At 32.4% G+C, this 72,089-nt stretch overlaps 5 protein-coding genes and 1 long non-coding RNA gene across 6 annotated transcripts; 3 read left to right on the top strand and 3 right to left on the bottom strand.

Moving 5' to 3' along the window:
• Nucleotides 1-7,679: 7,679 nt before the first annotated feature.
• LOC140452670 (uncharacterized) lies at nucleotides 7,680-8,363 on the bottom strand. Its single transcript, XM_072546989.1, has one exon. The coding sequence runs from the start codon at nucleotides 8,361-8,363 to the stop codon at nucleotides 7,680-7,682; it is 684 nt and encodes a 227-aa protein (XP_072403090.1).
• A 16,416-nt stretch (nucleotides 8,364-24,779) lies between these two features.
• Nucleotides 24,780-25,511, top strand: LOC140452669 (uncharacterized). Its single transcript, XM_072546988.1, has one exon. It carries the CDS (start codon nucleotides 24,780-24,782, stop codon nucleotides 25,509-25,511), a length of 732 nt encoding a protein of 243 aa, XP_072403089.1.
• On the top strand, nucleotides 25,512-26,733 carry LOC140452667 (uncharacterized). The gene is made up of 2 exons (XM_072546987.1): nucleotides 25,512-25,584; nucleotides 25,790-26,733. Exons 1-2 carry the CDS (start codon nucleotides 25,512-25,514, stop codon nucleotides 26,731-26,733), a joined length of 1,017 nt encoding a protein of 338 aa, XP_072403088.1.
• A 33-nt stretch (nucleotides 26,734-26,766) lies between these two features.
• LOC140452666 (uncharacterized) lies at nucleotides 26,767-27,546 on the top strand. Its single transcript, XM_072546985.1, has one exon. It carries the CDS (start codon nucleotides 26,767-26,769, stop codon nucleotides 27,544-27,546), a length of 780 nt encoding a protein of 259 aa, XP_072403086.1.
• Nucleotides 27,547-28,398: 852 nt separating this feature from the next.
• Nucleotides 28,399-29,438, bottom strand: LOC140452906 (uncharacterized). The gene is made up of 4 exons (XR_011952241.1): nucleotides 29,241-29,438; nucleotides 28,831-29,033; nucleotides 28,524-28,658; nucleotides 28,399-28,466 (listed from the first exon to the last, which is right to left on the bottom strand). It is a non-coding gene; the product is annotated as an uncharacterized lncRNA (long non-coding RNA).
• A 29,805-nt stretch (nucleotides 29,439-59,243) lies between these two features.
• Nucleotides 59,244-63,311, bottom strand: LOC140452665 (uncharacterized). The gene is made up of 2 exons (XM_072546984.1): nucleotides 62,249-63,311; nucleotides 59,244-59,269 (listed from the first exon to the last, which is right to left on the bottom strand). Exons 1-2 carry the CDS (start codon nucleotides 63,309-63,311, stop codon nucleotides 59,244-59,246), a joined length of 1,089 nt encoding a protein of 362 aa, XP_072403085.1.
• Between the last annotated feature and the right edge of the window lie 8,778 nt (nucleotides 63,312-72,089).

The raw sequence follows: 72,089 nt of genomic DNA, 5'->3' as shown, positions 1-72,089 counted from the left end.
CACTAGAGCCGAGAGCAGTACCAAAGCCGAGAGCCATACTAGAGCCGCAGAGCAGCCAAAGGACAGGACCGATTGCAGAACCCACCACAAGCGAGGGATCCTCAACGTCTAAGAACACAAAAAACCGTAAGTTTTTGAATAATTACAAAATCTTCCAACTTTTACAATCTTACAATTTAACAAGTTTTTTTTTTTATTACAATTTAACAATTTAGAACAAAAATCTCCACTCTATCAATCGTATAATAATCTACTTTAGAATATATACCATTTAAATAATACAGAGAATTGATAAAACAAAAATAAACGTCATTCACAACTATAATTTACTAAACAGTAATTTTGTATGACAATTTGATAAAAAGAAACGTTCATACATATAGCTTGCTTTTAATTTCAATTAAATACTTTATTTCGAAAAATTAAAATAATTACGTAGCAAATAATTTCATTTATTTTGATATATATCATTGTGAGAGTGTGCCGTTTACATCTTGACCTACCTCAGTACAAAGAATAGCACAGCAGGCAAGGTCAAACTCATATTTCGCTAAATTGCACATTCCGATAGAAAAGAAAGTGTTATAGTACAGGTATACTTATTTAATAAATAACGTACATTTCGTATTGTCTAATATATTTACCGCTGAATGTAAAAATTTATAAAAATAATCATGGAAAGTATATACGTTAAGCAAGCGGAAATAGGAACAGAAATAACGAAACTCGTTTCAAATACAAAAAATGATTCCCAATCTCGGAAAAATCAACAATACATCCGGGATAGACAGGAAAAATTAGAAGAATATTGGGCAAAATTTTTAAATAATCACAAAAAGCTGCTAGAAGGGGGTATAACGAAAGAAAAATATTTTGAAACAAAATACTATGATCAGGTGTTTAAGATATACATTGAGTGGAAAACCCCGTTGGAAGAATATGGAAGGGTGCTGAAAAGAGGAAAAGCACCGAAAGTAAAGGAGATACAGATAAGAAAACAAAGAATCGAGGAATTATTACGGCCAGAAAATTAACAAGACTTGCAGGAGAATGAAGAATTGCAGTCAGAGTTAAGAGAATACATGGAAAAGGTGAATACACTAATGATTGAAGCAGCAGTAAATGAGGAACTAGACGCTACAGATAATGGAGAAGTAGAGACAATAAATCATCTAAAGAGGAAAGTCAGGGTAGTTTTAAAGAAAATAAGGCCAGGAATGCAACGGCCAGAAAGCACACAGAGGAGGGACGGTGTGACATTGAGGCAGGTAAAAATCCCTGTGTATGAAGGCAGATATGAAACGTGGAGAACTTTCCACGATCTGTTTACTAAAGTAATACATGAAAACGACCAGTTATCAAACGCAGAAAAAATGCAGTACCTAAAGACTCAAGTAAGAGGGGAAGCCAACAGAATGATACAACACTTAAACATATCCGAGGCCAACTACGAAGTGGCCTGGAACATACTAAAAGATAGGTATGAGAACCCAAGGATGGCATCGAAAATTGTAAAAGAAAACATGTATGTAGACGATATACTAGGAGGAGCTGAGACAGTGCAGGAAGCAGAAACAGCCCAAAAGGAATTAATACAACTGTTCAGAAAAGGAGGTTTCATTCTTAGAAAATGGTTGAGCAACGAAGAAAAAATAATGGAGAACGTACCGGAGGATATGAAGAACGTAGACTCCAAGGCATTCAAACAAGAAGAAGTACGGAAAACGTTAGGAATACACTGGTCACCTAAAGAGGATATAATCACATTCAAACGGGGGATAGGGATAACGACGGCAAAGAAAATAACGAAAAGACACGTACTGTCAGAAGTAGCAAAACTATACGACCCACTGGGATGGATAGCACCTGTAGTAATTCAGGCGAAAATGTTCATACAGGAATTATGGGAGCAAAAGACCAGTTGGGATAAAGAATTAACTAGCAACCAACAAAGCAGGTGGAATACATACCAGGCGCAATTAGTAAATCTGGAGAAAATAACATTGCCCAGGTGGAACAACTTAAGCAAGATAAACAGAGTAGAACTACATGGATTTGCAGATGCGTCTATGAAAGGATATGGAGCGGTAATCTTCTCAAGGGTATTAGGCCCAGAAATTAAAACGAATCTAATGATAGCAAAATTGAAAGTCGCACCATTGAAAGGGAAAACGACGTTACCGAGGCTCGAGCTGTGTGCCGCGGTACTACTAGCAAATTTAATGAAGAAAACCCTACAAGCATTGAACAGGGAAAACATTGAGGTATATGCATGGTCGGACTCAACGATAACCCTGGCTTGGATAAGGGGATCATCAAAAAGGTGGAAAATGTTCGTCGCCAACAGAGTAGAGGAAATAAGACGCGTTATAGGACCGAAAAATTGGCATAAGGTAGATACAAAGGAAAATCCAGCGGACATCCTCTCACGTGGAAGTACCGCATCAGAATTATTAGAAGCAGAGCTATGGTGGAAGGGACCAACTTGGCTGACTAGTAACAAAACTTTAACGCAGGAAGCAGAAGAAATACCAGAGACAAATGAGGAGGAAGTCAAAACAAAAATAACGGTGCACACGACAACGATAAAGGAGGACATATGCGAGAGATTCTTAAATTTAGAAAGAATGAGAAGAGTACTTTCATATTGTAGGAGATTTGCAGACAAATGCAGAAAAAAGAGGGACAATGGACAAAGTCAGCTTACAGTCCAAGAATTAGAGGAAACGCTATTAAAGGTGATAAATCACACACAGCAAGCCTACTTCAAACAAGAAATAAATAAGCTGAAGAAGAAACAGCAATTAGACAAGAAAAATAAATTAGCGTCATTGGTACCATTCGTGGATAGACAAGGAATTCTAAGAGTCACCGGAAGACTGAGACACACGAATCTAAAGTACGGAGAAAAACATCCGATAATTTTGCCAAAGGATAGTGCATTAACAAAGTTACTTATAACAGATAGTCACGCAAGAAATCTACATAGCGGATTACAACAAACACTACAGTACATAAAAAGGAAATACTGGATAATCAACGGCAGAAGAACCGTGAAAGATCATCTAGCAAAATGTTTAAGGTGCAGGAGGTATAAAAGCCAAGCAGCACAACAATTAATGGGAGATCTACCGAAAGACAGAGTGAACCCGAGTCATCCCTTTACTAACACAGGGATAGATTATGCCGGGCCAATAAAAATAAGTACCACGAGAGGCAGAGGACAGAGGAGCTATAAGGGCTACATCTCAGTATTTGTGTGTCTGTCAACGAAGGCAGTACACCTTGAGGTAGTAAGCGATATGTCTACGGATGCATTCATCGCAGCGTTCAAGAGATTTACGGCACGCAGAGGACAGTGCAACAAAGTATACAGCGATAACGGAACCACATTCGTAGGAACAGCAAATTTGTTGAAAAAAGAAAATCAAAAAATAGATGACGAGATAAAACAAGGATTACTGGCACTAGGTACCCAGTGGCATGTCATATCTGCATATGCACCACATTTCGGAGGATTATGGGAGAGCGCAGTGCGAATAATGAAATATCACTTGAAAAGAATCATCGGGGAAACAGTTCTAACATATGAAGAATTAAGTACGGTGCTGGCACAAATAGAAGCATGTATGAACTCGAGACCATTATGTGGGTCATCAGAAGACCCTGAAGGGAAAATAGCCCTGACACCAGCTCACTTCCTTATCGGGAGAGAAATTATATCACCAAATCGGGAAGAAGAGGTTACGACTTATTTGAAGATGCCGACGAGGTGGAGATTATTGGAGAAAATAAAAAAAAAATCCACAAGGAAAATAATTCCTGTAGCTGGCTGTATACCACGTATAACAAAAGAGGTTAGTCTTTGTATGTGGGTACCCACATACAAAGACTAAAATAAAAAGAGACTTCTGGAAAATTTGGAAACAGGAATACCTGCACCAACTACAACAGAGAAATAGATGGCATAAGGCGCACGCTAACATAAAAGAAGAAGAAATAGTTATAATTAAAGAAAAGGATACACCTCCAGGCAGATGGCCATTAGCGAGGGTAATAGAAACACACCCTGGAGCGGAGGGATTAACCAGAGTAGTAACAGTGAGAAAGGCAAACGGGAAACTGACTAAAAGACCTATACATAAACTAATACGACTGGAAGAAGAGAAACAGGAAAAGCCGAAGAAGGCAGCAGCACTAAGATGGAAGAAAATACTAGTAGCTATAATGTTTTTAACGATGTTAAAACCCATAAAGGCAGAACCGTATAAAATATATAATCCGGTACCAAGATTTTTCACAGAAGACCTTGGAGAGGTCGTCATAGACCGGGGAACATTTCGAATAAAGGTGTTACTCGAAAAAGGAAGAATTCGAACAGAGCACCAACTATTAGGAAATATGATACAAGGCGTACGAGAACTGTGTCATGAGATAAAAATCGTGAATTGTAAGGATATAATAGAGAAGTTAGAGGAAGGACAAAGAAAGGCGGAGTCAGTAAGCGAGGGGTTGACAGTAGAAATAAAAGGAAGGGAAAGAAGAGGAATATTAGGAACAATATTAACCTCAGTATTTGGAGTCAATGACGAAGCCTACAGTAACATTGAAGCATTAGATAATAACCAAAAGGAGCTAATAAAGGGATCACAGCACCAGGCGAAGATAATGTTAGAAACAATAACATCAATCAATCACACAGAGAACAGGATAAACGAGCAAATGAACAAGTTTAACAAAGCACTAACCACAGGTCTACAAGAAATATCTAAAGGACTTAACGAAGTAGAAGACAAAGCACAAAAACTAGAAACCGAATATAGCACGTTACGAATACAAACGATAGCATTACAAGTTATGGACTTCATAAACGAATATACTCAATTTTACGAGGAAATGTTAAACCTTCACTATAACCACGGACACTTCATTGATATAGTGAAACCGGGTGAAATAACCAAATTAATAGGGAAAGCAGGGCAGATACTGCCTCAAGGGGTCGAAATACGACGACAACCCATTATAGAAACAGAAGTCAGTCATGACGACAGATATATAACAGTCATCGGCTACTTCATAGTGACAGGGAAAAATAAGTACAGCATGCTCAAAGTCACGGCCATACCACTTAACGTTGAGGGGTCGGTGTTGCGCACATTTGTCGCCCCAAGGAATCTACTGGTCGTAGATTATAACACACTGCACTTCGAATTGACCGCGGAAGATAGAGAAAGGTGCTTACTATTGACAAAGGCGCAGATAGCGTGCTCACCAACGGCTATAAGAAACATGGATACCCAACCAAACTGCATACTTGAAGAAATTTATGAGCGATCTAAGAATAGCACATGTCCAGTGGTAGCCAGGACAATACAGACAGCTCAATGGAGTAAGATGGGTACTCCCAACCTATGGCTAGTTATCACGCCAGTCACGATACACATATCCATTATTTGCGATGGAAATCGGAGCGAAAGAGTACTGGAACGAGTCACATTCCTGAAGCTTTCACCCAAATGTATCGCCCAAACGAAAAATATTACATTACTCCCCACTAGCAGTGGGGTGGACAGAGCAGTGACGAGTTACCTGAAGTCGCCAATCACTCCCGTGGCCCAACTGGTGGCGAGGACACCCCGCAAGTTTAACACGCCTCTAAACACCTACCTTGACATACCAGGAGGAGAGCTACGTTATGTGTTACTTGAGGAGGAGAGTCTGGAACAAGAAATGACGCATACGCAGTGGCGATCGATTCACGAATCTAATTGGCATTATTTTGTGGCCACCGGGATCATTACTATAATGGTAATAATTGGGATACTCACGTTATGGAAGTACCGTCCTGTTGCACCACTATGTCGTTCAGGGAATCCACAAACTCAGACTAACGAACAGGAAGTGCCTGTATTAGTTAGTAATCGGCACAACAATGTACCGTCGACTTCCCAAGTTGACATCCCACTTTCCACATTTTCATCCAATTGCCCTAATTTTAATCTAGAGATAGAGTCGGACATTGATAGCTAGGGTACGGTTGGAAGATTATTGATTATTCTTAAACTATTTATAATTTATCATGTTTGAATTTTACTATGTTATGTAATACTTATATGTAAACTTTGAGTATTGACACTTGGGCCAGATTTCCCGATTCCGCAGTATGTCCAATATCAAATCTCCGCCAAAATATTGACCCAATTAAAGTTTGTATAAAACTAATATCTCTTGCCTAGAAAAGCATTCAATCAATATTCACTCAACGAACTTGATAGTCTTCAACGATCAACTTCATCTGTCTCTACTCAAAGTAATCCCGGGTCAACACCCATAGTGTACGTCTCAACAATAAACTCTGCTACTATTATTTGGTGTTTCCATTACAACTGAACGAACATCTTCACTGAGCTAACGAAGGGGATTTGTTCAGGATTCAATTGAATGGCTCAAATATAGTCCTATAATAAAACAGTTTTTAATTGAAGGCGATTTTTTAGCAACATCGCATTTAAAGCGACGAAAGGATATTTCCCTTATCAACTTTGCAGGGGCATACCAAAGTAAAATTTTAATTATTTATTTAAATACATAAGTAATTACCTAAAAATTAAATCTAAGACCGATATAATTATTAAATTATTATGTGTGTCTTGACGGATAAAGTAAAAGCCATATAAGAAGAAAGGTTAGTAATTAAGCAATGATTAATGGGCATCAAACAATTTTTAAAATTTAATTTCAATCACTTAAAAAGTAAATTATGTAATTTCATATATTTTATTATTGTTCTGAAGCTATTTTCTTGTGATATTTTTAAGTAATTACTATTTAAATGGTAATAAGCCATAATTAAAGGTTGAAGTAAGTTTATTGACGTCTCAATTTTCACTCAGGGAATCGTTCTCAAAATACAAACAGTAGTAAATTAAACAAATTTTGTTTCTTTTTTAATTTCTTTCTTAATAAAGAAACAAAATTGGTTTAATTTACTAATGTTTGTATTTTGAGAACGATTTCCGAAGTGGAAATTAAAACGTCAATAAACGTACTTTAACCTTTAATTGTGGCTTATTCCCATTTAAATAGTAATTACATATATTTTATGTTCCGTAAGAAAATTTGCTTTTGTTCCGTTAAAAGCAAATAAAATGAATATAATATTTATATATAATTTATTACACACAATAAAATTTATTTTATTAATGACGGTTTTAATATAGAAATCATTCAGTTTACTGTGCTATACTATAACTCTCCATATAATATAATCTCTCTCCTATGGCGCTACAGCCCACGTCAGGCCCTGTTCTCTCCCAGCATCCTCCTTTAAGCACCCCTTTCCTTGGCTACTGTCTTCCAGTTATCCACCCTCAGTATCTCTTTAGCATCGGTTCTTACTTCGTGTATCCACTGCTTCCTTGGATTTTATACTGGCCGACGTCCCATCATAGTTTCACTAAGCGTTTTAAGATCCTACTAGGTGATCTATTATTATCTAAAAGCCCAAAATAAGATGGAAAGAGTAACTACTAGGGAATATATCAAAGATACTTGATGTTTATGAAACTATGTTTCATCAACATAGACACTTCCTCTGTCAAATTAACCTAAAATAAATATAAAAAATAGAAGAGACATGGAAACCGTAGTAATAAGTTTTGACAGAAAGAAAAAGAAAATCAAATTAATAATGTCAATATGTTAAGTAATTTTGATAATTTTACAATACAATCCTCACAAGGATTGTGTCTAATTACATTTATAAGCTCAGCCTTAACCATGTCCTCGGAAAATGGAATTCCTTTTTGTCTTAACCGACTCTGCATATTTGCTTTTCTGGTGGCCATAGTTGGCAGATGTTCTACTAATCGGCTATGATAAGAAGCGTTATCCATCACTATTATCGAATTAGGCTCGACTCGTGAAAAAAGGGATTGAAACCATTTTTCAAAACGTTGGGCTTCCATGTCTTCATGGTAATCCCCCGTTTTCTTAGATAAAAAAATTAGTGCACTATCTTCTAAAAATCCACTCTCACTACCTATATGGGCGACAGTCAGTCGTTGCCCTTTACCCGTTGGTCCTCGTAACCCTCTTGATAAACTATCCACAAATGCTTGACGATAACTCGTTATAGTAGTATCTTGCCAGATCTTAGATACTGTGTGACCAGTATTTACCCACGTTTCGTCCAGATAGTAATTCTTTTTGTGGGCAGAACGAACCTCTCTAATAGAGCGAAGATCTCTTCGTCGCCATGAGACTATATCTTCTCTTTCTATTAAGACAGATTTACGGGATCTTTTGGCATATACAAATTTTAAATCTTCTTTTATTATTATCCTTAACGTCTGTTTGCTCATTTTTGGAATCAGACCATTTTCTATTACCTTTGTCCTAATGGATTTGAGGGTTGGCGCTTTATTCTCAAAAAATAAACAATGAATAGTAGAGCGTACAAAATTTTTCTAATACTAGTCCAAATTAATTGGTTTTCTACCACGACAATGTACTTTTGGAGCTTGCACAATCCCAGTCACCTTTTTTTCACTACAATGCGTTCTATTGTCTATACGGATACTCCCGTTAAAAATGAACACTGAGCTACAGCTTCTACTGTATGAAGTGTGCTTTTTCAATTTTCATACACTCTACAGACAATCTGCTTTTTTTCTACCGACATAAACTTCCGTTTTCTTTGTACATTACTTGGACCCGCTACGTCATCCATCTTAATGCTCTAAAAAGAATAAACATCAATCATAATAATCTGCTATGTATTTTTTGTTTACTTATCACAAAAACTATTTTAAAATTAATAAATAGTAAATAAATAATAATAAAGTTTATTTTAAAAATACAGGGATGAGTGCCTTAAGGACCGGCAAAATAACGCAAAAGATAGAAAACATAATACGTTGTGAAATAAAAAGAAATGAAAGTAGTAGAGGTGAGAAATTATCGATATAAACCTATAATTTACTTTACATTACATTAGATCTATCGAAAGTTTCCCACCTTTAGACGTTAGCTTATGAGCTGGTTGACTTCAGTCATAGTAATACGTATCACGTAATGTAAGTAAAAACAGTTTAAGTCTGAGTATGTTTTTATCCAAAATTAAAGTAATGATCAATAATAAACTGTGATTTGAGACGTCGAATACACTCTTCTCAATACAGAATTATCATAGCTTGTTATTCTGTATTCGTCAACACAGAACTAATTATCAAATTACTACTAATTAAACTGTTTACTTACATTTGCTTTATTGCCTTCAATCAGTTTTTACTTTATGCGAAATTTAAAAAATGTTAATGTTCGACGTCATACTTGTAATATTATGACTGAAGTCAACTAGCTCATAAGCTAGTTTTGCGTTATTTTGCCGGTTCTTAAGGCACTCATCACTGTATATAAAAGAAAGTCACATGCACAAGAAACAGAACACACCCCACCTATGGACATATAAGAATGTGAAACGAATCAAATATGTCATCTCATTACTATTTTTTCCAAGGACGTAAATATATAGCCAAGCGAAATGTTGATAAGTTTACCGATGTTTTAAAATATTTAACTAAACTGGTCCAACTATACGCTCGAAAAACGAACTGGTATGCACAATTTATATTGTTACGTGGGCAAATGTTATGAAATTATTTTGTATATTTTAGTTAGGTATTTACATTGTCGAAGCATACACAATAAAAACGACCACGGTAAGATTTTTCTCCTGATATTTAGAATTGTTGCCGTTAGCTCTCAGTTAAATTTGTAAATGAGTCACCTTTAATTGAAATCTGTCCGACTATAAAAGAAACGGATGGTAAAAAGAGAAAAATCAAAGAAGCGGCTCTAATTATGCTAAATGAGACCAATTGTGTCGCAAATTCCTCGGCAGAATGTAGTAGGATCTGGTTACACATATTAAAAGAGGAAGTTATTAAAAGGAAAATACCAGTATTAGTAAGTCGGTAAAATATAGAGGATACATCATTTATGTTTTTTAAATACCAAACACATAAAATCAGAATTTGGTGTTTATTGAAAGTAAACTAAATGCACGACCAAATACTTACCATGTTGGGATTGTATTATGAGGTTTTTTTCCTGGTTTTTCCCTCATAATTTACTATGGAATCACAAACAGGAGATTTTCACTGTCATCACGGCATGTGTTTGTCTTTTTAAAGACGAATTATATGCTATGATTTTTTCTGACGGATATTCTCAAGTTAAAGTTGATTTCATGTAATCGAATGAACTATCTTACAAGTAAAGTCGTCCCAGGAACGCAACTCAACAATATTGGCAATATCATTTTAAAGTCGTCTACTTTAAAATGTATAATGTATGTCTGAATTGTCAATATAAATGAGTCAGATAAAATTAAATTATTAGAAGAATTTTTCACCAAGTAACAAAAAAACAAAATTTGCTTAATTAACTAATGTTTGTATTTTGAGAACGATTTCCGAAGTGGAAATTGAAACGTCAATAAACGTACTTTAACCTTTAATTGAGGCATATTCCCATTTAAATAGTAATTAGCTGTAAATAGGTAAAAAATCTGTTATTTGTTTTTTGATTGTTACAAGAAAACCATACCTGATAGAAAAAAAACAACAATAAAACAACTTTTGTTGAAGTATATTACTGAGAAATCACTAGTATAACAGACCAGCATATCTGTGTATGATTGACTTAAAGAAAGCATTTGAAAGATACAGGGAAAAACGAGGTATGTCAAATGACGGGCGAAAATGAGATAATTAGACCATATAGTGGCACAACCTGGATACTATTTTATGTAAAAAATTCACATTGATGAAAGAAGTTAGTCAGGATGTAACACATATTTTTATATTTGTTATACAGAGTAAAAAAGGAGGCATGTCCGAGCGCTACAGGGAAAAAAGGAAGGATGTCAATGTCAATGTGACCGACGCCGACGAAGCGGTTAATACATTTAGTTTGTACTTGGTTCAGAGGTGTTTAGAGGTTATGTATGTTTATGTACTGAACCTGAAAGGAGAGTTATCGAGTTGTAAATATGTCTAGTGATAGTGACGAATTTATGAAATGTGATGTTATGGACAAATGGGAAAATAATTGAAAGAAACGTAAAAAATAAGAACGAATTCATGAAGTAAATAAAAAATTAAATAGACAAAGCCATATAGGACCGGATTGTAAGCACGTTAGGTTTAAGTGTTTTCTACAAATACTGGAACAAACAAGAATTCAAATTATTAGAAAGTTTTACCTCATGAAGTCGACAGATGCCCAAAATATATACTTATGCAGATTAATTACTGTACAAACTGTACAGCAAGGAATACCACGAGTATCAGAGGACTCTGATGATGGACGTCTTCATGATGCCGCCTTTAGTTATAGAATCCGTTATAATGTAAATGCCGATACACAAGAAGTCTAGTATGTCAGAAGGCCTTTTTGGCATTTCATGGAATTGGGAAAAAAAGTTAGAAGTTCTACAAAACTCAATAAAATTGACAGGTCACGCTCTAAAAGATACTAGAGGAAGACATGAAAACCATCGTCATCAAGTTTCTATGGAAACAAAAAACTGTATAATGCAGCATATAGGGTCTTTCAGGGGCAGAAAAGGTCAATACAGTTTGAAAGACTCGTCGAAATTATACTTATCTGAGGATTTAAATATTAACAAAATGTACACAATGTACGTAGAAAAATTTCCAGACATGCGTACTTCATACGAAATATATAGAAGTACTTTTTCAACTCAAATTTAATATTTTCTTTGGTTTTCCAAGGTCCGATACGTGTATGTTGCTATGATCCTCAGTAAAAAAATTACGAGATCAGTAAGAGGCTTCGGAAAGAATTATAATGCTGCAGCTATTGACAACCCATGAAACAATGAACTTAATTCAGATTTATGAGCCAACTGCTGACAAAAATGATGAAGAAATAGAAAACTTTTATAGCGAACTTCAAAAAACATTACATCTCACAGCATCTAGAGATATAACAGTGATCATGGGTGATTTCAATGCAAAAATTTTCGAAGGAAAGTGCTAACCTAATGTAGGACCATATGGGCTTGGTAAACGAAACGACAGAGGAGATCGCTTAATAGAATTTTGCCAGGAGCATAATGTTATAGCCGCAAATACATTTTTTTAATTACCTAAGCGACGTCTTTATACATGGAAATCGCCAGCTGACAAAGACAACAAAATCGTCAGAAATCAAATTGACTACATCCTAATAAAACACAGATATCGAAACACAATTCAGGCAGTAAAGGCATATCTAGAAGCAGACGTATCCTCTGATCACAGTCTTCTTATTGCTAGGTTTCAACTTCAACTAAAAAAGATGCAAAAAAGCCGCAACAACAATAAACTTAACATACAGAAACTAAAGTCAGAAGAAACAAAAGAAAATCTGAAACACGAAATGAACACAAATCTAGATAGAAACCCAAGAAATAATTGCAACGTAGAGCAGCAGTGGCAATTCTTCACAACCTCTATATTGGAGCCAAGTAAGAAAGTACTTACAACAACCAAATGTAAGAAAAAAGAGTGGATGACCGAGGAAATTTTAGAGTTGATGAATGAAAGGAAAAAAAAACAAAACTATCAATACGATCCACTATAAACATCTTTAAAATCAAATAAGAAGAAAAATTAGGGAGGCTAAAGAAACCTACTTCTCTGAAAATGTAAAGAAATAGAAGAACTGCAAAACAGATATGACAACTTTAATCTACATAAAAAAGTCAAAGAACTAGCCGGAGTCGGAAGTAGAAGAACCTCGAATATATTGCTCGACAAAAATGGAAATATTATATTGGAGACAGAACAAAAACTATGACGATGGAAAGAGTACATCGAGGAATTATTTTATGACCAGACAGAAGCTAGTACATCTGTAGATAGCCAAACGGGAGATGTAGGCCCAGAGATAACCAAATCCGAGGTTAGTCAGGCATTAAACTCAATGAAAACCAATAAATATGCTGGTCCAGATGAATTAGCAAGCTAGCTATTAAAGTTGGTCAACGAGAAAAACCTGGACATAATAGTAGAACTGTTCAACGCTATCTATACTACGGGAATCATCCCTAGAGAAATGTTGACATCAGCATTTGTGTGTTTGCCAAAGAAAGCGAATGCCAAAGAGTGCAGTGACTATCGAACCATAAGCTTAATGTCACTTACCTTGAAAACTCTGTTGAAAATTATCCACGCCAGAATTCACTCTAAACTGGAGCTGGATATTAGTGACACACAATATAAGTTCCGCAATGGTATGGATACCAGAGACGCACTATTCTCCTTCAACGTGCTAACGCAGAGATGTTTGGATGTTAACCGTACTGTTTACGGATGTTTTATAGACTACAATAAAGCGTTTGATAAAGTAAAACATGACCGACTCATGGAAATTCTAAAAAATAAAAACCTAGATGAAAGAGATTTAAGGCTAATAACAAACTTTTATTACAATCAGCGAGCAATAGTACGAATTGAAAAAGAGACATCTGAAGAAATGGAAATAAAGAGAGGAGTTAGGCAAGGCTGCATACTATCACCTCTATTATTTAACGTTTATTCTGAAGAGGTAACTCGAGAAATTCTGGAAGATGAAACAGTCGGCATAAGAGTAAATGGAGTCTTAGTTAACAATATCAAATATGCAGATGATACAGTAATAATAGCCGATAATTTACAAGACCTAAAAAGACTTATAAGTAAAATAGTAATGTGTAGCAGGGAGTACGGACTCTCGTTCAATATCAAAAAGACGAAGTTTATGAAAATTTGTAAAAACAACCATAATACTAACGAAATCTTAATAGTAGAGATCCAGCAGATTAAAAGAGTAAAAAAGTACACTTACCTAGGAACACTTATAATAGAAAATAATGACTACACTGCAGAAATAAAAGTCAGACTCGAAAAAGCACGTTGTAATTTTATGAAAATGAAAAAGGTCCTATGTGGCAAAGACTTAACATTAGCTCTTAAAGTACGCCTAACAAGATGTTACGTATACAGTGTACTATACTATGGAGTGAAATCATGGACGTTAAATCTAGACACAATGAGACGACTTAACGCCTTTGAAATGTGGACCTATAGAAGAATTTTGAGGGTTTCCTGGGTAGATAGATTTACGAACAATGAAGTACTGAGCAGAATAGGTAAAGAGAAGGAAGTTGAACTTACAATTAAAAAAAGAAAAAGCTACAGTATCTCGGATATGTGATGCGGGGCGAGAAGTATGGCATCGTGCGACTCCTGCAAGGAAAGATAGATGGCAGAAGAAGCATCGGAAGAAGACAAATTTCATGGCTTAAGAACCTGAGATAATCGTTTTGATGCAGCTCAAAACAACTATTTAGAGCTACTGCCTCAAAAATTAACTGCTACTGCCTCAAATTTCATGGCTTAAGAATCTGAGATAATGGTTTTGATGCAGCTCAAAACAATTATTTAGAGCTACTGCCTCAAAAATTAAAATAGCTATGATGATTACCAATCTCTGTAGCGGAGATGGCACCTGAAGGAGAAGAAGATTAGAAGGTAAAGTACTTACACTACCTGCCAAGTTTCACAAGGATATGTCAAAGAGTTTTAAAGTACTGAGTATAAATAGTCTTTAAATTTTTAAATAAAACACCTTGTAACTCAGTAAGGAGACACATTTTAATTAATTGGTTTGGGTTAAACCGTAGTATTTTGAGCCCAGGAATCTATATTAAAATTATTAATGAAATAGCCTATAATATATACATGACAAAAAAAAGAAAAAAAGCTTTTTTAATTAACAAAACAAAAACTTTTTAAGAGAGATTATGCAAGATAACAATAACTTGATTAATAAAACTGAAAGATTAAGATAAATATAAATGAACTCCGTATAATTAGTACAGTGAATAAATGTTGCACTTGTATAAGTTTCTGGAACTCCAGCCTGTAAACCGTTATATTCTCTTTCCATTACAGCCACACCGTCAGAAATTTGGGCCATTAGTTTGTCCGCAAACTAATGGTGTAAATTTGTTAAAATTCTGAAGCATATACAGTTTCCCGAGGAGGCAAGGCAACTCTTACAAGATGTACTAAAATTTGCCTGTTCTGTTTTACCAATATTTACGTGCCTATATTTACCTATATTTTTGTATGTCAATTGTTTATTGGTGGAGGTGATACTTCAAAAGCACTCAAAAATGAATTCTGTCACTAATAACTAGTGTATATAAAGTGTTTGTGCACGATTTACTTTGGAATTGACCTGTCCCTGCCACTTATATTTTTCTCTATAACTAAAGATTAAATTAGTAAACACTGACCTTATCAAAAGCTCAAGTACTAATCGTCAAATATAGCTTAAGACTTGTTTCTTTATATATTAGGCTTCATCACGGATGCGCAGTGTATAGCAAAAAATCATTTTTCAAATTTTGTCAATTTATCAAATCAAAAATTATTGTTTTTTCTTTTGCTGTATTGAAACAGCTCTTATTGTGATTGATTTTAGTTTTTACATTATTAACATAAATGATTAACCAAGACTAAAAGAGATTAAAAGGATTAAAAGGAAAGGCAAAGTCTTGTCTGAACAAGCAAGGCAGTTGATGGCAAATGCAATTGTTTTTAAGCAGCAAGAACAGAAACCGCGGATCCAGAAATTTTTGTCGGGAGGGATGGGTCTTGAGAGTGATTTTGATATAGGATTTAGATTTTTGCACCTTTCAGTGGCTGATCCACAGAAATTTTTGTCGGGGGGGGGGGGGGGGTTATGGGTATTGAGGGTGATTTTGGTATAGGATTTAGATTTTTGCACCTTTACGATTGATATGATTCGTGTCTTATGTGTAAGGGAACCATTTTCTCAATAATTATTTTAAGCGATATATTAAACCAATGAGAAGTCATTAAAACCCAAATAACCTACGGGTGCAAAGAAGGGTAAAACATTAAGGGGTCTTAAACTTAAATAAAAAAAAATAATTTAAATCCACATACTCTATGAGCGTAAAATCAAGTGTACAAGACTATTAAACCAAAGGAAAGTTATTAAAATATAAATAATGAAAAATCAAGGACTGTCAATTTAAACTGAGTATTTTAAATACAATTATTTAAACCCACCTATCCTATCCTAAAGTTAAGTAATTTAAATGCAATAACTCAATGTACGTGTAAACATTAATGAATGTATCTCTATCTTATCGTTGGATATCTAACATCAATTTGTAAAAACATTCATTTATTCCTTATTGCTATACGGAGTGGAAACATATGCTCTCGGAATTACAAGTATGAGGCGTATAGAAGCCTTTGAAATGTGTGTTTTTCGAAGGATGCTGAAGATTTCGTGGACAGAGCACGTGACCAACAACGAGGTGCTGTGAGAAGAGTAAGGACTGGGAGAGAACTCCTAAATATTGTAAATAACAGAAAAACGAGTTATCTAGAACATATTTAGATAGAAGAAAAATATAACTTTCTACGACTCATAATGGAAGGGAAACTAGAAGGAAGAAAATGCTCCTGGCTGAAGAATGTAAGAGACTGGATAGGCATGGACACACATTCAATACTAAGAACAGCTCAACATAGAGAGCAATTTGCTGTAGTTATAGCCACCCTTCCGTAATGAAGAAGGAACCTTAAGAAGAAGTGTAAACAGTATTTTATTTAAATTAGTTTATTCAACAAAAAACGTAATATAATTTAAGAATAGTTATTTCTACAATTAGGCATATTAGGCTACAACGGAGTGAAATATGGTAACGGGTACAGTGATTGGCCACTTAAGGAATTGCCAATTGAATTAAAATTGTAAATTGGTATCTTTTAAAGTGAAATATTTTGTAAGGGTTTTTTAATAGTAATGAAACATCAGATTCTATAAAAACTCAGGTTATTTTAATCAGAAATAATAATGTATATTAAAAATTAACACAAATTTGAAAACTTACAGAACTACACAGTTATTGGCCATACAAACATAGTTATTGGCATATAGAATTACAGTTATTGGCCATTCATAAAATTCCCAATTTTCTTTTTTTGTTTGTGCAGGTAAGGCATACAAAACTATTTAAGTTTTCAATTTCTTGTTGTCTCTTTGCACAAGGATCAATATGGTAGCCTCTAACACAAAATAGACATTTTATTCCAACTTTTGATTTAGATATATTATAAGAACAATACTAAAACAATCCTGTATACAAAAGGTTATTTACAGGTGGGTTGGTGTCGTCTGATTATTTCACCGTTATATCTGAGAGAATTTGTATTTTTTCATATTCTGGATATCCCTTAGTTTCAAAAAATAACTTCCTTTTAGCCGACTGACCAGCACGTTTTTCTTTGCTGGTTTCCAAATTTGTACATTTGCTTTGGAATGTATTTTTCAAATTTGATGAATTTATATTGTTGTAGACATTAAAAAATATGTTATCAATTGTGTTCAACGTTTTCCTCTACAGAATCAGGAAATTGGTTCCGTGACAGTTCTTGTTTTTCTTTGAGGACAATAACATCTGGTATATGTACTCTAACTCCACTTTTCAAAGTAGTGCTTTTAATTGTATGATCAATAAAAGTGTCTGCTTTCAAAATATTTGAATCTGCAATATCAACTGTATTTACTGTAACATTTTCTTTATTCTTCAGTCTGACGTCAACAGTTTGACATTTTTTTCTCCCGGAATTGACTCTTGTGGCAATTTTTTTTATTACTTTCATCTTGGTTTCCTTGTTTTTTTTTTACCTTTATTGTTGGCTTTTGCGTCAATTTGCTCTTGTTTTCGTTATAATTTTATTTTTTCTTGTTCTGCTTTTTCTTCAATTTTACGCCTCTCTGCATTTTGACGATCTGAAGAAGTGAGCACGAAAGGCAACCTTTCTGTTTGCTTTTTGCCCTTTCTTTGTGGGGTTTCTGGCCAAAAAAAGAATTTATCGATTGAGGTGTCAATTTCTTTAGATAGTTAGTTGTCTTGATTAAGTCCTTGATTAAGGTTGTCCAGTGAAATCGTCAGTATGTGTTCAATCGGATTGTATACTTGACTTGAAGCCTGGGGCAAAGGAGCACTCGATGTATTTCTGCGACTGCCTCGTTCAACGTTGTCGGCTGATCTTGTAGGTTGTATGGCGTGGAATAGCACAAATATCCGGCTCGAAGGACCAATGTTTGTTTGTTCTTTTTCATCATCACATTATGATGTGATGATTTATCTATTCGTAATGTAAAAAATTCTTATATTAAAATTATACAAAATGAATTTCAAGATCTGACTTTTTTATTCTCGCTTGACACACACAGAGATGATACAGATTAATTATTAGTTGCTATTGGCAACCTTGACATTTCCCCTTTTTAATAATTATGCAGCCACTATCTTGAACACAACTAATGGAAAAGGTTCCCTCAAGAAAAAAAAATCAAGCATGCCTTCCAACTGCATTTTCATCATTTAGAAATTGTAGAATCATCTTAGATTGTACAGAAGTGTACTCAGTTACTCCCACTAGCATGGAAAACAAAAATTAACATATAGTTCTTATAAGCATCATAACACCTGGAAGGTTCTTGTAGGAGTAGCACCAAATGGTGTCATCACATATGTCAGCATTGCCTATCCTGGATCCACTTCTGATAAACAAATTGTTAAAAACTGTGGCATTCTAGACCCAATGACCTATGGTGATGTTATTCTAGCGGATAAAGGTTTCTTAATTAAAGATTTATTGCCTGAGGGGGTACACTTAAATATTCCTCCTTTTCTAAGTACCCCTCAGTTTACAGAGGAACAGGTGTATGAAACAGAAACCATAGCAAAAGCTAGGATACATGTTGAGAGGTCGATCAGAAGAATAAAGTGTTACAATATATTGCAGCAAATTCCAAATTTTTACATGTCTCAAATAACCGTGATATTTCAGTTATGTGCTGCTTTAACGAATTTTCAATACCCTCTTATTAAAGAAGTTGAGGAATATTACTCATAAAGTACTTTATTGGTGTTAGTAAGAGGGTGTAACATTTATTCTTGTGAAAATAAAAAGTGAATGTAGATGGTGAAAGATAAATTTGGATCTGTGACATCAATTAAATTTTGTACTTGGGCCTTTTGAAGTGTAAACTTTTAAAGAAATATTTATGTGTTGATGTATTAACTCCAAGTAACATTATGTTTATAGAGTATAAAAAATACAATAATAATGTTTATACAATTCTAACAAATAAAAATTATTAAACTGTGTCTTTTAAAAATTGCTTTATATTTAACAACAAATGTTTTTTTAACTTGGTTTTGAATCTTCAATGTTTCTTATAGCTTTAACTCTTGAAGGTATAAATATATCTTTACAAATCAACTGTTAAACAAATTTATGACATGCTAGCTTTGTTGTAATACAAAAATTATTTGATGATCAATTCCTAATATGTTTTATTAAATTTTACCATTTGATCTCTTTTAACATGAAATATATTGTCACTTATTCCAAATTGTCTTCAAATTTACAGCAGAAATAATCCTACTTTCGTTGAATATTCATCATTCACCTATCTCTTCTGAATTTCAGTGTGAATCATGTACTGTATGTTTTTATAGAGATTTCCATGTGATGAACATCCTAGAAGTTATAAGTTTTCTTTCTCAATTTAATTGCGATAATTTGTTTAAAATCTCTTGATGATAAAATCTAAGTTTCTTGATGATATTTTCAATATTTTTTACCATCTTATATGCTTAACAATCGGTCTTTATGTCCCTGTTAAAAAGTATCCAACAAAGAAATTTCCGGTTTGGTTTTCTCCAGATCTCAAAGTTATTCAGAAAGTTCACAAAGAATATCTTAGAACTCAATACCCCACTCTCTTTAATGAGTTTTCTGTATCTCTAAATGTAAATGCTTAAAATAACAATGTTGTTGTTGGTAATAAAAATAATAGCAAACCTAATATACCATAATGTTTATATTCAGGCTATTGAGGGGGTTCAACATGAATTCCTAAGATTTATTTCATTTAAGGGTCACCATACAGCTGACGAAATCAATTACTCTAACATTGAAACTTCTCTTAACATCACAACTCTTCAGGTCAGATGCATGCACAGGGGTCTAACTATGCTGTCCTTATTTATTACACTCACATAGTTTCACTCCACAATTGTTATCCTCCATGTCCCTTTTAGGCAAACCAAGCTTATCAAACCAAGCTTATCAAACCTTTCCAAATTACCCACCATTGATCAAACTATTGTATTGTTGCATTTTCTATTTATTATTACGATAAATTTTAATAGCAAAAGTTGGTTATTTTTTCTATATTACTAAATGTAAATTTTGATCAACAGAATCAACTGGCTGTTCCATTGTATTTCAATTTTTTTTATTTAACAATAAATGTATAGTTGTGTGGACATTACTGCTGTAACATTATTTCTTTTGTTGCTTATATTAATTTTTATTGATAAATTGTGAGAAAATCAATTTATTTTTATATATAAATTTTATAACATTAATAAACTTTTCAAAGAGTAAATAGTGTTTCATTAAGTATATACAATACAAGGGTTTGCACCGTGAAAAAAAACTCAGGATGAATTTAAAAAAATATATTTAATATAACAAAAATTTAAATAATTTATTATTGTTGCAAACAATGTAATTATCTGCTCTACACAAGAAGCAACTGCAGTAGCATAGCAGTAGGTAGATTTTAAAATTATATCCGTGGTTTGAAGACAATTTGGAATAAGTGACAATATATTTCATGTTAAAAGAGATCAAATGGTAAAATTTAATAAAACATATTAGGAATTGATCATCAAATAATTTTTGTATTACAACAAAGCTAGCATGTCATAAATTTATTTAACAGTTGATTTGTAAAGATATATTTATACCTTCAAGAGTTAAAGCTATAAGAAACATTGAAGATTCAAAACCAAGTTAAAAAAACATTTGTTGTTAAATATAAAGCAATTTTTAAAAGACACAGTTTAATAATTTTTATTTGTTAGAATTGTATAAACATTATTATTGTATTTTTTATACTCTATAAACATAATGTTACTTGGAGTTAATACATCAACACATAAATATTTCTTTAAAAGTTTACACTTCAAAAGGCCCAAGTACAAAATTTAATTGATGTCACAGATCCAAATTTATCTTTCACCATCTACATTCACTTTTTATTTTCACAAGAATAAATGTTACACCCTTTTACTAACACCAATAAAGTACTTTATGAGTAATATTCCTCAACTTCTTTAATAAGAGGGTATTGAAAATTCATTAAAGCAGCACATAACTGAAATATCACGGTTATTTGAGACATGTAAAAATTTGGAATTTGCTGCAATATATTGTAACACTTTATTCTTCGGATCGACCTCTCAACATGTATCCTAGCTTTTGCTATGGTTTCTGTTTCATACACCTGTTCCTCTGTAAACTGAGGGGTACTTAGAAAAGGAGGAATATTTAAGTGTACCCCCTCAGGCAATAAATCTTTAATTAAGAAACCTTTATCCGCTAGAATAACATCACCATAGGTCATTGGGTCTAGAATGCCACAGTTTTTAACAATTTGTTTATCAGAAGTGGATCCAGGATAGGCAATGCTGACATATGTGATGACACCATTTGGTGCTACTCCTACAAGAACCTTCCAGGTGTTATGATGCTTATAATAACTATATGTTAATTTTTGTTTTCCATGCTAGTGGGAGTAACTGAGTACACTTCTGTACAATCTAAGATGATTCTACAATTTCTAAATGATGAAAATGCAGTTGGAAGGCATGCTTGATTTTTTTTTCTTGAGGGAACCTTTTCCATTAGTTGTGTTCAAGATAGTGGCTGCATAATTATTAAAAAGGGGAAATGTCAAGGTTGCCAATAGCAACTAATAATTAATCTGTATCATCTCTGTGTGTCAAGCGAGAATAAAAAAGTCAGATCTTGAAATTCATTTTGTATAATTTTAATATAAGAATTTTTTACATTACGAATAGATAAATCATCACATCATATCTAAGAAAAAGAACAAACAAACATTGGTCCTTCGAGCCGGATATTTGTGCTATTCCACGCCATACAACCTACAAGATCAGCCGACAACGTTGAACGAGACAGTCGCAGAAATACATCGAGTGCTTTTGCCCCAGGCTTCAAGTCAAGTATACAATCCGATTGAACACATACTGACGATTTCACTGGACGGGACATCGAATTATCAAAAATCAGGGAAGTGAGCTTTTATTCCTTACTTATCTGCCTTTCATTTCAATTTTCTAACTTAGACTTCTTCAATCTTGAAATTTATTGTTCATTGTTAGTTTACTTTGACACATAATAGTTAAAACATTTAAATTTGAATTAAAATGGGGGATTTGCCTACGTTAAAAAAGATAAGAGCATCTCTTAAAGTGCGATTAACCTCATTTATTAAATTCATTGATAGGGACTCAACCCACGGTGAGATGAATGAGCCAACTCGCGCTGAAATTGAATTGCGCATCGAAAACGCGAATAGTATTCATACTCAATATCAAGAAACCCAATTAAAAATAGAAAGTTTACTGGACGCAATAACTGAGGAAGAAATAAATTACAGAGAAACGTTCGAAACATCATTTTATTCAGTTATAATTAAGGCAAAACAACTGTTGACAACAACCTCAGCTAGTGCCTCCAGTACATCTAGTCCTACTAGTGAACATTTTGCATTCAATCATACATATACAACCTCCAATATAAAACTTCCTTCTATTGAATTGCCAAAATTCAGTGGCAACATAGAAGAATGGTTAGATTTTCATGACTTATTTGATTCGTTAGTTATAAAAAATAATAGTATATCTGAAATACAAAAATTACATTATTTAAGAGCATGCATAACAGGTTCTGCTGAGAGAGTCATTGCTTCTATACCTCTCTCTGCTTCTAATTTTACTGTTACATGGAATCTTTTGATTGAGAGATATTCTAACAAGGAATTGTTGTTGCATAACCATATTAAAGCCATCTTCAATTTAAAGGCAATCAATAAAGAAGGTTCATTTTCAATCAGAAATTTAATTGATAAATTTTGTAGCAATCTTAGAGCTTTGGAGGCATTAAAACAACCAGTCGAACATTGGGATGCCCTTCTCAAATATATTCTTTTTGAAAAATTAGATTCTGAATCTGTGAAAGAATGGGTGAAGGCCAACAATGGTAAAGTCAGTCAAGTTTCGGACCTCATATATTTCCTAAAAACGAAGGCAGATACTCTAGAAAGATATAATCTAAATAAACCCAATATTCAAGGGACTTCTGTCAATAATCATGTCAAATTCAGACACAACAGTACTAAGGCTCTTGTAAGTACAAAATCTTCTTTTCTTTCTTGTCCTTTATGCAACCAGCAACACAAACTGGTTCACTGTAGTCAATTTCATTCATTAGACATTGCTGCCCGTATCAATAAAGTACGTAGATTTAAATTATGCTTGAATTGTCTGAATTCTGGACATCAACAAGCTACGTGAAAATATGGCGAATGTAAGAAATGTAACCAGAAACATCATACTCTTCTCCATGAATTTATTGAAAATCCACTAAATCCATTGTCTCAGTTTAATGATCAAGTAGTTGCTTCTCAGAGTAGCCCTCAGACACTTTCTAATACTTCTCAAAATCAACAAATCCTTCTATCAACGGTTGTTGTCCAAGTTCGTGACCATTTAGGAGTTGCTCATAATTGTAGAGCTCTTTTAGATAGTGGAGCTCAATCTAATTTTATCACATCAAGTTTAGTTGATTTTCTGGGTATTTCAAGGGAGCAGGTTAACATTTCTGTAGTGGGTATCGCTCATGTTTCTTCTAAAATAAATCACAAATGTAATATTGTTATTAACTCTTTACAATCTATATATTCTTTCCCCCTAGAGTGTTTAATCATTCCACAAATATGTGGACAACTTCCAGTTTGTCAAATTGATGCATCTTCGTTGCCCATACCTGCAAATATTCGTTTATCAGACCCAAATTTTCATACTCCTTCGGAAGTAAATATTCTGATCAGTGCTAGTAGTTTTTGGGACCTGCTATGTGTGGGTCAGGTCAAGTTAGGTCCTGAAAAACCCATACTTCAGAAAACTAGATTAGGGTGGATCATTTCTGGTCCTTTAATAAATACCAGGGTGAATAGTCAGCAATCTATCATATGTGGATTATCACACAATATCGAAACTGACGACCTTTCTAGGTTTTGGGAGATTGAGGAGTGCTCAGGTACTAAACTTCAGTCTCCAGAAGAGTTATTGTGCGAGGAGCACTTCAAATCAACCTTTAGGAGAAATTTGGATGGTCCGTTCATTGTGTCCATTCCTTTTAAGTCACAGGTTGACTCTTTGGGAGAATCCAGATCAATAGCTCAAAGAAGGTTCTATAGCTTAGAAAAACGGCTTCTTAATGATCCTATCATGAAGGAGCAGTATGTTGCATTTATGAAGGAATACTTGTTTATAGGCCACATGTCAAGAGTAACTGATTGTACTTTGCCAGTACATAGTTATTACTTTCCTCATCGCGGGGTGATGAAGCAGGACAGTCTTAGTGTTCGATGGTTCCTGTCCGTCATCATCTGGTCATTCGCTCAACGATCTTCAGATGGTAGGTCCCGTCATGCAGAATGATTTGATATATATCCTGTTGAGATTTAGAAGGTATCCATTTGTTGCATCTGCGGACATTGCCAAAATGTACCGCCAAATTCTTATTGATGATACTCAACGGTGTCCCCAAAGAATCTTATGGAGAAATCATCCGAAAGATCCTCTTCATTCATATGAATTAAATACAGTTACTTATGGCTCTACGTCAAGTAGTTATCTAGCCACTAGATGTCTCTATCAGCTATCATTAGAGCATTCTGATACATTCCCTCAAGCTTCTAAAATCATAGCTGAAGACTTCTATGTTGACGACTTGTTAACTGGTTCTGATTCGTTAGAGGACTTAATCCTTAATTGTAAACAAGTCTCTGAAATTCTTTCAAAAGGTTGCTTCCCACTTAGAAAGTGGACGTCAAACAATTCTTCATTTCTTAAGTCCATCCAGGAATCTATTTCATTAGACACTCCCTTCCTTTTTGGTGCCAATGAAAACACAAAGACACTTGGGTTACAATGGTGCCCTAGTTTAGATTCATTGTCCTATTCTATTGATTCAAATGTTACTCCCAAAATTATCACTAAAAGATCAATACTTTCTGGTATTGCTCAAATATTCGACCCTTTAGGTCTCTTAAGTCCATCAATCATTAAAGTCAAAATCCTTATGCAACTCTTTTGGTTAGAGAAGTTAGACTGGGATGAAGGAGTGCCATTGCATATTCAGTCTGAGTGGTTATCTTTCAGAGATCAGTTGCATGAGTTGAATAAATTTCAAATTCAAAGAAATGTAGTTCTCCCTAATTCTGTTCTTATTTAAATGCACGGATTCTGTGACGCAAGCGAAGTTGCTTATGGCGCAGCCATATATATTCGCAGTGTTGATAAAAAGGGTAACATTTTTATAAATTTACTTTGTGCTAAAAGCAAAGTAGCACCTGTAAAGAAGCTGAGCATACCTCGCCTGGAACTTAGCGGAGCTTTGATCTTATCACGTCTTTCTAAAATGGTTATTACTTCTTTGAATATTCAGTTCAATAAGATTTTTCTGTACTTCGTCACATGTACTAAAAACTTTCGTTGGTAATCGTGTTTCAGAAATTCAGTCCAACACAGATCCCGAAAATTGGAGACATGTACCTACGGATTGTAACCCTGCTGATTTACTCTCTCGAGGAATTGAACCTCAGGTTCTAAGCTCTTGTTCATTTTGGTGGCACGGCCCATCATTCTTGCTAGATTCTCCTGAAACTTGGCCAGTTCAAGTATCTTTTGATAAAGAAAAACTTCCACAGTTTAAAACTATTAGCAACCAATTTATGATAGTTTCGTCTACTCCATTATTTGATTTTGAAAAATATTCGAGTTTTTCAACCTTGGTAAGGTCAGTGGCTTACTCTTTGCGTTTCTACTACAATTCTCAACGAAAGAACAAGGCCACTCGTGTTTTGGGGCATTTAACCACGCAGAAGATTAACAATTCTACCCTTACTCTAGTTAAGTTGGTACAAGCTGAAGGTTTCCCATCTGAGATTCAGTGCTTAAGAAGAGGTAATGCAGTTTCTTCTAAAAGCAGAATCTTATCACTTAATCCCTTTTTAGATCCAGAAGGATTACTCAGGGTCGGTGGTAGATTAAGTAATTCAAACTTTTCTTATCAAAAGAAACATCCTATTCTAATTCAATCTAATCATAAGTTTACTATTCTATTTTTCCGTCAAGAGCATTTCAAGCTGTGCCATGCAGGACCTCAACATCTCCTAGCTCACGTGCGTGAGAAATATTGGCCTGTACATGGAAAATCATTGGATAGGAGAACGGTTCGCGAATGCTTGCGTTGCTTTCGCTTCAATCCCGATCAAGTTAATCCCATCATGGGAGATCTTCCCCAATCAAGAGTCACCCCCTCATTTCCATTTGCTGTTACAGGAGTTGATTATGCTGGTCCATTTGCCCTCAGAACTAGTCGTCATAGGGGTGCTTCTTCATATAAAGGTTATATTAGTTTATTTGTTTGCCTATCGACAAAGGCCATTCATTAAGAGGTGGTAACGGATCTTTCCACCGAAGCCTTTATGGCGGCAATAAAACGATTTATAGCTAGAAGGGGCAAACCATGTCAGATGATGAGTGATAACGGAACCACATTTGTGGGTGCCAACAATTCTTTGTTGGAATTGGGTAAATTTTTGAAAACCAATGGTAATAAATTCCCTGATATGTGTGCTAAATCTGATATAAATTGGAAGTTCATACCGGCTCATTCTCCTCATTTTGGCGGTCTCTGGGAGGCTGGAGTCAAATCGGTGAAGGCTAACCTCAAACGAGTTATGACAGATACGAAATTAGATTATGAAAGATTTGTTACATTACTAACTCAGATTGAAGGAGTATTAAATTCTCGTCCTTTGAGTGCATTGTCTTCTAACCCTTCTGATCTTTTGCCTTTGACACCAGCTCACTTCCTCATTGGAAGAGCCATGGATTCCGTTCCAGAAATAAATCTATCAAACTCATCCATTACCAGTTTGTCTAGATTCCAGCAGTTGCAGCAACTTGGCCATCATTTTTGGAAACGTTGGTCTCTGGAATACATCTCCGAATTGCAAGAACGGAAGAAATGGAAAGTCAACCAATCTAAAATTCAGACTGACACACTCGTCCTCATCAAAGAAAGAAATTTACCTCCTTTAAACTGGTGTCTTGGGCGCGTAGAAGTTTTGCATCCCGGCGCTGATGGAGTTACACGAGTGGTTACCATAAGAACTTCAAAAGGACTTATAAAGCGAGCTGTTACAAAGATTTGTCCACTTCCGGTTCCTAGTGATCAAAGTGAAGGTGCAATCACATCTTAAGTTCTAGAACTGTTAATGCGTCTTAGTTAAAGAACATTTGTTTGATTTTTAAACTTAAAAGTTTATAATAATTATTGAAGATGTATTTGTTTATTTTTTATTGCATGTAATGCATTTCCTCATTTACTTGCTTACCTGTTAAATTGAAAGCGATCCTTTCAAGGTGGGGGGCATGTTCAAGATAGTGGCTGCATAATTATTAAAAAGGGGAAATGTCAAGGTTGCCAATAGCAACTAATAATTAATCTGTATCATCTCTGTGTGTGTCAAGCGGGAATAAAAAAGTCAGATCTTGAAATTCATTTTGTATAATTTTAATATAAGAATTTTTCACATTACGAATAGATAAATCATCACATCATATCTAAGAAAAAGAACAAACAAACAAGTTGTTTAAATAAAATTTCATGCAAGGCATATATCCATGTCATCACAATATTAGTGACAGTCGCTGTACTGCAATTAAACCTAATTGCCAAATCTTCATGTGGTAAATTTAACCTTAATTTCATCAGTGTCATTAGCATTTGGTCAATTTTGGGTAAAATTTTTACTTGTCAGTTTGCGTAATAATTTAACTCAAAACCTTCCATAGTTTCAAATAATGTTAAGTACAGATCACTGGTTGGTATTCCTGTGTACATTAAAATATGAGCATCATTATTTTTAATTTGTTCAAAACTAAACCGACATGAAAGATTTTTTAATTTTTCACTTAATTGATTTACTTCTTCTTTAAGAAAGTAATTTTCTGCCCCTACAGATGCATTACTTCTTTCTGGTAGAGATACAGCCACTTTTTCTGTGTGGATTGATGTGGATGGACCTGGTTCAGGACTATTTGTTGATGGTCAATATCAACTGAAGATGAAGTTGCCCCTTCATCTAATGAGGAATTTATTTGCTGAGCCTGTCTTTTGCTAAAAAAAATATTCCTATTATATTAAGATATTCATTTAAATCAGATTTAAGCTTACCGTTTTTCTGGAGTAGAGAACACAAATTTTCTCTTTATGTTATGCTCAAAAATTGTAGGTCCATTTTTCCTATCTTGATCCACAAAATGACAACTACAAACTAACGAGTACTTAGATGGTTCTCTATCTTGCCTCCTGAAAACAGACCAAAATAAAGTTATTAATTTTAGCCTAACATACAAATAGCACAATTACATTTTAAATTATCTTTAAAAATCATGACAGAGACTTAGTATAAATCTGCAAAGACAATCACAGAATATCTAAAATATAAGCAATATTAAAACAAACGAATAAGTACTTTTACCTAATGAGATTGATCCACTTCTGCTTCTCTGAAATTTTCGAAGGGAATACAAAAAATTTGCATCTTTTTTGCTCACTGTAATGTTTACAGTTTGGAACGAAGCACATAACCATTTTACTAATAATGGAATGGATGTAATAATAAAATAACAGTCCTATCCTTATAAAAACGAATATCTAAAGTACTTTTGGGATAAAATCCACCTAAAAAAAATAAAAAATAAATTTAATTTTTTTTTTAACTTTGTAAACAAATTCAAAGATTTATTGATTAATTTTGAAATAATCGGATAAAAACAACAACAAAATACCTTGAAATAAAGAAAAAATAATTAAAGTTTTAATCCCACAGAATATAACCTCAAAATATGAACTTTGACAGTAAATATCTTAATACTTTGATACTCTTACCTCACAAATTCACGAACAACCTATAAAACCAATCGCACAGAATAGATATTTGGGAGCGAAAATCCTTATTTATTTTTTTAAATATCAAAAAAATCAACGTTTCCAAAGTCTTACGGGAGAAACACATGCAAACGAGATTTGTTTGGAAAGGTTTTCAAAATCCCCACCCATTGTGACGTCAGGACTTAGGTAGTCCATTGTCATGTGTGGATGTCATGTCACCGCTGTCACTTGAGGTTCCGTTTGCCAAGTGCAACGTTGCCAAGGATATCCGTACATGAAAACCATACATAACAGACTAGTAAAAAGGCCGATAGGAAAGTTAAAAAAGTTAAAACATACTCTGAAGAATGTGATGGCAAAACTGCAATATGTCTAGTGTGCTTCAATTAATCACATTAAAAAACAATTTTACTTATACAGGAACTATTATTGAGCAAAAACGTATTGTGACTCAAGTGGCCTTATAGTATTGGAAGTCGTAAGTTGATAGTTTCTAGTAGAACGTTTTTATTGTTAATTACCTCCGTAAAAGTGAGTTATAGTATTTATAAAAAAATGGATGTAAATAATATATATATATATATATATATATATATATATATATATATATATATAAAGAAGCTTATTACACATTACACATACACATTACACACATTACTTACACATTTTATATCTTTGACTGCTACATATCTTTTTAAGGTAACCAACTTATAATAACTTTTCCATGGATGTTTGGTTTTTCATATTGTTTTTTTTTTAGATGAACTGATGATGCTTCTTGGTTAAGAAGCGAAACGTCTTCAATAAATAGATTGAAGTAGCCACCTTCTTTGTCTTTTATTTCTCCACTTTGACCGAAAAACCCACCACTCTTCGAGTGTTCCTTAGCTTATATTAGATTGACGGTCGTACTCCTTTTCTCGATATATATATATATATATATATATATATATATATATATATATATATATATATATATATATATATATATATATATATATATCGAGAAAAGGAGTATATATATATATATATAAATGTTTTGCATACCTAGATTACCATTTTTTTGTTATAAATCGAACATAACGAGAGGTGGTGTTATAGAGAGATAGAAAATAATCGAATAAGAGGAAAAAGTTAATATAATATTCAATTGTTATAGGTTTCAGTTTATCCAGCGTCAGAAAAATCGCTAAAGAAGGTCGTGAGGTTGAAAATGGAGAAACCCCCTGATTCTCCATACCTAATAAACGACAAAAAAAGTCCTCCAGCTAGATCCATGTGATCAAAGTATATTACGGAGACAAATATATGATTTTTATCGTTGCGATAAACACGTTTCCACAATTAATAAAATTCACCAAAAATTTGTAAATGAATTGAATTATGCAGGAAGTAGAGAAAGTATGAGGATGGAATTTCACAAATTTAGGTTTCGCTGGAAAAAACAGAAACATGTTGATAGAGAAACACTAAATTAGACATTTAAGGCTGCAATATCTGAGGAAAATCAAGAAAGCAAGAGATGCAAATAAATTTATAGTGCTTACTGACGAAACCTATTTACTTACGAGCCATATTGCAAAAAACAATTTGTGTGACCAGTAATAATTGACTTAAAAAAAAGTGTCAAAAGAGCAAAGTTCAATTATTGTTGGGGTAGGAAATGAACAAGGTTTTGTTCCTGGTTCTTATTTAAGGTAGAAGTCGACGTCAAAATCTGAAGACTATCATAATGACATGAACTATGTAAATTTTAAAAAATGGTTGGAAGAACATCGTTTGTGTAATTTCCCTCCGAATAGTGTAATAGTATTAGATAATGCGCCATACTATAAAACACAGGAAGACAAATGTCCCACATCTGCATCGAACACACTTATCAACGATAAGTGTGTTATGCAATAATGGTTTCGGGAAAGAAATATTGCATGTACTGCCTCTATGTTAAAGCCTGATCTCTATAACATAATAAAATTGCATAAACCACGTTATGTAAAATATTCAATCGATAGAATTATACGAGCACAAGGACATGATGTATTTAGACTCCCACCATACTATTCATATTTAAATCCTATTCAAATGTTTTGGGCAGCTTTGAAATCAGGTGGGAGCCAGAAATGTAAACTTTACATTTACGTCAATCCAGCAGCTGTCGGACGAATTTTTTCAAACCTTTCCTGTGGAGGAGTCGACAAAATAACAGACAAATCGCAACTGAACGTGAATTGATATCAAAGGAACCACTAATTGATGTAGTCGTAGATCGTATTGTTATTAATCCAGAGGAAGATTTAGATAGCGACGATTTACAATTAAATTCCATCAGCGAAAATAGCGACCTTGATGATTTTTGAAAATAAAAACAGGTAAATCTATTTTTATAAGCTTATTTCCACAACCGTTGGAAACAATTTATTTTAACTAAATATCGCACAATTCTCAGTATGAAACAAATTTAGCTTTCTAATTTAATAGACTTCCATCCATTCAGTTCATTTTAATTATTATGACTAATAACTTTAGCAAATAACATATTTTATCAGTTACCTCAAACATTTTAACTCTAATATTAGTGCTCTGATAATAAATATAATTATAAACTCATTACAGTAATTATGGATTATTAATATTACAGTTCAATGGACAACCTCTAAAATAATATTCGATTAGGCAACACCGCATCAACCAACGTCTGTCGTGTTTGGTCGTGTCAAATCGTCATCGTTGCAGTTAAATCTGTTTTGCTATAAAGGTTACTTTTGAGCTCCAAAGTGTTTTTGTACCAAAACATTTCAGGTTTCATAACTTATCTTAAAAAAAGTAGTAGATCGGATTTATTCTTAGTCGCTGCTTGGAATTTTTCTTCAATTTACTTAGAGGCAATAATATGAAGTTTTTTGTCGGACTTTTTTTGTAACTTATAATAATTACGCCACACTTCCTTAACTAACTTCTGGACATTTTTGGTATTGGTCTATTTGAAACGACATCTTAATTAAATAATTCATTTTTGGTGAAAGTGAATCAACGTTAACATAAACATTAACTTACTTTGCTTTGCTTTGCAATCGTACCGAAATGAAACAATAGATTAACCGTAGAAATTTAGACAAGTGAGTAGCTCGCGGTAATTCCCATACTTGGTTTAGTACCTGGATGAATACACTATTTGTGTGAGTCCCCAAAAATGCGTTTCGTTTTTAAAAATAGATAGCGTGTGAGTTGCAATTTGTGTGAAGAAGTAAATAACTAATATTGATATAATCAACCACACCCCCATGTCAGGTAACCTTCTATCATAAAAACTGTGCTATCACACATTTCCAAGTCGAGTGTAACCTAATTTTTAATCCAAATAACTATAGGAAGTTATTTAATTTTGACAAACCATAAAATCTTAGCTCAAACGTTACACATAGAATAATGTGTATGGGAAGAGAATGGGAAATGTTGCAGTAAAAGGCTCCAACCAAAGATTGTATATAAAGGACCAAGGAAAAGTGTTGTCTGAATATTTCATTAAATTTACAAATGACTTTTTAAAACAATGCTTTTTATTACTCGTCACTCTACGGACTACTGCATCATTACACAGCTGCAGAATAACAAAAGTAACGGCTTACAAGAAAATTAAATATTTAAATTGAAATTTTATTATATTTATTTAAAACTTATTTTTATGATTTCGGTCCTGGAGATAGTACTGAAATACAGCAACTAAGTCGTCTCCTGAATTAATAATATTTTTCTAAAAATTTAAACAAATATTTTTTTAAAGTGTATCAGTGAAACCAGTATAGTTAGTGTGCTAATTTTTGCTATAAATCATAACTGTGAGTAGCATATTTCTAAATATTAACTATTGATTAATACTTTAACCTCAAAACTTGATATCCAAGAGTACCGATAAGAAACCACTTTTTGTTCTTACCTTCTGTTCCTACCGGCTTTCGAGACAGGGCCGTCTCGAGGATCGAGTTGGCGAAGTTTGCGGAATAAATTCAAAAATGGATGGAAATACTGATGGAGAAGCTTGAGCATCTCACCATACCAACCAACAAAATACATATGTCAGTGCCCTTACTTCTTTCCAATATCCGACCAAAGAGCAAGCTGTTGTTCTCTCTAGTATCAATGGCGTCAAAATTCATGAATACATTATTGCTGTGGGAAATTTAGTGCAACCAAAAAATATTCTATTTGCCTCACGTATCTCAAACAATAGAGTATATATTTACCTCACCAGTACTAATGTCGTGGATTCTTTACTGCAAGCAGATAATTCACTTACATTGAACAATACAAAAATTGAAATTAGAAGATTAATCACCCCAGCCACAAACTCGTCATTTCTAATGTCTGCCCTACCGTTTCAAACACTGATGAAGAAAGAAGATGAACTGAAAAAGCTGGAACTTCAAACAGTATCTAGAAAAACTTTTTTGAAAGTAGGCATGCCAGATACTGCATACAACCATGTTTTAAGCTTTCGCCGCCAAGTGTTTGTTACTCCTGATGATACTATCCTTATCCCAGACTTTGTTACAATTTACTATGACAACACCAACTACCGTATATAATTTACCCTCGACAACTTAAATTGCACTAAGTGTGCAACAAAAGGAGATCGGGAAACTGATTGTCCATCAACATGTCAACAAACAACCCTCAACATTAATAGCCCATATCAACCTGAGACTGTAATTCCACAACAACCTCTCCTAATGGATACCGACCACACTAACGTTCAAATTCTTAACACTGAAACCTTAGTATCTGATCAATTATCATTAGAAGAACACACTTTGTAAACAGAAAAAACCAATGAAACAAATCTTCCTCCATTAAATACCGAAGTACCTCCTCACACAACCAAAAGACAAATATCTACCTCACCTGATATACAAGAAACATCGACTGCCACAACTCCTTTTGCAAAACCTAAACACATAATGAAACTCCAAGAAGCCTCACCCTCTGATATTATTAAAGAGTTAGAGACCATTAAAAATAAATTTGAGTCTAGGTCCCCAAAATTTCCTCTTAATTTTAATGTTATTTGTGATGCGATACAAAATGCCTTAAACTCATAAAACCCTAACTCCATTGTAGAAAACTACACAGCGGATATGATATCATTTAAAAATATTCTATTATTTGCACATAATCATATTTTAGACCGCGATATAAAATCCAAATTAACAAGGCTAAGAAAAAGATTACAACTCAATATCACTGATTCCTCATCGGATATAGAAAGTGATATCTCAGTTTCTCAGTCAGGTATCCAAAATGGCTAATACATTTATTTTACAATGGAACCTAAACGGATATTACAACAACGTAGAATCTCTTAATATTTTAATGAAATAATTGTCTCCCCTAGTAATCTGTTTACAGAAAAGATATCTTAAAACTAAAAACTTACATATTAAAAACTATACTAGCTTTCTCAAAAATCGCTACACAGAACACGCCATCGGCGGAGTAAGTATTTTCGTAAAAAATTGTGTAAAAGCAAGAAAAATTCACCTAAACACTAATTTGGAAGCCGTTGCTGTATCTATATCATGCAATATCAACTGTAGACCTACTAACATAAATGTAACATTTACCTCCCTCATCCAAATGAAAATGAACTTGAAGACTTACAGCGCTTAATCGATGATATTCCTGCTCCCAAACTAATACTTGGTGACTTGAATTGTCATAATATCACATGGGGTAGTATAAAAACAGAGAAATGTGGTAGACTTCTACAGAAATTAATAGATAATCAAAATCTAATATTAATGAATACTGGTAAACCTACTCATTTTAGCTCCCACAATAGTACTTTTTCTGCCATCGATATTTCGTTGTGTGATCACTCATTAGCTACAAGTTTTTCTTGGAATAGTCTTTATTATAGCGATCATTTTCCTCTAACAATTGAAATCATTGGGCATGATCAACCGAATATTCCTGTTTACCAAAAATGGAAATTAAACTCACCAAACTGGGACTTATATAGAGATCTAATAAATAATTAACTTACGAACTTTATTCTAGAAGAAAGCATAGATTTATCTCTTCATCACTTCAATGATATTATACTAAAATGCGCTAATATTGCAGTGGGAAAAACAAAACCTTGTAAACAAAAACCAGTACCATGGTGGAATGAAGAAATAGCTTTAGCTATGAAATCTAGCAAACATGCTTTCAATGTTTTAAAAAGACATAAAGCAACAGAAAATGTTAACAACTTTGAAAAACTTAGGGCAAAAACTTAATATCTTATTAAAAAAAGTAAAAAATAAAAATGGTCAAATTATGTCTCCACCATAAATTCATCAACACATATGACTACAATCTGGAATAAAGTACGTACACTAAGAGGTGAACATCACATTAACACTCTTTCTTCTAAAAACAAATTATTATCTTCCAAACAAGAAATTAGTAATATTATGTCAGCTATATATAAGACAAATTCAACCAATGCAAACTTCGATCCCGCATTTTTAGATTTCAAAAATAAACGTGAAATGACAGAAATATCTATAGTAGATAGTGATAATCCACTAAATTTTTCCATCATATATAAAGAATTTGAAAAAGCTCTAGATAAATCAAAAAACACTTCATCGGGTCCTGATAATATACTAATAATATTTATCAAAAACTTGCCGTACACAGGAAAATTAATTCTCTTAGACATTTTCAATCACATTTACCTTAATAAAAAATTTCCATCAATCTGGTCTGAATCAACAATTATTCCCATTTTAAAACCTTTCAAATCAAAAACTGACCCTCTTTCCTATAGACCAATTTCTCTTACAAATAATACATGCAGACTACTAGAAAAAAAAATTAAATAACAGATTAATATGGTTTCTTGAAAAAAAAACCGATTATTAAGCCATATTCAAAACGGTTTCAGAAAAAGCAGATCAACTCATGATGCCGTAGTAGCTATTGACAATATTACATGTGAGTCTTTTAGAAATAACCAGAAAGTAATTGCCATATTTTTCGATAAAAATAAAGCATTTGATACTGCATGGGGATACAACATTTTACAAACCATGTCTAACTGGGAAATTTTCTTGCTTTTGTAAAACATTTTATGAATAATAGAGTATTCCAAGTACGTGTGAATGGAATTACTTCACAAACAGAATGTCTTAAAAACGGTATTCCACAGGGCTCAACCTTAAGCTCCACTCTATTTTTAATAGCAATTAATAATATCGCTCAAGAGATAAAGCTACCTTTGAAAACAGATCTGTATGCAGATGACTTAGTTGTATATACTAGTAGCTGCAATATTACACTAGCCTCAAAAATTTTGCAATCATTTCTGCATAAACTAGAAGACTGGTCCCAAAAAACTGGTTTTACGTTCTCAGGTGATAAATCTCGTTTCATCGTATTTAATAAAAGAAAAACTGATTGCAAAACTACACTTACTCTAAATAGTATCAACCTAATACAAGTAGAGAGCATTGACTTTCTTGGCCTGAGACTGGACAGTCAGCTAACATGGGCAGAACATATTAAAAAGCTAGTCGTTTCCTGCCAATCTAAAATAAATCTCCTTAAAATGCTATCAAACCGATCTTGGGGAGCGGACACCCCAAAATTGCTGCATATATACCAATCATTAATCCGAAGTAAACTGGATTATGGTGCAATATGCTATTCAATTGCGAGTAATTATATTCTTAAAAAACAAGACATTATACAAAACACATGTTTAAGACTTATTCTGGGTGCTTACCGAACTAGTCCTGTTTCAAGTTTTCAGGTTATCCTAGATGAATCCCCCCTATCAATACGAAGACAATACATTTCTTTAAATTATGCCACGAGACTGTCTTCCAACCCTAATAACACAAACTATCCACTTCTTTAAAAATATATACATCTACGCATTGCCATCAACAAATTAAATATCCACTCCTTAAATAACGTTTAACGAGATATGGTTTTGACATGGAGCAGCTGACACATTCTTATCCTACACAACGAACTATACCTCCCTGGACTATTAATTTTCTCACTATTGATATATCCCTTACGGCCTATCCAAAGAGTACCACAAATCCCATAAGCATTAACAAATTATATCAAGAACGGATATCAGAATACACTGGTTATAACAAGATTTTTACTGATACGTCAAGAACTAAAATCGGACATGCAGCGGCCTTTATTCTAGGAAATTCTGAATATGCAGTTCGCATCCCTCAATTCTGCAGCATTTTCACGGGAGAAGCAATCGCCATTTTAAAAGCATTAGTCATGTGTAAGAGTCATGCAAGCTCAAACTTTCTTATCATTACTGACTCTTTATCGGTCCTTCAGAGCTTAAGGCAAATATTTCCAGTACGTACTATCCTGCAACAAATACAATTAGCACTTTATCACCTACAAAACAGACACGTGAACGTTAAATTTTTCTGGGTACCATCACATACAAGTATCGCAGGAAATGAAAAAGTAGATGAATTAGCAAAGAAAGATGCTACTGACAAGCAAACTGAAATAATGACTACAATTCAATTCAGTGATATCCAGTTCATTATTAAACAGCACTATGTAAAAAATTGGTAACAAATGTGGAATTCTAATAAGGCTAACCTGCTAACTTTAAAAACGTTCAAACTAGGATTAGATTTACAATACTTACAGAAATTAAAAGATTATACACATAAATAAAATTGAATACTAAAATAACATTATTGTTGATGAAACTGTACATTTAATAAAATGCATGTAAATGTAAATATGTATATATATATATATATATATATATATATATATATATATATATATATATAATGTACTGAACTGGTATGTGCTTTTTGCGTACATTACGAATATGCATTATATCAATAAATAAATTGTCAAACAAACCACCTAATTTGTTTAAAAAAAACTTTTTTTTTTTTAATTTTTTAGTAATATTTAAGGTAAGTTTGAATGTAAAAAAGAAATGTTTATGATTAATGTATACTTCTTTAATAAAATTGTAAATTGAAAAATTTTCTGCAAATAATTTATTAACTTTAGTTTTTATTATAGCATTTTTAGCAAGAAATGAAACCTAGGTTATTTAAGATTTCCAAAGCATTACTATTTTTAGAAACAATTGGATAGGACAATTTGTTGTTTAATAAAATCTATTATAAATAAATTAGTTACAATTTTATTAAAGAAGTATAAATTTTCATTTCAATAAAATTTCAATTTCAATTTCAAGTTTTCAAATAAAAATTATCTCAAATATTTCAATAAAAATTTAAAAAAAAATTGTTTAAACAAATTAAATACTTTCTTTAACAATTTATTTATTGAAATAATGCATATTCGTAATGCATATTCGAGAAAAAGAAAACAACACAGTTTTATTTACTTTGAATATTTTTTTTAAAATATGCTTTTTACCATTTATTCAATTTTCTGAAAATTTTAGAGAGCGATCGCTTGGAAATGCAAACAAGTAGAAAGTTGCAGTAAGGGCAGTTGAGAGAGGAAAAAAAAATGAACCTATAGATACCCAACAAGGCATAGTTTTATCCTCTCTAAATATTTTTTCTCACCAAGACATCTTCCCCAATAAAAAATAGACTTAGTAGGTACTGCATTTCTATGTTCATTTCATCCGTTATATTTTATGTTAATTCAGAAAAACTATCATCCCAATACAATCCAATTTTAATTACTTTGTAGAATTTTATTTCCCACCAAATTGATTCAAGGGTGGCCCCTGATATATTTAGTGCGAATGATCAACACACGAGGATGATGTCATTTTTCTTAAAAATGCCATAAATTAATTTGGGATAATCATATAAAATAACTTTTAAACTATTTGACCGATCACTTTAAAATTTTGACCATATTTTAAGCACTACAAGACACAATATTCCATAAAATATAAATGTTATAAGTTTATTTTCAAAAAAGGTAATAACATTTATAAAAAAACCGAAAATTTTGACTTATTTTGCAACTTTCTAAGCTACAAATAAGGATAGAAACATTTAAAAACCGCCTTTTTGAAGGTTTTTATAAGACTTATAAGTTTCGTCTCTTCTAAAATTTGTTTAAAATGCTTCAATTCTTGCTGATAGGCGATAAAAGTAAAAAGTTTCCGTTTTTTGACCTTAATTTGTTAAAAACTAATTAAGTCCAAAAAATTGACTGCAGGAAACATATAGGTTTTTTTTTTGTTGTTTTGAAATGCTTATTTCCCTGGGCTATAAGTGTAATATATTTATACACTGTTTATCCATGTTTCTTACAATTCTCGTTGTTTTTTTTAGCAGCAATTTTAGCTAAATTTAAAGATTTTTTTTGTCAGAAGAATCTAATTACCGAAGATGTACAAAAAATCGGTCTTGGTTTTTAATTTTTGCTTTTAAAGGCGTTGGGATAGAAACATGAAATAAAGACGGTTGAAAATAGGGAAAAAAGATAAGCCTATAAACATCCAACAAGGCATAGTTTTATCCACTCTGAGAATTTTTTTAAATTTCATGCTTTTTACCATTTTTCAAATTTTTTGTAAACTTTAGAGAGCGCTCGCTTGGAAACACGACTAGATAAAGTTTTAATAAAAAAAGTTAGAAAGAGAGAAAGAAAACAAAAAAATCGATACACAACAAGGCACAGTTTTATTCACTCTAAATATTTTTTAAATTGTATGCTTTTTACCATTTATTCAATTTTCTGAAAATTTTAGAAAGCGATCGCTTGGAAATGCAAACAAGTAGAAAGTTGCAGTAAGGACAGTTGAGAGAGGAAAAAAAAAACAAACCTGTAGATACCCAACAAAGCATAGTTTTATCCTCTCTAAGTATTTTTTTCTTACCAAGACATCTTCCCCAATAAAAAAATAGACTTAGTAGGTAATGTATTTCTATGTTCATTTCATCCGTTATATTTTATGTTAAAACAGAAAAACTATCATATCAGACAATCCAATTTTAATTACTTTGTAGAATTTTATTTCCCACCAAATTGATTCAAGGGTGGCTCCTGATATATTTAGTGCGAAACATCAACACACGTGGATTATGTCATTTTTCTTAAAAATGCCATAAAACATTGTCTATTTTCAAGGATTTCTAATGAATGTATTAACTACTAAGTATATTTTTTAAGTGGAAGTTGTCTGGGTAAAAAAAAATACTTAGGGTGGATAAAACTATGCCTTGTTGGGTGTCTACAGGTTCCTCTTAGTTTCATCTTTTAACCGTCCTTATTGCAACTTTCTACTTATTTGCATTTCCAATCGATCGGTTTTAATTTTGATAAATGGCAAAAAGCATACAATTTAAAAAAATACTCAGGGTGAATAAAATTGTACCGTGTTGGGTATCGATTTTTTTGTTTTTTTTTTTTTTCACTTTCCAACTGTCTTTATTAAAACTTTGTATCTATTCGTGTATCCAAGCGAGCGCTGTCTAAAGTTTACACAAAATTGGATAGGGGGTAAAAAGCATGAAATTTTAAAAAATATTCAGAGTGGATAAAACTATGCCTTGCTGGGTATCTACAGAGTCCTGTTTGTTTCCTCTTTCAACCGTCCTTATTGCAACTTTCTACTTATTTGCATTTCCAAGCGATCCTTTTCTAAAGTTTTCAGAAAAAATTGATAAATGGTAAAAAGCATACAATATAAAAAAAAATACTCAGAGTGTTAAAACTATGTCTTGTTGGGTATCGATTTTTACGTTTTATTTTTCTCTTTCCAACTGTCTTTATTAAAACTTTGTATCTATTCGTAAGCTCTTAACATAAAGAAAACCAAATTTATGACAATTAGTAAAAAACCAATACTAAACGCTCAACTTACAATCAACCAACAGAATATCGAAAGAGTTGAGCAATATGTATATCTAGGCACCAATTTAAATAGCCAATGGGACCACTCAACAGAAATTAAACAGCGAATAATAAAAGCAAAAGCAGCATTCGTTAGAATGAGAACCATTTTCAACAGTCGAGACATATCATTAAAAACAAAATGCCGTCTATTGAACTGCTATACTATAAATTCAATAGGATTGTCAGGTTATCGCTTAGAAATGATAGATCCTCGAGGGGTCCGAGATGAGAGACGCGTGTAGTTCAATGGTGGCGTGTATATTTTTAAAATAAGGAAAATAATAGGAAACTTGCACATAAAAATATTTTTGCGTCAACGGTAAAATTGTTAATTTATGTTAAATATATTTATTAAAATGTTATGTAAAAATATTATATTCAAAATATTACGTCTTAACAAGTAATTGTGTAATCCAGATGTACACACAATATTTTCATTCATTTATATTATTTTTAGTTTAACAAATATGTACATGTTTATTTTACAACATCTCAAATGCTAAATTATACTTACTTACTTAAGCCGTCCTTTTGTACCTTACGGTGTCGAGGTGCTAAATTATATTATATTTTAAATCCAAAACTTTCTCCCTTATAATAATGAAATGTCACGAATATACTTCTGGTTCGTAATAATTTGTAAAAAACAAAACCTATCATTTATAAATATCTTAAATTCATAACAAACAAAAAAGAAAATAACTTAAAAATATAAACGAAACTTTTAGTAGTAAACGTAAGAATAACTAATAACTACTATTGTATCGCCTTGCATTTCCCCAATAGAATATCTTCCACTGCTTTTTATAAAATGTTCCACCATTAAGACATTAAACTGTAGATGAATTGTCAGATTAACCTTTTGAAAAACCCTCGTTAGTCATTATATGCGTTTTAAACTAAACACGACGTAGCATTCAAATTGAGCAATTTCCAAGAACACAAATATAATACCTGGAAATTTCCAATTAAATACGATTAAAATGGAAATAGTAGAATTCCCGAAACAGCCTTGTTTTTTCTTTTGGACTTTTATTTACAATCAATTTCTACATGAGAGTTTTAAGTAAATGTGAATGAATTTGTAAATAAGTAATAGTTTCGAAATAACTTAGTCGCTTTGTGATCGACTTTGAGATCGGTAGAATGTACAATATTTTTTTTAAATAAAATTCATATTCACATATAAATACCAACTTCTTTACAGAAAATAATAATTCTAGACCCAGCAACATGTAAACTACAATTGTGAAAAACAAACTTGCCATAATAATAATAATATAGTTATTAGGTACATACCTACTTAGAAAATTATAACCAGGTAGGACGAAGGATCTCACAGGTAGTCTCCGAATGTAGCAAAAAAAAAATCTCTAGAACTGTACCTATTAGTTATTATTTTAAAGAAATATTTTTATTCTGAATCACTTCCTGTTGTTAATTCACTATCACTACTGTCTTCTCCTGGAGTAATATTAATGGGCTCGATAAGAACATCAACACGAGTGTCTACGTCCCACATTTTATCTTCTTCGTTCTGTGTATGTTTAATGCATGACTGCCAGTTGGAAGCGGTTATATTTTGTATCGCTTGGTCTAATAATAATTTGACTTCTTTTAATTTAAAGTTTGTATTCTTTTGCGCTACCTCATTTTTTATTTGTGCCCATATTAGCTCGATGGGATTCAATTCACAATGATACGGTGGAGTTCTTAATACGGTGATGCCATGCTCGCGTGCCATTTCGTCTACTGCAAATCTGATGTATGAACTCTTATGTTCGCGCACTATATCAAGTAATTGAACCTTTATCATGGATTCATCAAAATCTATATTTTTACTTCTTAACCAATCTATTATATCTGCTTTTCGAGATGCAGAAGTCGGTATTTTTTCCATACGACGGCTGTGATAAGGTGCATTGTCCATTATAATTACCGAACCAGGATCTACAAGAGTCAGTATAGATGAAAACCACTTTTCAAACACATCCGAATTCATATCCTCATGATAATCGCCCGTTTTGATTGAGGTAAACACATTTAAACCATCTTGTAAAAAACCTGAATCAATTCCAATGTGCGTTATAATGAGACGTCTTCCTTTGCCCGAGGGTGCTTTTAAGCCGGTTGAAAGTCCCTCAATGAAAGCCTGTCGCGCACTTTTAATATTCAAGTCTTGCCATACTTTGGATTTCGTATGACCCTCATTCAACCACGTTTCGTCCGTATAATAAACTTTTTTACCAAGTCGTCTAAAATCACGAATTTTTTGCAAATATTTTCTCGCCATATCACTAATTCGTCTCTCTCGATCAACAAACTTTTCCGATTTCTCTTCACATACCGAAAGTCCATTTCATGTAAAGTTCTTTGTAATACTCTCATGGATATTTTATTTAAAGTCTCATCTGCGTCTGCATTAACTTCTCGTTGAATAGCCTTTAACGTGGGCAGTTCGTTCCTAAAATAAAATCCATGAACTTTTCTTCGGATTATACTTTTCGTACTATCGTCCAATACAATTTTTGCACGTCCTTTATGGATTGGTTTTTGGATAGGTTTGTTACCTTGAATTATTCGGAAAACCATACGAGCCGATACTTTCGTTAAATCTCCAGACAATGTCGCGACGTCCTCTATAAGCATATTTGGATATCTTCTACGCAATCCCTCATAAACCGATTTTATCATTTGCTTTTCTCTCACAGATAACCACCTTTTTTTATTTTGTTTATTAACAGATGTACTGCACGTTGGTTTTGATGCCATGATGTTACCCGACGGTACGCTCATGAAATACTACCACCCACCAGATTTAATGGTTATTTGTGGGTGAGTTTTCATAATGTTGCCGTATTGCATTAAGAATATTACTTTCGAAAAGAAATAACGATGTCCGCCTGCCTCTCTATTGGCATTCAGGGTATACCTCAATGGCACGGATAAGCTGCAAGCGGTACTAAATAATACATTTCGCAACAAGGCGAGTGTACCTTCTCTAGTTCGGACTTCCAACAGATGTAACCGTCAAAAATGATAATTGAGAAGTGGTTTTGTGTGTTAATAAAGAAATAAATATATAGCCGCTTACCACCGAGTGTTAACGAACTACAAAATGTCTGCCCTGACAATCCTATCGAATTTATACTATACATATTCACAGTTCTGCTCTACGGAATGGAAGCGTGGACACTGACTGTTGCATCTATGAATCGGCTCAAAGCTTTCAAAATGTGATGTTATAGGCGCATCTTACGTATATCCTGGGTTGACAGAGTTACTAATGTGGAGGTCCTGCGTAGAATGGGGAAGAATGTGAAAATCTAATGACCGTCAAAACTAAAAAGTTGAACTATCTAGGACATGTAATGAGAAATCAAGAACGTTACGGCCTTCTCCAGCTGATTCTCCAAGGGAAGGTAAATGGTAAGAGAGGACCGGGAAGAAGACGCATTTCCTGGCTTCAAAATTTACGAAAGTGGTATAACACGACTACCACTGAACTGTTACGCGCTGCAATAAACAAAGTAAAGATAGCCGTGATGATCGCCAACATCCGGAACGGATAGATACTTTAAGAAGAAGAAGATCTATTCGTGTTTCCAAGCGAGCACGGTCTAAAGTTTACACAAAATTTGATAAATGGTCAAAAGCATAAAATTTTAAAAAATACTTTGAGTGGATAAAACTGCCTTATTGGGTATCTATAGGCTCCTCTTTTTTCCCTATTTCCAACCGTCTTTATTTCAATTTTCTATCCCAACGCCTTTCAAAGCGAAAGTGCAAAAACCAAGACTAAAAAATATAATTTCAACAGCGCGACAAATAAATTTTAATTGTGATAAGAAGTTTATGGAACAATTTCCGGTAGTAGAAACATCAAATATGTGGTTCAGTAATCCAAGTCTTTGACTTGTCAAGTAAATAATAGTACAAATTAAAATAGTTGTCATGAAAAAGCAGTTTAGAAAGAGTTTTAATTGGAATGTTATATCAATTTAAATATTTAGTTTTCTTGTAAGCCGTTACTTTTGTTGTTGTGCAGCTGTGTAATGATGTAGAGTCCATAGGGTGACGAGTAATAAGAAACATTGTTTTAAAAAGTCATTTGTAGGATCTTAAAAAGTATCTGAGCTTTTAGTGTCAATTAAGGTTTTACTTTAGGCTTTGGTTAACTGTTACTTTGGCTAAATTTTGAAAGCGATTGAGGTAGTTCCATAGAAGAAGCCATTGCTTTTGCATTTTGCACTGTTTTATATATTTAAGACCTTACAGACTACATAATATCGTAAGTGTTACATATGGTTGAACTCGTATTGAATAGGAGTTTCCAATAATGACTAAATATACAGGATGATGAATTTGAAAAACCAAAGTTACTAATAATATAAGAGAAACGGTCAATCTGGCAACATTGCAAATATCAAATATGGAATCTCCGTATTCCAAAATAGGTGTACCTCAAATTTTGTAAAATTATGACTTGTAATTTACGAGATAATTGGTCGTTTCCAGACTTTTGGGCTACTCTATCGAGTACCGTTTACTGGTATAAACAATTTATTGCGAATTTATATTGTAACCTGAGTCCATAAAAGTATGGTGTACTGATGAAGGTGGTTATTGTCAGGTTTGTATCTTCTAACAAAGGCTTTACTAATTATGCACAGATCCGTATCTATTTTTTAGGAACTTGATGGAAAAAATTGATGAGTTTGGTTACTGGATTTTGTGGATTGGCGCTTTCTCTGGTGAAATAAGAAGATAGTACAAGTTAACGTCATATAAAAAGGGGAGGTTCAAAAGATTCAATGCACATCTAAGCTTGATCTAAATGCACCTACACATATAGTAAGGATATCGTTTATATTGAATTTAAAGATTTGAGAGGCACGTATAGGCTGCCATGAAGAGTATGCTTCCATAATCTAATCTGGAGTGATTAAGAGCTCTATAGATTCTCAATAGGATTTTTTCTTCAGCTCGCCATTGGTCGTGAGCTAGATTTTGTAAAATTTTTATTCTATTTAAACACTTGCTTCAAGTGTTTTCAATGCGATATCTCTATGTAAATCGTGTGTGAAAAGGCTCCTAAAAATTTTTGTTGATCAACAACTTTGAGTGGAACTCTGTTTAGATAAATAACAGGAGAATGGCAACCATATTTTCCACTAAATTGGATAACTCTGAATATAGAGGGGGAAAATTTGAAACCAATTTCTGCCGACCACGTATAAATCCTATCTAATACGTTCTGAAATAAAGAACATGTAGTTTTTGTGACTTTTTCTTGGCAAAATATGATAAGGTCGTCCGCATATATCACATATTTTACTGAAAGAGGAACGAAGGAACCCATGTAATTTATATTGAGAAGAAAAAAGGTAGTGTTCAAAACTGAGAGTTGCGATACACCGTTTTGAAGAGTGAGTGATGCAGAGGCTTTTCGATTTGTAGAAACTTTAAAGAATCTATTAGTCAAAAAAGTACATATAAATGATAAAATATTTACGGAAAGATTAAATTCTTTAAGTTTTTCAACGATGACAGTCCTTAGATACAATCTCAACGGCGCTCTGTATATCCATGGCCACAGCGACATCGCTCTTATTTGTTATGGCTTTAGAAATTTCTGATTGAAGAAGAACCAAACTGGCTATTAGCTCTAAAACCTGATTGAGCAGCAACTAGAAAATTATGATGCTCCAGGTGGCAAAGCAGAAGTTTGTTTTTATCATCTTCTCTAATAATTTAAAAAACATATATATTGATACAGAAGAGCTTAATAAGCCATTAGTTTTGTTAATAGGTATAATGATTGATTGTGGCCAGAGGGCGGGGAAATCTTGATTACTCCATATCATATAAAAAGTACGAGGAGTTTGGATAGCGGTTCTTGGTGAAGATTTTTAAGACAAATTGACGGAGTTTTATCAAAACCTGCCGCTGAATTTTTTGTAGAAGAGATGGCGAGATTAAGTTCTTGTTCGGGAAAATGGTGATTAATTGAATTCGACTGATTTAAAGCAAGGAGTGTATTTTAGCATTTTTAAATTCCTTGGTATATATTTAAATCCCCTCGTATTTGCTAAAACACCGAAGTATTATTTCAATCCTCTTTGCGTTGCCGAGTTAATATAAAAACATTTTAAGTTTGTTGATGTATCACGGACACGTATTTCTTTGGTATTTTCTTTTGATCGAATCCGCTTAATATTCTAATTTCAAATAAACATCTATTTAGATCGCTGAGAAGGTTATGTGAGGAAGCAAATGATTTTTAAAAGTTACATTCACTCTCGGTAAGGCCGGCCGCTGTTAAAGGCGTGTTTAGTTTTGTTGGAGTCCGAATTTAGCTTCAAATCCGTAGTTTCTTCGTTTCTGGTCCTTTTTTATGGAAAATAAGTAGATTTGTGGTAGTTAATTGTGCAGTATGTGTAGTTATAGAGGTTTGCAATGTTGGTCATTGAGAACAGACGTCGGTATGTAGTTTGAAGAAACCGTCAAAATTTGTTAGAAAACGTGATTTATACTCAAAGCAATGTGTCAGTTCCGATAAGAGTAATCACTGTTTTTTATTTGTAAGCCGTCTCTCATCTAAGATACTTGTAAAACGGCGTTTCCAACCAATTTTAAAAAATACCAACATGGATCTTATTTTTTAAGAAGCCGAGTCCATCTCCGTTTGGAGATGAATTTGTTCGTGTGGCGGTGAATCTAACTCCAGTTCTAACCCCAGAAATTCTAAAGTCCAGTGAAGTCCAGAAATTTAAAGTAAAGAAATTTTAGTGAAACCCAGGTAACTTTTTTGTGTTGATTTTTGAAGATAAACATATTCTAATAATAATTGCTTTCATAATATTTGAGATTTTGTTTTGTTTTTAGAAAAAGGTTGACCTCTACGCATAGTTTCATTTAAAAAGATATTTTTTCGTTTATAATAAATTTATTTCTGCTACAAATCATCGCCAAATAACAATTGTAAGTATTGTAGTATCTCCAACTTCAAGAGATTGTAAACTGATATGACATAGTAAGTGTTTTTCTTTGTTATTTTTGGTATTTATCTTTGTAATTAATTATATAGTATTTTTTTGTATTACCATCTATATTTGTGACTGTTTGTGCTGAGACAACAATAAATGTTTAATTTTTTTCCCTAAACCATTTTGTCTATTTATTTTAAAAAAGATTCTAATCTTTTTTCTTGTGTTTTTTGGGAGGGAAGAGCCTTTTTCTTTCATCCAGTAGGAAGTTTCCTCAAAGCGGCGTCGCATTTTAAATAGCTAGAGGACCTTCTTGTGTTTTGTTTGTTCCAAGAGACTCATGTAACTACCCCTTTATTTCATTTTTGTAGTTACCCCAATCCAATCCCATTATTTCATTCACTTATCCACCAGTTCTCCAAATAAACCCTGAGAGCCGTTCGCAACAGTTTCGTTTTTTTGCTTGCACTATCTTCAACCCAATGACTTATATCTCCAATTTTTAACCCCCTATAGTAATACCCCATGTGGTAGGCAAAATATACGTTACAGTATTATTATTCGCGTAAGGAATAAAAAAGTTGGCTTTGGTTGTAACATTTTTTTAATTAATATATTAAATTAATTTTAATTTCTTTTACCCATGTGGATGATACGCTGATGGTCGTGTTTACGATCAGAAATTTTTATTGAAAACTACCGAAATATGACTGAAAGATTTACCTATGTATTTATTTAAAGACGCCGGTTTGGCTAATCCTTAGTTAATCCTTTTCCGGGTTTTTTTTCATAAATTCGGTAATTGTCGTCGAACGCCCGTTGTAATGTTTTTCGGGAAAGACCCAATCTCGGGATTTCATATTTTATCACGTGCCAAATTACCTCGAACTTTCCGATAGCCGTTATAACCTTATCTTTTTAGAAATAGATACAGGCTGGCCTATCATTTTTGGGGGGGGGGGGGGGGAGATACCCTCACCTTTTCTTGGGTAGTTTGGTAAAATTTTAGAGGAACCAGGTTACTTCTCGGTGGGCACTCGTAGAGAAAACAAGTTACTTTTGGTGGGACAGTCCTTGCGTAAGGACTAGATCTTACTGTATCTCTATTATCGTACCGTTCTCTGTGCATTTTCTTTATAAGTGTGTATAGACTTGTTTAATTGAGTTTTTTTGATCTTATACTATATTTGATTAAATATAGTCATAAAGCACCTTTAATGTTAATTAAATTCAGTGTTTAATACAAGTATAGTATTAACTTCAGTGAATTAATACAGCAGTCGTCAGGAATTACCGTAAGTTAGCATAATCTTTGTTCTCCACTTATCTTGGCGAGTAATATGGTATGGCATCATATCATCTTCCATTATCTGGACGTATCTAAAATTCATACATGTCTTCAAATGTAGTTGAGAGTAAGTAGGTATAATACCTAATATACTTATTATTTGTTTATGTAGAGTGTTAACCATATTTATTTAATAATTGTAATAACTGTTGATATCTTTTTTTGGGTTTGATCTCTGAACCTAAATATCTTTCCGTATCTCTTTTCTTTTCTAAGGTTTCTTAATTTTCTCCGTAAACCCCTAAAAATTAAGTGGCGCCCTGTTCCCTATCTTATCTTATCTTTGATAATTTTGCCCATCTATCTTTTTGTTTATTTCTGTATCTTTTCCAACATCTCTTATCCTATCTTTATTTATTTCGTCCGTTGGACTTATTCCCGGTTTCCAAAGCTAGTTTCGAATCCACGACTCGCTCTCCACCAACCATCTGGCTGCCGTCCGCAGTGTCTCCATTGGTGACCTTTCTAGCACCATCCAAAAAAGGTTTCCGAGGTTACATGGTTTTGTCATGGAAGTGTTGTGCAAGTATGTAAGTTATTTATGTTGATTGTCTGTATTGTCTTGTCATTGTCTTCATAAATTAGTACAGGTTTTGAAGAAGTTGTATTTACAGCCTTCATCTGCGTAATTTTTGTCCGGAAATCTGTAGAAATAGAACTCACAAAGTTTGCCCACGATACTTTTCTGTTCACTTTTAGAATTCGTTATGATTTTGCACTCACTTTTTAAAAAATGATGAACTCTTCAATTCAGTTGTCCTTGAGGAATTTATCACATATTTATCTTTGAATTGGTCAGCAGCAGAAATAAGGCAATCCGTAGTGTATGTTAGAGATTCATCAACGTCATTTCTAAAGATAATTATATCCGTTAAATCCCTAAGAATTTTACTGAAGAAATCCCAGTTTGCTTGAGAAATTTTCCATTTCTCATGAACATAGTTGGTTTTAGGTGAACTATTATAAATAAGAATTGTATTCTTATAATGACTACTATAATATTAAGTTTGAAGAATATTCCAGTGGTGGAGAGAAGCAATTTTGGGATCACAAAAACTCAAGTCTATGGAGAAAAACGTTCCGGATTGTATTTGAAAATATTTAGAGTTTCCAAGGTTTAAAAGGTTAATATTGGTATTGTTTATTATCTGGAAAATTTTTCCTCGACCAAATGTTCATTCAGATCTTCATAGTGTATTATGATCATTGAAATCGCCAACTAATACAAACGGAACGAAAAGTTTTTGAATAAGATGGAATAGATCGGAGCTCTGTAAGTTAACGTAAAAAGGAATGTATATACTAGAAACGACTACTGTATTGATACACCAGGGAGTTATTGCTATTGCCTCCAAATTAGTATTTAAAGAAAACTCTTGGTGATGTATAGCTTTGAGTATAAAGATGAAAGTTCCGCCACTTGCATGTAAATGACTGGTTCTAATATAGTTGTAAGCAACAAAATTTTTTAAGCAAGGATTCTGAACTGTGGTAAAATTGGTTTTCCGTAAGCAAAGAAAATCGCGAGAGTGATCATATATAAGGGATTGCAGATTTTATAGGAGAGGATAAAAACCATCGCAGTTACACTGTATTAGCGTGAAGTTTGAGTGATGGATGATGTTATTATCAATGAGATGTTTTTTCGGATAGTTGGGATAAACCAGAATGGTAATCATCGCTGGGTTCTTGGGAGATATTAGAGCTTGGCGAGTTTTCGGTTTCATTAAGTCAATGTTCAATTTATTATTTTTTTTATTAGTTAAGTTTTTTTTATTATGTGAGTTATTCTGATTTTGACAGATCTTTCTGTTAAAATTGGATGTACCAGATGTAAATTAGAATTCTGACCTGTAACTGAAAGTATTTTCTATAAATGCGATCATGTTGTCAGATGGCATGCAATATTTCGGGGTATTGAAGGTACATATTCTTAATAGACTGTTTTGCAGTTTCCGTGAGTGCATTTTGTGAAGAAGATCCTTCGTTTCTGTTTTGGTTTTTTGGTATTTATTTTAGGGAGAGGCATCACATTGGAACTAGTTCTGGGTTAGTAGAACTGGTTTGAACTTCAGAATATCCTCGTTTGTTTGTAGAGGTGGGAGGTGCAATTGGCTGATCTAGTTCCCTTGTGTTTTCAGTAGGTTTTACATTGAAGTCTTTGGTATTTTGTTTTTCTTCTTCTTCTTTTTCTTCTTCTCCTTATTTTTATGTAGACAGGACTCTTTTTGTTTTTCAATGTTCCTCCAGTAAGTTGTCGTTCTATCGTTTTCCTGGTCTTCTTACTGATCGTATACTATTTTCGATAGCATTTTGTACAAGATCGTGTGGAATAAAAGGGAAAATACTTGAGACTATTGTTCTTTTAGTAGGAGAAATAAGAGAAATTTTAATATATCGACGGCCTAAAAACAGGAACTCGTAAGTGACAAGATGATGATTTTAGAGGAGACCAAAAAAACCGTATCATATTTCATTTAGGGCGCATCTTATTATGTTTTTTGTGAAATAGGATTACCTTTGGTGAGAAAAATAAAACAAGCGAATATTTTTTAGAGTAATTTTGAATTTAAGTAAAATGACACTATTTACAAGGTAATGTTTTATCTAAGAGTTCACTTACCAAGTAGTGCTCAAATTTAAAATAAGAAAAACAACTTTATGTCTTTGAATGATTTATTAGAAAAATAATAATAAAATATTAACGTTGTCTTAATTAAAAGTATCAAATAAATTCTGGAAAAAGAACTAAAAACTTTTTTCATAAAACTAGGTTAAAGAGATAACTATTTTTCTTTGTTATTATAAGGTGGTGAATTATAAAAATACCAACAGTCACGTGGAAGACATTTTTTATCGCCTGAAAGTGTTCAAATTTAGTTTAAAAAATTGGATTTCTGGAATTGTAGAGAGGAGGAAATATCACAGATTTAAATTCAACTTTATCAGGCCGTATTGGTATTTTCTGAAACTCTTCACAAAAGTCCAATTTGTATGAAATTTTACCACCTTTGTACTAAATCGCACGGATATCCGTAACTAGGTAATTCGAATTACTTGTTCTTGAAGGTCACATAGACTTATACTTCATTAAACTCTTCTCTCCAAAATTTCCTAAAAAGTCAAAATTTCTATTTCTTGCTACATATGGCTGAATTCGTCCAGCCTATTGTGTGATTTTTAGGTACATAATCACTTGGTAAGTATATATCTTTATTTTTCAAACGTGTTTCTATTACCGTATGAACCGAGTCACACTCCATCTGAGTGTGAACCTTTTCAAGAAATTTTTGAACAATTAATACCTTATATTTGTCAGTTAGGTAGAGCTAGGTTAGAGTATAGGCAAGTATTAAATTTCTATTTTGGGTAGTACAGCCCTCCGAATATATAATTTATATTTTTTCAAAAATTCTTCCTCTAGGTATTCTACCAAAACAGAGGCATAGGTTGAAGCTTGGCATTGAGCTTCTATCTCATTAAACCAATAGCAAACAACTTTTTTTGTTACCAATGTGCAATGTAAAGTTGTGACAACACACTGTATTCTTATAATCTCTTAAGTGCGCTTGCAGGTATTTGTGGCGACAACTGCACGGTATTCTTCTTTTGATGCTTTTTCCTTGTCTTGTTCTTTTTAAGATCTTGCCAAATTTTTCTTTCGTAAGTTTTTTGTTCGAAATTGCCATTTTTATACATAAAACAAATATCGCATTGATCTTTGCGAGGCTGAAACAAAGAAATTTTTATCTGGTTTATCACGTTCTTGAATAGTTTTAGATAAAGTACTTTATGATTTTCCTCTTTGCACCGTTTTTCGTAAATCTTGTAAAATATTGCCAATATATAGCGACAACAAATAAGCTTAGAAAAGCAATGATTAGAATGCGCAGAATCGAGGTGTGAAACATATATTTTAGCATGGCTAAATTGACAATTACGAGGTACCGTTTTCTGTAATTTAAAGCCTTCTGGAAATTTTCCCAGCTGTAACCATTGGTTAGTAGATGCCGCTACTTATTCTAAACCGAAAATCGAAATATCTCATTTTATGCAAATTTGTCAGTTATGAGGTCCTGCCTTTCTGCCGTCGATATACAGATTCGATTATTGGATATTCTAGGTGCAAGAGAGATATATTTAGGCAGTAGGTGACCAATATCGTCACCTACTGCCTTTACACAGTGGAATACATTAAGACTTTCAGCAGCAAAAACCAATGACGGAGTTGGTCTTGAAACATTACTATTTCTGGTTTGAGACACCATGTAGAATTTAGAGCAATTGGAGATCTGTTCGATGTTTTGTCGCCCTTGTAGTCAAAAGCAAACAACATTTTATCACTAAAATTATTTGGTTTTAACTACGATGAAATTAGTCTTTTACCTTAAATCGAATATAGATCTGCCCACACCACTGGTAGACCGGATTAGGTTTTCGCTGATTTCTTCGTTGTACTAATTATTATTTGCACCAAAAAATGTAAATAAAAGTTTTAATACGTAGGTACGTAAGTTGTCCAAGTTTATAATAACAGTAACTATAATTATGATTTATCGATAGCACTGCGGTTTATAAATATAAGAGAAAAGCAGAAAAAGATGGCACGATTACCCCTTTATACACGCTCGAACTCCAGTTTTGGATTTAAAACAGAATAATAAAGGAAATTACGTTAAGAAACACTAATATTGCAATCTTCAGTTATTCTTTATTAAGTCAAAGTGAGATAACAGTTTCCGTGTACCTAATATAATGTAAAAATAATATCAAAAAAATTAATAACATTCGGGGTTCATAAAACAGTACTTTCCTGTAAGTTTTCGAGAGGGTTTTAAGCTGTCTGATTCTTTTATACACTCGCCACAAAAAGTATCGCATAAGTTTCAAAACAAAAAAAAAGTTTAAAAGTAGATATAAATTTTAAGCAGAAAATATACGTGTAAAAACTTCTTTAGGTATTTAAGAGCAGATAAAATTTTAAAGTTGTTGAAATGTTTTGTTTTTGTCAAAAAAAGGAAAAAGTAATAACAGAATAGGTACTTTTAATTTTTATCATTTTTTGTGTGTAGTAAGTTTGTTTGCTTTTCCATTTTAGAGTTTTCCGACTAAAATGTGATTTCTTTTCTGCCTGAGTCGTTAACCATATTTTGACTTTTATTGGAGATAAGCAGTTACAGCAATTCGTTGCCGTTTTTAAATTTTTGTGCAAGTTTATAGAAAATTGAGGTTACAATAGCAAGCCATATCCAGGACTTCAAATAAATATAGTACAATAGGTTACTTTACAGCCGTTTGGACCTTTCGACGACAGTAAATGATGACCGCTCTCTAAAATTTTAAGAAAATTTGATAAATGATAAAAAGCATACAATTTTAAAAAAATACTCAGATTAGATAAAACTATACTTTGTTAAATGTCTATGGGCTCGTCTTTTTTCTCTCTTCTCAACCATCTTCAATGTAACTTCAGAAATATTAGTGTTTTCAAGCGACCGCCCAAAAACCAAGGCAAATCTTTTGCACCTCCTCGAATTTTTTAATGTGATTATAATCGTAAATCTGACATTTTGGTTAAAATGGCTAAATAACAAAAAATATAAGCAAAATGGATAAATAGTTTATAAATATAGTAAAGTAGGTTAATTTACAGTCGTCTGGACCTTTCGACGACTTTAAATGATGACTGGTCTCTGAAATTTTAAGAAAATTTGATAAATGGTAAAAAGCATTTAATTTTAAAAAATACTCAGACTGGATAAAACTATGCCTTGTTGGATGTCTATGGGAGCTTGACCTTTTTCCCTATTTTCAACCATCTTGTCCTCGAATTTTTTAATATGTGATTATAATGGTAAATCTTACATTTTGGTTAAAATGGCTTAATAACGAAAAATAATAGCAAAATGGATGAACAGTTTATAAACATAGTAAAATAGGTTAGTTTACAGCAATTTGGACCTTTCGAAGACTGCAAATAATGACCGCTCTCTGAAATTAAAAAAAAAAATTATAAATGGTAAAAAGCCTAAATTTTAAAAAGTACTCAGATTGGATAAAACTATGCCTTGTTTCATATCTATGGGCTTGTATTTTTTCCCTCTTTTCAAACATCTTCATTGTAATTTTGCATCTATTCGCGTTTTCAAGCGACCGCCCAACATAAACAGTTTATAAACATAGTACAATAGGTTAGTTTACAGCCGTTTAGACCTTTCGACGACTCTCAATGATGACCGCTCTCTAAAATTTTAAGAAAATTTGATGAATGGTAAAAAACATTAAATATAAAAAAAATACTCAGATTGGATAAAACGATGCCGTGTTGGATGTCTATGGGCTCGTCTTTTTTTCCTCTTTTTAACCATCTTCATTGTAACTTTGGATCTATTTGATTTTTCAAGCGACCGCCAAAAAACCAAGGCACTAAAATGTGATCCTAAATCTTACTTTTTGGTTAAAATGGCTGAATAACGAAAAATATATGCAAAATGGATAAACAGTTTATAAATATTGGACAATAGGTTAGTTTACAGCCGTTTGGACCTTTCGATGACTCTAAATGATGACCGCTCTCTAAAATTCTAAGAAAATTTGATAAATGGTGAAAATCATATAGTTTTAAAAAATTCTCAGATTGGTTAAAACTATTGCTTTGTTGAATGTCGATTTGTTCGTCTTCTTTTCATCTTTTCAGTCTTTCATATGTATTGAAACTTTTTATATATTCGCGTTTCCAAGCGACCGCTCTAAAATGTTCAATAAATTTGATAAATGTTAAAAAGCATAAAATTAAAAAAAAAAAGAATAATCCGATTGAATAAAAATATGCCATGTTTAATGTCGAAATGTTGGTCTTCTTTTCCTCTTTTCAACCATCTTTATTGCAACTTGCTATTTATTCGCGTTTTCAGGCGACCGCTCTCTAACATTTTCAGAAAATTTAATAGATTACAAGTTTCATTCAAATATACATTTTAATTAACCAAATTGGTTTTATGAGTACTACATTGAAAATACTTTTACAAAGTTTAAATAGGATATTTTTAAAAAGTTATGGATTCAACCGTTACTTGATGGAAATTCATTTTATATAACAATAAAACACTGAAACACTCTTATTTTCAAAACTTCCACAACATTTATTATAATATCTTATCACTACAGCTGTTTCGACAGAGTGCCTTCCTCGAGTGATCTATTTTTGGTATGTCTTTACACTTTATAGTCTTTAAATGAATAGGCTGAGGAGGGGAGAACTGTTTGTCTTAATTTTTGATTTGTTAATTTCCATAGATTCTAATAAAGATAGGTTAAGGCCTTTATTTTGGAAGTGAAGAATTTGAAATTCGTCATTAAAAGAATGATTATTTTCATAACAATATGGTCAAAAGTCCTGTGTAATATATGTAAGTATAGTATGTAAAACATCTGGTTTTTAAACATGTGTTTATGGAAAAATTATAAATAATTATAAAAACTTATTTTAATTATATTAAAAAATTATAAAAAATTATAAAAAATTATGAAAAACTACATAAAATTATAAAAATTAAATAAAACTAAATAAAATTATATGAAATTAAATGAAATTAAATGAAATTAAATGAAATTAAATGAAATTAAATAAAATTAAATGAAATTAAATGAAATTTAAATAAAATTAAATAAAATTAAAGTCGCCAAATATCCAGATGGGTATTGATTTGTCCATAAACATAAGAAGATAATTACTACTTCCAAAAGATTGTTGTGATGTAAATAATGACAACTGTATATTGCTCCCATTTTCAAATACTTATTAATCTGTAAGAAAAGTATTTTGTGATATATCTATGTATTTCAGCATAACCTCTACCTTCCTTGTCTCTACACATATATCACAGTATAGATAACAACCAGTATTCCCACTCCGCTTTGGCGCGAAAGTTCGCGCAATTTTACTCGCCCAGACAGCGACGCCATTTTCTCTGGTGTCCGAAAAATTTGACGGCTCTCATTGGTCATTGGCCATTGTCATTTGTCATAGACAAATAATATAGAGGCCATTGTATTTGATTACTTTTTGTGTATTTATAGATACAAATAATCTTTATACATTTTTTATTTCGCAATTACGTTGTATAAGTACATCGATATGTACAAAAATAAAAACAAAGCGCCTTGCCACACTTGTGCAGCTACAAAGTGTAATAATTCTAGAAAAAGTAATGTTAGCTTTTTTTCGTTTCCAAAAGATGTTAATAGGTGAGTGTTAAATTATAATTAAAATTGTGTATTACAGATGTTTAGATGTTATATTATTTATTAACGGCGGATTTTTATCGTGTATTAAAAAATGTTTGTATTTAGGGCAAAAATTTGGTTAATGGCATGTGGACGAGAAGATTTATTGGATAAGGCAGAACGTTTACATAGAAGTCATCGTCTTTGTGGTACTCATTTCGACAATAAGATGTTTCTGAATGATATGAGAAATCGATTATAACCTTCTGCAGTTCCCACAAACTTTCATTTAATGGAGGGCTCATCAACTTTTGATTATACTTATTCTGCAGTTGTCCAAAACATATGTCTTCCAAGATATCCTATTAATGAAGGTAAATAAAATAAATAATTATGTAACACATAATCCCGAGTACCCACAGTATCCCGAGTAATTAGTGTAGTGCCACGTTAACAACACACGTTCCCAAAAATTGCTACATAACAGAAGAAATAAGGCAAATATAATAAATTCAGACTACTGTAAGTTGATATATATATTTACTACACTACTTTTTAATGATATAATAAATCTGATTGAACCAGTAACTAATGAGATAAAAGCTAAAAAACAAGAATAATCCTAACCTACGATACAATAATAATTTATCAATTACTAACTTTTTTTATACCAAACAAGAATTCAAACTAAAGGTGGCCACGCACGAAAATTTGTAAATTATGCATCAACCTGAACCAGAAAATTTAAAACAACTGGAAGATGCTATAAAGGCAGGAAATAATGAAATTTTAAGTAAAATCGATGCTAGCGAGGTGAGACTCTCACTAAAAATCGAAGAATTTAAACGAAAAGTGAATGATATTGAAAGAGAAAATTCGCATCTAAGACAACAAATAGAACTACTTAAGAGACAAAATAGAAAAAACAATATTATCATATTTGGTTTGGATAGTACAGAAGAAATCTTCGACTTTCATGTGATACTAGAGTTGATAAATAGTCTATTAAAAATAAAAATAAACGAGCGTGATATAAACAATATCTATAAACTGGAAAGAGGTAAATCTGCGCCAATTAAAATAGAGTTTCTGTCGTACCTCACAAAAAAATTAATTTTTCAAAATAAAAAAAACCTACAAGGTTCAAAAATAAGCATTGTTAACGACCAAACAGAAATTCAAAGGCAAGAGCACAAACTTATAAAAAAATATCTACTCAAGTTCAAAGAAAGCAACGAACCAAACTGTTACGTTAAAAAAGATATTCTATTTGTAAATGGTAGAAAGTATACAATAGAAGATTTAAAATATCTGAACTACACCGAAGAAGAGAAACGAAGCAAACATCGTACACAAAGTGAACCTAGCACCCCTAGAACTACTTTAGTCGAACGAGAAGTTGAAAGTCCACAACTACAAACACCAGTTATCCATAAAACTGGCGTGAAACTGGCCGGTAAACCCATCATCTCAGGAAAAACACGGATACAAGAAATCACAACCACAACAGACTGAAATAAAATTAACATCAAATCAAAAACTAACACATCAAGGAACACCAAAAACAGGTAATTCTAACAAAGACAATACGGATCTCAATATCGCCAATAGAACCAGAAAAAATTCGAAAAGTTCAATCGTTACATAAATTATTAATTTCAGCTTAGTATTTTTGTACAGAAAAAATCAATAAATTAGGCTCAAATAAGATTTATATTTCTTTTTTTTTAAGTGTTCTCTATTTTTGTATTTGCATGTACCTTTATTGTATATGTTATATTATTTTTATCTAATTATTGTCTTTTAACTGTATATTGTTATATATTTAACTGGTACTAATAACATTCTCATTGGTACAATAGATTTGGCGTTTAGCTATCATTTATTGCTGTATTATATTCTTTATAAATTATATATTCTTATTCGATATATTTAACTTAATTATAGTTTTGTCCATTTTTGTTTTTCTATTTTTTGTCTTTCTTTTAATTTAACTAAAAATTTTTATAACTATTTTATATACATTTTGATGACATTTTTGTTAAAATATCTTTATTAGAAATATTGAGAGAGAACTTGTGCAATTAATTGTATAATGGATGCTTATATAAGGGACATCAATTACATACCAATCGCAACTAAGGAGATCAATGATCTAAAAAACCTTAAACAATATTTACATGATGATCGCCTACATTTTAAGATACTGCATCAAAACATCAGGAGCCTATCTAAGAACATTGATGAATTTGAGGTAATAGTAAGGGAACTAGACTGTGATTTTGACTGTATTGTACTTACGGAAGCATTTAAAAATGACGGCAACGAGTGTCATAAACTTGATAGGTATCATACAGTTTATAATCAAGGAAATATAAATAGAAATGATGGAACAGTTATATATATATATATATATATATATATATATATATATATATATATATATATATATATATATATATATATATATATATATATATATATATATATATATATAAAAAATGTGCACTCGTAAGTGAAAGGGATATTTTCGGTCAATTTGGAGATTAAAAAAGAAAAGAGTTGTGCTACTTTATCTTTTTATTGTACGTTTCGCCCACTGTTTAATGGGCATCGTCAGTTCATCTAAAAGAATGGTATTAGCGATACATCTAATATAAAAAACAATAAGTAAACGATCTTACCTTTAAAAGATCTGTAGCATTAAGATATTAGTATGGTGAAGACACATCAAAAATTAATTTACTAAATAAAACAGCAAAAAAAAACACAGAATGCCGGAAGATTCCCAATTTAAGTAATTTTATATTAATTAGTTTTATAATTTAACTTTTAAAAACATTGATGGATTCTAAAATCTATCAAAAAAAATTTAATTGTCAATTTTGGAATGTTATATTAACAACGGCAAGGCTAGGGATCTTGACTGTCATGATCATATCATGCAAAATAAAGTATTTGAAAGTTCGAATGTCAGAACTGACAATCAGATGGTGAGATTGAAGGAAAAGTTTTTTAGATGCCAACATAAATGTTATGATATAATAAAAGAAGTTGAAGAAGAAACCAATAATTTAAAAGTAGAATACGAAAGAATCAATTTTGTAGTATTAGTGCATGGTAAATTTGGCTTAAGTTGCTGATATCAGTTCTCTTATTTAATGCATTAGGTTGTTTCAAAATATGACACATCTCCATAAACTGTCTCTTATTAAGGTTACGTTCTCTACAGAGAATTCTAATACCATCAAAATTCACAGTATGTTTGGTGTTGATTGCATGTTCTGCAAGGGCACAAGTATGTTTAGAAAGTTTAATGTCACTACGATGTGAAGTAAGGCGTCCTTTAAGGGAACGGCCAGTTTGACCAATATAACATGCATCACATTCAGAACAGGGTATGTGATAGACTACATTCACTTGATCCAAAAAGGAAAGAGGTGTTTTAATTTTAGAAAACAAGTTCCTGACAGTCTTTGAATTATTGATAGCAATCTTAACCGGGATATTGTTCTGTTTGTACAATTTAATAAGCTTTTCAGTAACATATGGGAAATAGGGTAGTGAAGAGTAATGGGTGGTGGAAGTTGCAATGTTAGGAGAAAGTAGAGTATTGTTGTTCATAATATTATTAGAAATCATTCTAAGTTGATCGCCATTAGGTAAATCATCAATAGAAGACCCAAAACTTGTTGAAAAAAGGTATTTATTTATGAGAGATGTAGGGTAAGAATTGTCAGATAGTATACTTTTGAGTAACAAAAGAGAATCCCTTTTGTTATCAGGATGTGTTAACCTATGGACCCTACAGCTGAGTGCTTTTATAAGATTTATTTTGTATTTGAACGGATGGCAAGAATGATAGTTAAGGAACCTATTACTAGCCATAGGTTTCCTGTACCAACTTGTAGTTAGTGTATTGTCATTATTTCTAAAGACACGCATGTCTAAGAAAGGAATACTATTGTTAGAAGGATCCTCAAGTTCATAAGTAAACTGTAAGTGAGGATCAAAATCATTAAAAATCGATAAGGTAGACTCTACTTTCTCAAAGGGTAAGGCTAACAAAAGGTCATCAACATACCGTTTAACAAAAGGGATATGGAAATCTATAAGACCCAAACATTCAGATATCAAGTCATCAAGGACAAAGTTAACAAGGATGGGAGATATGGATGAACCCATTGGTGTACCAAAAATTTGTAAGTAATATTTATCATTGAAAACCAAAAAATTAGTGTCAAACACTAATTGCAAAAGCTCTACAAATACGTCCCAGGAAACGGGGGAGTTTGGTTGGATAGTGTTCCAATGATTTCTTAAAGAAGTGAGAACACTAGAAAAAGGAAGGTTAGTGAAAAGTGATACTACATCAAAGCTCACCAAAATGTAATTAAGTGGTAGTTTAAAATTGTTAATAAATGCACTAAATTGAAAAGAATCAAAAATATTATAAGAATTGTGATAATCATAGGATTTAGATAGAATATCAGTTAGAAATTTAGCAATGTGTATATTTGGTGAATTGATAGAAGAAACAATAGGTCTCATACTAAGAGTTGGTTTATGTATTTTAGGTAAACAGTAAAATCTTGGTGAATAACCATCATAGTTATGCAGAGATTTAGCTATGGTTTGGTTTATGACCTTAATATCCTTTAAATGCGTAATAAACTTGTTAATTCTATTAGTAAACTTAGAGCAAGGGTTGGAGGGAAGGAGTTGATAATAACGACTATCATCCAACAAGGACTGGCTAAGAGATATGTATTGATCTCTATCCATGAGAACTGTGGCATTACCCTTATCGCTAGTGAGGACCAAAAGGTTTGGGTGATTTTTTAAAAAAGATACTGTTTCCCTATATACACTATCAATGATCGATATGGAATGCTTAGGACGTTTGGTATAATTCAATAAAATGTTATTGGAATAAGACCTAAGGGATAAAAGGTCTGAGTCATCTGCATATGACAAAATATTCTCAACATCAGCAAGAATCCTATTAACGGAATAATCCTTGAAAGATGGTTGAAGGCCAAATTTTGGTCCCAAAGATAAAAGTTTAAGAATGTCTTGAGGAACATCAACATTGGAAAGATTTTTAATCCATTTAGGATTAAAAGGAATTTTGTGAAACTCCGGGGTATCTAAATTATCTAACTTCTTTTGAAGGCGTAAGATTGATTTCTGGTAATAGAAATTGAATTTTCTGTGTAAAGAAGTCTCAAAAGTGTCAACTAAAGGGACAGGAAGAACCTGGTCTAAGAACTCAGTGATATTTTTAATTTGATTAGTAATGAATTTAATGTCTGAATGAACCTTCGAAATATGAAAATTAAGCAATCGTGCCCTCACCTGCCTGTTAAGTGATTGACTCAGGTGTTGAATAGTGGGACTAATGGTCCCCGTGGTAGAAGAAAGAATTGTAGAAGTACAATCAATGATAAATCTGGGAATCTTCCGTGTTCTCCTACATTCTAATAAGAAAGTTCTTCTTGCTTCCGCTGTAGCTAACTTTTCAACTAAATTTGTCCATCTCTTGAGTTTCTTCACTGTAGTTTCTCCATAGATGCGCTTAGTCTTAGCATAGAATCCCTCTGTACATGAAGACATCTTTAAGGAATATGACCGTTTAATTTAATATAAAAAATGTGCACTCGTAAGTGAAAGGGATATTTTCGGTCAATTTGGAGATTCAAAAAGAAAAGAGTTGTGCTACTTTATCTTTTTATTGTACGTTTCGCCCACTGTTTAATGGGCATCGTCAGTTCATCTAAAAGAATGGTATTAGGGATACATCTAATATAAAAAACAATAAGTTAACGATCTTACCTTTAAAAGATCTGTAGCATTAAGATATTAGTATGGTGAAGACACATCAAAAATTAATTTACTAAATAAAACAGCAAAAAAAACACAGAATGCCGAAAGATTCCCAATTTAAGTAATTTTATATTAATTAGTTTTATAATTTAACTTTTAAAAACATTGATGGATTCTAAAATCTATCAAAAAAAATTTAATTGTCAATTTTGGAATGTTATATTAACAACGGCAAGGCTAGGGATCTTGACTGTCATGATCATATCATGCAAAATAAAGTATTTGAAAGTTCGAATGTCAGAACTGACAATCAGATGGTGAGATTGAAGGAAAAGTTTTTTAGATGCCAACATAAATGTTATGATATAATAAAAGAAGTTGAAGAAGAAACCAATAATTTAAAAGTAGAATACGAAAGAATCAATTTTGTAGTATTAGTGCATGGTAAATTTGGCTTAAGTTGCTGATATCAGTTCTCTTATTTAATGCATTAGGTTGTTTCAAAATATGACACATCTCCATAAACTGTCTCTTATTAAGGTTACGTTCTCTACAGAGAATTCTAACACCATCAAAATTCACAGTATGTTTGGTGTTGATTGCATGTTCTGCAAGGGCACAAGTATGTTTAGAAAGTTTAATGTCACTACGATGTGAAGTAGGGCGTCCTTTAAGGGAACGGCCAGTTTGACCAATATAACATGCATCACATTCAGAACAGGGTATGTGATAGACTACATTCACTTGTTCCAAAAAGGAAAGAGGTGTTTTAATTTTAGAAAACAAGTTCCTGACAGTCTTTGAATTATTGATAGCAATCTTAACCGGGATATTGTTCTGTTTGTACAATTTAATAAGATTTTCAGTAACATATGGGAAATAGGGTAGTGAAGAGTAATGGGTGGTGGAAGTTGCAATGTTAGGAGAAAGTAGAGTATTGTTGTTCATAATATTATTAGAAATCATTCTAAGTTGATCGCCATTAGGTAAATCATCAATAGAAGACCCAAAACTTGTTGAAAAAAGGTATTTATTTATGAGAGATGTAGGGTAAGAATTGTCAGATAGTATACTTCTGAGTAACAAAAGAGAATCCCTTTTGTTATCAGGATGTGTTAACCTATGGACCCTACAGCTGAGTGCTTTTATAAGATTTATTTTGTATTTGAACGGATGGCAAGAATGATAGTTAAGGAACCTATTACTAGCCATAGGTTTCCTGTACCAACTTGTAGTTAGTGTATTGTCATTATTTCTAAAGACACGCATGTCTAAGAAAGGAATACTATTGTTAGAAGGATCCTCAAGTTCATAAGTAAACTGTAAGTGAGGATCAAAATCATTAAAAATCGATAAGGTAGACTCTACTTTCTCAAAGGGTAAGGCTAACAAAAGGTCATCAACATACCGTTTAACAAAAGGGATATGGAAATCTATAAGACCCAAACATTCAGATATCAAGTCATCAAGGACAAAGTTAACAAGGATGGGAGATATGGATGAACCCATTATGATGTGTCTTCACCATACTAATATCTTAATGCTACAGATCTTTTAAAGGTAAGATCGTTTACTTATTGTTTTTTATATTAGATGTATCGCTAATACCATTCTTTTAGATGAACTGACGATGCCCATTAAACAGTGGGCGAAACGTACAATAAAAAGATAAAGTAGCACAACTCTTTTCTTTTTTAATCTCCAAATTGACCGAAAATATTCACTTACGAGTGCACATTTTTTATATTAAATTAAACGGTCATATTCCTTAAAGATATATATATATATATATATATATATATATATATATATATATATATATATATATATATATATATATATATATATATATATAAACAATGATCTAGATTATTGCACAGAAATTGTAAACATAGGGGACCATAAAGTGATACAAACATGTATAATGTATAATAACGGAATAAGGATATTAATAACTTCGCTTTACCGTCCACCTTCAGCAAATACTGAGTATTTCGTATCAAAACTAAATGAATACCTAGAGGAAACAAAAACGGCTTCAATATATTGTCATATTTTGTTAGGTGATATTAATATAAACATATTGGAAAATAATGAAATAACTAATGCTTACTTAAATAATTTTTCACAACATAACTTTGTTTCTATTATTAATAAATCAACGAGGCAAAAGAACTGCTTAGATCACATTTTTGTTAAATTTAAATCTGAACAGACAATAAATACTTGCAAAGCAGCTGTCCTAGATACTTGCATTACAGATCATAAAGCAACTTTAATCAGCATACCTGTAAACAGTATCAAATATTTAAAACAAAAAACTAGAGAAATAATTAATTATAAGACCCTAAAAATGGATATCAAAAATTTTGATTGGACTGAGTATTATAATATAAAAAATACGAATGACATAACAGAATATCTAATAAAGACATTAAATGACTATATAATTAAACATACTAAAACCATCAAAATAAAACACGCAAATGAAAAGCGAAAAAAATGGATTACAGCAGGACTAGTCAAATCAATTAATAAAAAAGATAAACTGTATAAAGATCACATAAATCATCCAACAAATGAAGAAAAAAGGAAAGCTTACCTAGAGTACCGTAAACAATTGAACACACTTATTAAGGTGACAAAGAAAAATTACTTTATAAAAGAAATTATGAAAAATAATAAGTCTTCAAAAAATATGTGGAAAATAGTAAATAACTATAATAGTGAAAATGTTAATACTCAAAATATCAAAGAAATATTTACTGCAAATAACCAAAGTATTACCGACACAAATGAGATCGCCGAGGAATTTAACAAATATTTTTCAAAAGTTGGAGAAACATATGCTCAGAAGATAATAAAACCTCCTTCTCGGCCACCAAAGAGAAACGTTACAATAAATTCCTTCTTTTTATTACCTGTGGATGAAAATGACGTTGTTCAGATTATAGCCTCATTAAAATCGAACAAAGCTCCAGGAATAGATGGTATTAAATCTGAAGTACTTAAAGAACTATCGCCAATACTAACTGGTCCCATTACTTATTTATTAAATCATGTATTTTCAAGCGGCAAATGGCCCGAACAACTTAAGCAAACAGTGGTGATTCCCATTCATAAGAAAGGCAATCCAAAATTAACAAATAATTACAGACCAATCTCACTAATCACTTCACTTTGCAAGATATTGGAAAAGGCTATAAAATATCAACTAGTATTATACTTAGAAAAATATAAGTTAATTTCAAACAAACAATATGGTTTTAGGGAGGGAGTATCCGCGGAAAATGCAATATCGTACCTATCTATCAAAATTTACAATTTAGTTGACAGCAGTACACCAACAGCTTGTGTATTCCTAGACCTGGCAAAGGCGTTCGATACGGTTAGTCACTCACAACTATTAGATACTTTAGCAGACATTGGTATAAGAGGAAACACATTTAACTTAATGGAAAGCTACTTAAAAAATCGATATCAAAGAGTGCGACTAGAAGAGAAATTGAGTAGTGCTAAAAGCATACATTTTGGTATACCACAAGGGACTGTACTAGGACCCATATTATTTATACTGTACATAAACAATATTCTTACTTACCGGACTGAAGGTGAGATATTAAGTTTTGCAGATGATACAGCAATTTTGTACTCTGCAGACACGTGGATGGAACTAAAGCGAAAAATGGAACATGACTTAGGAAGACTTATTGATATATTTAACCACAAACTTCTTACAGTAAATATGGATAAGACAGTTTATGTTCCATTTACAAGCTATAAGAGTGGTCTACCAGATTACAAATTTATAAAAATAAAAAATCTGAGTATTAATGCAGTGAGTAACACAAAATACCTTGGTGTTCAAATCGACTCGTATCTACGATGGGATATACACATAAACCAAACGTGTAAAACATTGAGATGTCTATTGTACAAAATGCGATATTTACGTAATATACTGGATATCCATCATCTGAAGGTTATTTACTATTCTTTGGTAGAATCGCGTCTACGTTATGGAATCCTTAGTTGGGGTGGAGTTGCAAATACATACCTCCACCAATTAGACATTATCCAGAGAAAAATATTAAAAATTATTTACAATAGACCTTCGAGATACCCTACTAATGATCTTTATACCGAAACTCAAATGTTAGATACAAGACAGTTATATATTTTTACAATAATCACCAATTTATACAAAAATAAACACTTACTCACACCATTAGGGCATACCTATCATACGAGAAATAGAGCACAGTCTTTTGTCAAATTAAATATTGCAAAGAAAACAGTTGGTAAACGAAATTTTGAGTATTTACAAGGAAGAATGTACAATTTGCTCCCTGAAATTTACAAAACATACCTAATCACTATAAACTCGCAAAAAATGATTAAGACATTGTTTACTAGGTATTTGAAACAAAATCATAGACAACTGTTCAGCCACCTTTTTGAGACCAATTAGGTCATAACTAACGTCAAATCAAGAATAGATTACGAAATCTTAAAAATTTATATATGCTATTATCTTGGTTGATTGCATGCATGAATTGTCTCTCTCTTGTTAATTAATTAATAAAAATTTTTTTGTTATTTTTTTTGTTTTATCTTAATATAGGTAATAATTATAACTAATAAAGTAGTAAAACTGGCCTTTCTGTAGGACCAATATAAATAAGCAATTTAAAAAATGGCCCATGCTCAACTTAATTGTTTTAATGGGCACTACTGTTTATTTACCTTGAACCAAAATATGTAAGCTTTCTCTTTTTCTTTTAGAAGTAGTGAAAAGTCCAGCTATGGATATAGAGAAAAATGTTAGTATTAAAAATAAACCATCTACTATAACTGTACTTCAGGATATTACTATTACTCCTGGTAAAAACATCATGCATGGAGAACCTGAACATTTAACTACACGTCCAGTAACACCACTTAGTACACCAAGTTCAACTCAAGTGTCACAAAAATTATCAATAAATACTCCCCGAAAAAATGTATTACGAAGTACAGTTATACAATTACGCAAGGAAAATCATTATTTAAAAAAAAACTTCAGAAGTTACAGTCTACAGGAAAGAAGGATATTGACAATATGACAATTGAAGACTATATGCTACTAACATCTAAATTTTGTCCTTCTGCAAATATAGCTAATTTCATAAATGTTCAAATTTTACAATCAAGAAAAAAGGTAAGAGGTACAAGATTTAGTAATCAATTTAAACAGGAATGTCTCTTAATGTACTTCACTGGACCAAAAGTTTATAGAAATGTTTTGTGCAAAAAATTTTGTTTACCCAGTCCTAATACATTATTTAAACACATACAACATATTAAAATTGAGCCTGGACTAAATGAAGCTTTACTTACTGTTTTAAAACACAAAGTAGCAAACTTTAGTAAATTTGACAAAATTTGTGTTTTGTCATTTGACGAAATGGCAATTAAATCAAATATGTTTTACAATAGGGGGTTGGATGAAATTGTTGGTTTTGAAGATTTTGGTGATAAATCAAAAGCTTTTAAATCTGCAGCAAATGTGACAGTTTTAATGGTACGAGGGCTTCTCAATTCTTGGAAACAACCCTTAGCATATTATTTTCACGATTCATCCTGTCCAGCAGAAAAACTTAGAACGATTTTGTTTACAATGATTGCTGCCCTAAATGATTGTGGATTAGATGTATGTGCTTTAATAAGTGATCTGGGGTCAAATAGTTGGAAATTAGCTAATGATTTAAATGTAACACCAAATAAGCCATACTTTGTTTTTCGTGATAAAAAAATAATGTATATGTTCGACCCACCACATCTTATAAAATTGGCTAGAAATAATATGTTAAAACATTCCTTTGTTTTCAATGGGAAAACAACTTCCTGGGAATATGTAGAGTCCTTTTATCAACATGATAAACAATACTCTACTAGAGCTGCACCCAAATTAACAGACTCACATATTAGTCCTAGTCCTTTTGAAAAAATGAAGGTTAAGTATGCAACGCAAGTTTTAAGTGCTACCGTTGTTGCCAGTATGAAGTTACATATACGGTTTAAAGTAATTCCATCAGCTGCAGAAGGTACTGTTGAAGTTATAGACATGTTTGATAAATTGTTTAACATACTAAATTCTTCAACAACCAGTCAGGGCAAAGAATATAATCTAGCATTTAAAAATTTAGATCAAAAAAAAATTTTTAGAAGACTGTTTACAATTTTTTGAAAATGTCCGGGTCTTGAATAAAAAAAATGAAGATGTCACCAACCGCATTAAATCTATTAAAGGTTGGACAATATCTATTAAAGCTTTTCAGTTGATTTGGGCACGAGGAAGTGATGCTGGTTTTGAATATTTATTGTCAAGACGGTTAAACCAAGATGCCTTAGAAAATTTGTTTGGAAAAATCAGACAACAAAGTGGAAATTGTGTTAATCCAACTGCTTCACAATTTCAAGCTTCCTTTAAGAAATTGGTGTGCATTGATATTATTAACTCAGGGTCAGAAAACTGTCAAGGAGATACAGATAGTGTACTTTTAAAAATGTCTGATTTTCCCAAATACACTGTAGATACTGAAACATCTAAACAGATACCTGAAGAACCTGTGCTATTTATTGATACAGATTATCAAAATGATAAAGACATAATGGAACAAAATTTTATAACATATGTGTGTGGATATTTAATGAAAAAATGTTTAGAATTCCATAGTTGTGAAATATGTGGCAGATACTCAAAAAGTGTAACTAATTTGTCAGATACTACTGTATACTCATATTTTAGGGCATATGAAAATAGAACCGGTGACACATTTGGTAATCTAAAAATGCCTACTGGTGATTTTGTTAACTTTATTAGTATACTTGACTGTCTCTTTCACAAGAATTTTGGCATATTAGTTGCAAAGCGGAATATTATTAAAACATATGTTTCTCTATTTAGTATCATAAATTTTAGCCACCCTTGTGAACAATTTCCACTAAAATATTGTATAACTTTATTTAGCTGTGTATGTTTGTACTATTCATTAAAATTCATGTAACAAGACCCGACAAATTCATGTAACAAGACCCGGACAATGTAAAATAACATTCAAAATCATATTTGAACAAAACCAACTGTTTATAGAATAATCCAACTTCCTGAATTGCTTTAGCTAATTTGTTTTCATATTCCTCTCCGTTCACTGCGGCAGAATTTACATTATCTGACTTGTCATGCATGCAAATCAGTGCTCATGAGATAGAATTTGTTTAACTTCTGAAATTCTAAACTACAAAATGATTCTATAACTTAATGTGTACTTACTTATTTTATTCATGTATGTATATTTTATTTTTATCTGTAATTGTATAGGTATATTGTTTATATCTGTAATATTGTATTTTTGTATATTTTGACAGTGGGTAATAAATTTTATAACATATATGTCTGTGTGTCGCCCAGCCTGCTGAATTGTGATTGGTCAAATGGCAACAGTAATTGCAGCCAATCATAATTCAGGAGTCTGTTGCTCATTTTCTGTATTATCGTTGGTCGAACGGCATCTGAGCTGCAGCCAATGATAATACTGAAAATTGGGCATTGGTCGTCGTGCAGGTCCAATCGTAAAAAGGCCAAAACGACCGTTACAGATTGACCTACTTTTTTTAGCATAAAAAAGATGCACGACGGCCAGGACACCAGACCGGGTGAGGATATGTCCGCTGGTCCAGCCTTCTTGGCAAGTTAGATCCTCTGATTAATTCAGTTCTCAGAGCTTCTGTTTTATTTCCACAGCTTTCACCTTTAAACCCAGAACCTAACGTTCTCAGCTTTAACGTCGGTTTGTTTTCAAACCAACAGCGGCCATTTTTTGAGGAATTTATCTCTGCTTTTCGTGTAAGAAAATTTCTCTTTCAGGATTCTCCTAAGTCTCTACTTCACGGGACTTTGCCACCGGACGGTGCTTATATCCTTAAAGAATTGAGATTTAATAAAGCCTCCTATATTGCGTTTTATTTTCTCTTCCAGGTACACTGCAAAATAACTTGTAAGTTGATTCACCTTTGATTTTTGGTATTTACATTAGTTTCAGGTACACTGTTAAAACGTATATTTTAAACTTTAACTTTGACATTTTTAATAAAACTTATAAATTGTGTTTTATTCCTCTCTCTTTCAGGTACACTGTTAAACTTGTAAATTATTTCCATCTTTGATTTATGGTATTTACATTACTTTTCAGGTACACTGTTAAAAACTTGACATTTATTTTTGACTTTGATATTTGATATTTTATTCATGTACAGGTATAAAAATAACTTGCAATATTTATGCCCTTTTTACACTATATAAAATATCTTGTAATTTTTTCCCACAGGTCTCAGCGACTTTCCATAAAAATATTTCGAATTTTGTTTATAACTATTTTATTTGTGTACTTTTGTTACTTTTTATTGTTGATTCGCCCGAATGGCACTATAACAAACATCCCTATCTTTATCCCAAGTCCCTAGCTCAACTCCTTCATACTTCACGAATTTTTGATAAGTGACATATTCCCTATTTACTAATTTGTA

Source organism: Diabrotica undecimpunctata, chromosome 11, assembly GCF_040954645.1.
Source record: "Diabrotica undecimpunctata isolate CICGRU chromosome 11, icDiaUnde3, whole genome shotgun sequence".
Lineage (NCBI taxonomy): Eukaryota > Metazoa > Arthropoda > Insecta > Coleoptera > Chrysomelidae > Diabrotica > Diabrotica undecimpunctata.
This window is presented reverse-complemented; position numbering and strand designations above follow the sequence as displayed.

What these genes read in the sequence shown, in the direction of transcription:
- LOC140452670 (XM_072546989.1), bottom strand. Translation starts at nt 8,363, where the DNA reads ATGAGCAAACAGACGTTAAGGATAATAATAAAAGAAGATTTAAAATTT.
- LOC140452669 (XM_072546988.1), top strand. Translation starts at nt 24,780, where the DNA reads ATGTACCGCCAAATTCTTATTGATGATACTCAACGGTGTCCCCAAAGA.
- LOC140452667 (XM_072546987.1), top strand. Translation starts at nt 25,512, where the DNA reads ATGCACGGATTCTGTGACGCAAGCGAAGTTGCTTATGGCGCAGCCATA. An exon ending in TCGCAGTGTTGATAAAAAGG is followed by an intron (nt 25,585 to 25,789) that starts GTAACATTTTTA and finishes ATCGTGTTTCAG; the next exon opens with AAATTCAGTCCAACACAGAT.
- LOC140452666 (XM_072546985.1), top strand. Translation starts at nt 26,767, where the DNA reads ATGGCGGCAATAAAACGATTTATAGCTAGAAGGGGCAAACCATGTCAG.
- LOC140452665 (XM_072546984.1), bottom strand. Translation starts at nt 63,311, where the DNA reads ATGTCTTCATGTACAGAGGGATTCTATGCTAAGACTAAGCGCATCTAT. An exon ending in AATACATAAACCAACTCTTA is followed by an intron (nt 59,270 to 62,248) that starts GTATGAGACCTA and finishes TGTCTTTGTTAG; the next exon opens with AATTACCTGTTTTTGGTGTT.